We start from the raw sequence: 72,089 nt of genomic DNA on the forward strand, positions 1-72,089 counted from the left end.
GGCGTCACAACGGAGGCTCACCCCCTGTATGGCGTTTTCATGGCACGCCTGTCCACGTGCATTTTCGAGTGGGATCCAGAGGATGTTGCTGCTCTTCGCCGCGCCAAAGAGTGTGAGCTGACTACGAGGGTCGGCCACATCTCTGAGGAGGCGGTGACTACTCGCATTTCCCGGAGGGAGTTAGCGCTGCACTGCAGGAGGAGGACCAGAGGGGTGGAGGAGACCGTCAGACTGATTGGGTCACCGATCAGTCTGTTTGACAGTGTGAGTGGGAAGGACACTCTGGGTGTTCCTCTGCTCGACCACGAACGTATCCAGCAGATATGGCAGGAGCAGGAGAAACACGTGGGCTGTATCCAAGACCCAAAGGACTTCCCGCTGTACATGAAGACAGGCACCCTGAAGAAAGGCGGTGTGGAGCTGTGCTGCTACAGGTGTGCCCGTGGCTCTACCTCCCTAGAGTCCTTCCATCTCCACTTGAACAGATTTATTCCAGGTATTGCATACATATCTACTTGTATTTCTAATATTACAGTCCTATTACATGTTACAGATTATTCATAGCATCCCATACGTACTGAATATCTTGTTCAAATGTGACAAAAGCTTCTTTGTTTATTTAACCTTCAGGAACCAGTGCCAGTGATTTCCAGGCGTATCTTCTTGAAGGGCTGATGCGCTGGAATGATGACCGAATGGAGGACGCCGTAAAAGGAGCATCTTCCATCCGCTCTTATGGCAGCGCTCTGAGAGAGGCAGTGGACCAGCTCAGCCGGAAGGTGCTAGGGAGATGCTGGGATGAGCGGTATCACACCCCTGGAGCGTACACAGGCAAGAAATTATCCCTCATCCAACATGAGAAATAACTTAGTTTGTTTTTTAATAACACTATTCATTCAACGAGTGCTATATTGCTTATAAATATTAAGCATACTTTCTTTTTTCTGTTTTGTTTTTGTAGGTGAATTGCTGGGAATGGAGTACTTGTACAACCAGACCGGCAAAACACTGACTGCAGTGCTCCAGAACCCAGAGGAGGAGGACAGGCTGGTGGAGCAAGTCAATGATGAGGACATACAAGATGAGGGATTTGAAGAAGAGCTCACAGAGGACATCACAGTTCCTGTGCTCTATGAGGATGACCCCTGCCGTGATCTGGTGGAGAACAGGCCCTCACAGTTGATGTCGAGTCCTCAGGCCTCTCCTCCTCAGGCCTCTCCACCTCAGGCCCCTGCATCACCTGTTGATCTGCCGTCCACGTCACGTGATGGAGGACAACATCCTGCCACTGCCCCTTCAGTGCTGCCAGGCACCTCTGAGGCTGCACTGTCTGACGAGGCTCAAGTAAGACACTCTAACAGCTATTTCAGTCCAATCTTAATGACGTTTTATTTCCCATGTATTACTATTAATCAATCCATTTATTAGGGAGCAGTCATTGGACCGGATGGGATCGCTGGGTGGGACAAGGTCCAGGATCTCGCTGCTTGCTTGGTGGGTCTCCGTGAGGCGTCTTACCTCACTGAGCTGCAGGTGAACCAGATCATCCAGCTGTGGACATCTCTCCCTGAAGGCGACAAGGAGCGGGTCGACTACCAGCCACGTCATCAGCAGCGACTGACGACTGGCCGTTTTAAGGCTCCCAAGCGGTCTGGAGTCACACCGGGTGTGGAAAGTGTTAAGCGCTGCTTGATAGGACATCCTGGCGGGCCAGCTCAGTGGCCCAGCACTAGCCGCTTGGTTGAGGCCATGTGCATAAGGCTGTGCGCTTTACACAAGACAACCACCAAGAAGGCTGGAGTTTCCACCCCCAGATGGTCTAAAATTCTCAGCGACTACCACCACGTCCGGGACTTGGTGCTCGACAGTCCAAGGGTTATGGCGGCGACAATGATCCAGCTCTTTGAGCTTAATCAGCAAACACACATTCAATGGTAGGTCAGGCACATCATTTACCTCAAATTGACTGAATAGTTCTCTAATGAATACATGGCTAACACAAATGATCTTCTCTCAGGTTTCAACGGCGGCAGAAGAGCCAGGAGATGAGTGTCCTTTCTCAGGGAATGGCTCCAACCAACCCGATTCCTGTGGCACCTGACCAGCTTGCATCACCGAGGGAACGACTGCAGCTCCTTCCTTCAGCGTCAGGCCCACGGCATGAATTTGTCTTCCCTCCAAATCTGGAAGGGCAGGCTCCTGTTCTGCGGCCAGGCCGATGGCCAGCTGCTGCCACCAGGGAGCGCCCCATCTCACCTGCCCCCACCGCACCAGACATCGCACAGCCCATGTCAGCTCCTGGGATGTTGCCTAGGGTAGGGACTTTTGTCCTCAACCCAGACAACACTGTGTCATGCGTACTGACAGCTTTTGGTGCCTCAACATCCAGTGCAGGCCCAGCTCCACTTGCTCCTGCTCCTGCTACTCCTGTGTCCCGGTACACGCAGAGGAACAGGCGCCAGCGAGCCCTTGAGGAGGAGAGTGGAGTCCACAAGAGGAAATATGCGAGGCGGGTCACCAACAACACCTGTAGCCATTGTGGGCAGCCCAAAACATAGGATTTTGGGCATAGTCGTCATGGCAATGCCACCTTCTGCTCACGTTCCTCAAATGGCAAATCTCTTGAAGAGTGGTTGGCTGAACAGAGAGCAGCAACATAAGTTTTTAACTATGTTTTGCTTGTATATATTGTATATTGTGTGCTTGCGTGTATATAGTTTTTATAGTATGTATATAGTTCCCTGTATGTATATAGTGTATATAGTTCCCTGTATGTATATAGTGTATATAGTTCCCTGTATGTATGTATATAGTGTATATAGTTCCCTGTATGTATAAAGTGTATATAGTTCCCTGTATGTATGTATATAGTGTATATAATTCCCTGTATGTATATAGTTCTACAGTGGTACAGTTTGACTGTAATTATCCACTCTGTGGAGTACAGAGGACAAGCACAACATGCATGCAAAATTTTCCTCACACCCACTTCTGTCAGTTTGGTGACTGGAGTTATAATTTGTGTCGTTTTACCAACCCTCTTTTTTTCCCCTTGAGGTTCTTGAAGCCGGAGCAGTAGTTGGGATAGGTCAGGTTGGTGCTTGTTAGAGTTTTTTGAGGGTCCACACGTGCTGGGCTTTAAGTTCCCGTAACGACTCCAGGCCTTTGCTTGGCAGGGACGCCGCACTGTCTTCTCTCTGCTAAGAATCGAGAACACAGAGATCAACAGAGGGTAAAGATGGAGGAGTCTTGTTTTGCTGGTCTCAAATAGGGGTGGGCTCAAGTAAAGATGGGAATATTTTTGTATTCACTTTATAAAAGTCTATGATTTCAGCAGGCTCACATTAGGATGGAGATGAGAGGTTAAAGCACAGCACAAAAGTCTCTACAGGGACAGCGTCACATTGTAATTGTGCTAGGCTAAAAATTATTTTTTTAGGCCCAGGGAAACCATTAGGATTTGAAAGCAGTGCTCATTACTGCCACAAAGTCAGTTGTGTTTTCATACAGTTTGTCTTTTATGCAACAAATGATTTTCATGTTACCTGATAGAAAGGTGTTGTATGGGCCAGTGGAGAACTCCATTTTGCCAACATGCTGGGTTGCCCATCTAGTTTGTTGATTTAAAAACATGATGCAGTACACCGAGACAATGTTCAGCATCTAACATGATTATTATGGAATATCCTCAGCAGGATTTCTGTTTTTCTATTGAATGTCAGTCACCATTTTCTGTTGATAATCTGAAGTGTGTGTGTGTGTGTGTGTTCCATTTCAATAAATCTGATCATACCAACATTTAAGACTCTGCCTGTGTGCATGATCCATATTGTCCCAGTCTTTGAAGGCACATTGTACTGTTATTATGATCATTATCTTAACAGAAACAGAAATAAACATCACCAGTCATACATTAGGGTGGTCCTTATTTTAAAAGGTTGTAGTTTCTGAAGTCTTATTTTTTATTTATTTCCAAACCTGGTCGGGAGCAGGTTATGTCCTAAGTTTTAGTTAAATTTGTGTAAAACTAGCGCCCACTGACCAATTTGATGTTATAGGCTAGACACTAAAAATGACTGCAGTGTAGATTACGCTATCGCTCATAAATGCGGAAGTAGGCTAACAGTTTTTAAATAGAGGCGGTCTTGTGCGTCTCCACGTTTCACGATTGGCCAACATCATTCCAACACCGAGAACGCACACAGATCTGAGCTGAAGGCCTAGTTTGACAAATATATCATATGCTATCGTAGTAGCCTATCATTTCACGTATACCCCTGAGTCAAGGCTTTAGCCTAAATATGTCTATAACGTGCTTCGTAGTATAGCCAAAGTCCTTTTAGGCAAGTCCCTCCACTCGGCGGCCATTTGACAACGCTTTTTGGGCACTCGTCGGGCATCCATATCGGCAGAAATGCGCGTGCGCAAGGCTTCACGACACCAATCTTGCTCCAGTGGCGAGATCACAACACATGATTGGCACGATGTCTTCACAACACACCATATGATTGGCTCAATGTATTCACATCACACCACATGATTGGCTCAACGTATTCACATGCATCATAGCTTAGGGATTTAAATTTAGAACGCTTACCTTAACGCTGTCAGTGTTAGTAAAACCTACTGTTAGGACTAAACATGGTGAAGCAGCGTTTAGTTGCCATGCTGTTCAGCTCTTCAGATGAGATCAAAGTTGCCCTTTGACTACAACTTTTGAACCGAATAAGCTACAGATGAAAACTATTTTTTTTACCATGACCACACATTAAATGACCTAAGCTTTCTCAAAAAATAGAGTCTGCTCTGACCCTTCTTTGGAGCAGCCGTGGCCTACTGGTTAGCGTTTCGGACTTGTAACCGGAGGGTTGCCGGTACGAACACCGACCAGTAGGAACAACTGAAGTGCCCTTGAGAAAGGCACCTAACCCCTCACTGCTCCTCGAGCGCCGCAGTAGCAGGCAGCTCACTGCGTCGGGATTAGTGTGTGCTTCACCTCATTGTGTGTTCACTTTGTGCTGAGTGTGTTTCACTAATTCACGGATTGGGTTAAATGCAGAGTCAAATTTCCCTCACGGGATCAAAAGAGTATATATACTTATGTATACAGCCTCAGTGTTGTACCTCCAATCCAGTTTATTGTCTATAAGAACCCGCACATATTTGTAGTTCTCAACAACTTCCTCACCCAGTAATGAAATGGTATTTAGCTCAGGCCTGGCCCTACGAAAGTCCACCACCATTTCCCTTGTATTAGCCACATTCAAGACAAGGTGGTTGTTTCTGCACTATGTCACAAAGTGGTCCACCAGTTGCCTGTACTCCGTCTCCTTACCATCACTGACACACCCCACAACTGCAGTCTGTGAACTGTCTGAGAACTTCCGCAGGTGACATGACTCAGAGTTGTACTGGAAGTCTGAGGTGTACAGTGTGAAAAGAAAAGGAGACAACACAGTCCCTTTTGGTGCTCCTATGTGACTGACTACCTGTTCAGACACACACCCTTTCATTCTCACAACCTGTGGTCTGTCAGTCAGGTAATAAGTAATCCATGAAGTTGTGGAGGTGTCTACTTGCATCCTTCAAAGCTTGTCACGTAGCAGCATAGTCTGTATGGTGTTAAAAGCACTTGAGAAATCAATGAACATGATCCTCACAATACTGCCAGCCCCTGTCCAGGTGAGAGTGTGTTCTATGAAGCAGGTAGATTAAGGCATCCTCCACACCCACCTCTGGACGGTATGCAAATTGTAATGGGTCCATGTACTGTAGTAGTCACCTGTGGTCTCAGAAGATGACCAACAACAGTGTTTAGCCAACTACTTCCTTTCCTACCAACTTCCTTCCTAACCAGGTGTACTTTTTTCCATAAATGTTTTGTTCTTATGACTACAATTGTGAGAGAGATCATGAGAATGAGAATTCATGAGAGAGCAAACAGTTATTTTGCATGTGATGTATGCACATCCCACCTTCTGGCAGGTGCAGGACAAATTAAAACTTACTCAATTGAAAAAATATAATGTTTTTGCTTTTGACTCCCATATATTTAATGCACAACAGGCAACGTTTCGACCCTGCTGGGTCTTCTTCAGGCAAAAATTCATGAGAGAGACCATGAGACCATGTTGTTTTTATGTTATTGCTGTTTTTTTTTAATATGCTAAGCAAACCTTTGAAGAGTTTTGGACAAATTGACTATCTATTATTCTCTTAGATAGTCTATTCTATTCTCTTATTCTTTTAACAATTTGACATACTATAAATATTGCCTTGCAATAATAATTGTGTCTTATTCTTTCTTATATGATTACATTTCGAAATGTATTCACCTGTGGTACACTGAAAGCATTTCACTTTTATAAGGAAATTAATCCACATTGAGAATAACCTTCAAAGCTTCGGTAAAAAAAGATTTTCAACCAAAGTCTTGAAAAGAATACAGGTTCCAGACTGACACAAGCATACATATAAATATGCCAATGGACTTCCTGTGGTCAATAAACTAAAAATAAACACAACATCCTCATTTGTAGCGCATTTGGTTCAAAATTTGAAGCCAAAACCCTTTTTCGGACAGCCATATTGAATTTAGGGAATTTGGTGGGTCCTGATATACCCAATCATAAATGTAAGTATTCCTATGGGTTTCCCATCATGAAAAAAGGTAAAATAGACATCAAGTTTGTATTTGTATCTCATCTGGTTCCAAAGCTATAGCCGAATCCCTTTCAGGCGACAACCATTTTGGATTTGGCTGCCATGTTGGTCTCAGGGACCACTGGCTTGGGCGGCCTGGCTAAATCATTTCATTATTCCCTCAGCTGCATCCGTGCCAAATTTGGTGCTTGTAGATTAATTTGCACAAACAATGGGGTGTAAGGCCCCATACTACAGCCAAAACTGCTTTTTTGGACAGCGGCCATATTAGAATTGGAGGAATAAGGGGTCCAGATGCACCGGGTCATAAATATAAACATTCCTATGTATTCCCCATGATCAATTAAGCTGAAAAAGATATCAAGTTTGTATTTGTAACTCATGTAGTTCAAAAGTTATAGCCGGAACCCTTTTCGCGCAGCGGCCATATTGGATTTGGCCGCCATCTTGGCCCCAAGGGTCGCTGACTCCGGCGCCCTAGCTAAATCATTTCAGTATGACCTAAGCTACATTTGTACCAAATTTGGCGCTTGTAGATGAATTTGCGCGAAAATGTGCTTAAGGCCCCCCACTATACAGAAACGCGTTTTCTTGACGGCCTGCTTATGGGGTAAACAGCTGGCGGACATTGGCAATGTTGTAGTATCAACAGGTATTAGGGTATTTAGTAGGCTATTTAGGCTACATTAGGCCTGGTGACTGTTAATCAGTCATCACACATTGTATTATTACCTTGTTATGATATAAAAAGTGACCCATACAGTGTGCCAAACATAATGTGCCACATGTTGTGAAAAGGGTCAAGAAAAGTGAGATTCTTCATTAAATCATACAGAAGAGACAGCAGCTGCTGTCTATAAAGACCAGGAGTACATCATCTACCGTGAATTTGCAAAGATGGAGACATTCTTTCATTATAGTTGATTCTCATGAAGTAGGAGTTTTTGTAGTGTCAAATTTGTCTTCAGATTTAAAATGTACAAGGCTGAATGACGTATTAAAATATTTCAGGATGCCATTTGGGGAACAGGGCAGTTTTGTTGTCTTTCCCCTTTTATATCTAAAATAACTTTTAAATCCCCCCCAACCCTCAGTGTATTACATAGTGAGCTTCGTTAAGACAAATGAAGTGGAGGTGGTGCCAGGTGTGTGGGTGGAAGGAGAGACTTGTAAATGGCCTAACTACAAACTCGATGCCATGTTGAAGGCCATCAAGAACTGTGAGATGCCTAAGGAGACCTGGACAAGTTATGACATCAAGCCACCTTTTTTATGTATTTCTTAAAATGTAAATGTAACGGTAACACTTTATTTGAAGGTGTCTACATAAGAGTGAGCCTTATTAGCATGACGCACAACATTAATGACACTTTTATGTTTATGACTGGTGCCATTAAGTGTATTATTTGTTTTTTTGTAATGTAAAGTTGACACTGGGATGCAGACATTACAAGAACCGAATGATTTAATATATAACAATCATGATCTAATCTCACTGTTCAGACCCTGAAGGGATTTGTTTTCTGTTCATTGCTTTTTGTGAGAGTGTTTCTACTTATCTCAGTAAGGAAAATAAATCAAGAGCCTATGTTGAGTACAAATATGTCTTCTAAAGGCTTAAACAGAGCCCAGCCAAAAACTCCAATAACATTTGTATCAACTTTGAGGGACAGCTATGGCCATGCAGGATTATCCAGACCAAACGTGACGATTTTGCTACATACTATTCCTATTTATGTACCAGCATGCAAAATTTGAGCCTCCTACATGGTTTAGTTCTTGCGCTGTGGGCTTGTGAACTTTGACAAAAAAAAGAGGCCGAACAAAATCGACACCCCCCTCCCCCTGTAAAACTGGCTGTATCTTGGAAAGTATTGATCTTACATAAGAGTCATTTTACAGTGTGTCTCCTGGGTAACATAGGTACACCTGGTTGAACTGACGTGGAATGACCCAATAGATTTTTTATTAAGTTTTCAATGTGTGTTTAAAACAACAGTAACAAATGCAAAAAAGACTGGGAGGAAGGTATGGTGACACTGTAACATAAAAAGGAGGGCTGACACTCATTTAGGTTTCCAAAAAATAAAAAGATTTCAGTTTACAATGTTTGAACAACAATTGTGTGTGAACTACACAAAAGACACGATGTGGAAGGGATGGGTAGCTCTCCATATACTCTGTACAACTATAAGAGGGACATGGTAAGGAGGATGCAGCAGATTTGGCTGGAGTCAGGAGTGTTATGGGAGGTGTGGAAGATGCTGGATCAACACATCTCCCTTTGTGTAAGGGCCCCATCGTGTGGACCTCAAACATAAAAAATGATCTTATCTGACCATTCCAGTCATATATCGCACACCCTTCTTGTCCTCTGCATCCTTGGTCCTGGATAAGCAGAACGGGCACAGTGGAGAATGGAGGGAGAGAACAGAGCAGGTAACACTCAGTGTATACTTGGGACAACACATTAAGTAATTAGCAGAAACCTAAAAGAGGCCATCTCCAGCAAGAGGCCAGCAAGAGTTTTACATAGCCTACCCATTTGCAAGGCTGGTTGGAGGTGCTACACATCCACACAAAAACTATAACAATAACAACATGAAGAATGATTTTGTTGGGGATCACTTTCAGAGTGATCTATGCCCTATCAACCTGACTAAACTTTTCAGTTATCCAAAAAGACATTTGTCCTACTGACAAAGATCACTGACCCAATGAAAGGCAATACCCTCGACACGTCATTCTCTTCCATGCAAACTTCGCTATGTATTTGACAAATTACTTGGCAGACAAAGCAATCAAAATGATTACACCAAGAACACCACATGAAATGTAAAATTACTGAAAACTAAATGAACTGAAACCTGAAATCGATCATCAGTTGGAGCAAAAACTCCTACTGTAGGCTACACTGTACCACGACCACGCTCGTGCCACACTAGCCTACCGCTTGTGCCACTGTCCAGTGATAGTGGCACAGGACTGGGCTGGCAAGGGACACAAGAGCCACGCACCAGTATCAACAACAGTAACTTATAATAGTCTAGGTTTTGCTCTTACGGCTTCCCCTGAAATTCAAATCCCCTCATTCACGAGTCGTGGACACTAGCCTACTTCATGTCATGTTAAGCCCACGGTTCAGTTCATGCCATAAAACTAGCCATCTAGCAAGCTAATCTATATCAGGTTTAAAGACAATAATCACATTAATTTGCTCCATTTTTCACCAAGCGTTAATCACAAACCCATTGATAACTAGCACATCTGAATACCATGAGTTACCATGCTGAATGAAATGTATTTTATCAAGATAAAATTTGTGTTCCTCATAGCATGTACTGTATAACGTTAACACTATGTAACCTATGTGAATGAGCTGACTAGCTAACGTAAGCTAACGAAATCAAGTTTGAAAAATATAGCATTATAAAAACCTGTTGACAACCAACCTATCATCTAAAGTTGCCCTACTACAATAAGCTAACCAAATGTGTTTTGTCTGTAATTCATTATTGACATAGGAACATTATCTTTAAGATAGCCTCTCTCCACATTAAGGTTTGCAGGCTAACTTTTAGCTTTGAAATTTCGGTCAATATTTAAGCTATTAATATCAGTTAAACAAGCAGCACATAAACCTCAAAGAACAATACCAGTATCTACTAGTGCAGTTGGTATAGGAAATGCATATGCCAATTAAAAAAATGTTGTACCTTCGTCTACTTACCACTGACAATATCAGGCAGAAAGCAATGGAAGTGAATGGGGCTAAAGCCGTGAATGTCAAAGTTAGGAACTTTTGAGCTCAGCATAACGCGGAAGTAGCCTGGAAAAAGCGCCGCCATTGTTTCCTATGGAAGTCTATGGGAGTGTCGCCACTCTGTTTTTCTACCGCTCTTGACGTTGCGTGCCGAGACAAGGAGGCACTCACACGTGGGTGCATACGTAAATTTACATTCAGTTGGTCTACCACGCCTACTCCTGCTGTTTTACAGCAATAGCCATTCCCCATTCCAAAAAGGACAACTTTACTTCATTGTTAGTCTACATCAAAAGCGGTTGTTCACTTTGTGTGAATGACGCTATTTTCCGCATCTTGTGGGCACTTTGGAGCAGAAACGAGTTTCTTACTTGAATTACTTACACCTGGCTTGACATAGTCGCTCCTACTCATCCTGGATTGGCATTAGTGAAACGAGTTGAGCTAGGATGACCAGACAACGATATGTCAAACCTCGCTTTATCTCTTATCTTGGATGTCTTAATTCTGCCTTTGTGAAATACCCCTCCGATATCTGCAACACATATCCAGTCTAGTTGTTAAATGTCTAAATGGCTTGCTATAAATGACTGCATTTGACAACATATTAATAGGAGACAGATAATACGGATATTGTTATACAAGTGGAAACCTTCGTCTTTACATAACTCCAGAAAATGACAATGTTTAATGTTCAACAATTCAATTGGGCAAAGCCTTGCCCGACTGCTTAGTTCGTTCACTCACTCACTCAATACTATTATACAGTGACTAAATCACGTATAACATTAAAGGTGCTCTAAGCGATACTGGGTAATGTCACTTCTGTTGACAAAACAGAGAGCTAGCTCGCTACTTCCTCCCCCTCCCTCCCACGCTGCTCCTGTGCAATTGAAACTCTCCTAAACGCACATCTTGTCTGTGATTTGCTGGAACAGTTTGTTATGTTTTCATGGTCTAGGTTTTCCCAGGTTGTTTTTGTTGCCGTTTTTGGAGCCTGGGCTGTCCAGAGATCGCGTTTTTTTTTACAGTGTATTCAGGACACAGACACCTAGCGGTTGGTTAGGTGATGTTTTCAGTAAGTGACTTGTTGAAGTTGAAATGTTTTAGCCTAAATAATGTGTGCCATCACTTAGAGCACCTTTAAGTTTCTGAATTTCATCATTATTAATCTGCCTTCAAAACACAACATAACCATGGTTAACTGACGTGAAATTAGCCTTGCCACAATAGTCACTACTATTAGCCAACTCCAATCTTGTTCTCTACAAGCCTTTATAAGACTGCCAAATACAACAAAAAACATGAATGTGCGATTTTACATGTACAAGGTCATCCCCATGTCTAGAAGGTGCTAAGGTACAAAGCCCAGTGTCTGTTTTCAGAGACACCTGTTTCTGAATTGGCCTCCAGTGATTTATCACTCAATTGTTGCCCTCAGTAATATGGCAGCGCCGTTGACATACGTTCTGGAGTCGAATGCGGCATCTACGTAGCACTCAGCCAGGATCGGGCCAACTGTGTTTGCTGTGCTTCAGCCGACCCGGGCCTCGGCCAGCACTCAGCCAGAATCGGGGCGACTAGGCTTGCTATCTGGCTTTTGAGATGTATAACTAGGGGTTTTTAGGGGTGCTGAATCTATCCCATCCATTAGTTTTGAGTAAAAATGACTCCAAGTCCACAAAAAATCCATAACAAGTGGTTTTATTGAACAATTACAAAACAAAACTTCCTTAAAGGCACACTATGCAGTTTTTTAGCTTAATATGCACATTTTTTAGCTTAATTTACTTTCATTTAACCGCTTCAGAGTCATTGGAATGGTTATATGATATTTATATATATTTTTTCGGGTTGAATGGTGGCCGTCTCGCTTCCCCCTAGCGCCTATGAGCGGAAAAACCACCCTTGCAACTGTGGGCCGGCGGGCCGATGGCCTCAGTGTCAGGAAGTATAACAATTGTAACGAATTGCTTTACTGCATTCAAATAAACATACACGCCAGGCACCGGCTAGAAAAAGGTAGCGATGGAGTTTCTCAGACATTCATCATGACAGAGCCAGTGAAAAAGAAGCAAAAACCGAGAAAACATTAAGGAAATTGCCAATACTGCATAGTTTACCTTTAATCAGTTTAAAATTTACCAAACCTCATCCAACTCCCCTACACTCCTGTTATCATCTGGCTGGTCGATGTTCTGGCAAGAGTTACCATGACAGTTCCCACAAGCAGAAATACACTTGACTCCTTGCTTTTTACAGCAGCAAAACCGTATGTATGCTTGCTGTTAAAGCAACACCAAAGAACTTTCCCTCTGTCGCACGCACGCTATTTGTTTGTCCAGCACCGGCTTTGCAAATAACAATGTCCACAGACAAGGTAGAATACGTTGCACGATATATGAAAGTACGATGTATTGTGACATCAGATGCAAGTCAAATTTGTAGTTTCTTATGTCTCATTCCATCGAACTACAGACCCGCTACCCGATCTGGCAAACTTACATAGTGCGGTTATAGCCGATAGAGGGCCGCAACGCAAATACAGAAGTGCCGTTCACCCTGTTACAAGTTAATGAACCAGTGAAACGATTTTAGAAACTTTATTTTAAGGTACAAAAAACTCTTTGGTGTTGCTTTAAAGGGAATGACAGATTCAAAATAGGCCGGCACGATAAATCGTTATAAAATCACGATCTCGATTCAGCCCTGTGTGCGAATTAATTTTTAAATGACTTCGATTCTCATTTAATTTTACGAGCCGACTGAATCACAAGCGCTACTACTTTTTTCTGTTAGTTTTAAAACGCTTCCAAGCGCTGCAATGCTCTCCATTCTCACAAAGTTCAGGGCTACACCCTCAGCAAATGACAAAGCGGCTTTCAGTTACGTGTTTCACTGGTGGAACGAGTACAGTAGTTCGAAAGCCTTCGAGGCTGCAGCATCGCCGAACTAGTGCGACAGGAAATAAACAAAATTGATGTTGATTAAAACCCAGGTAGCCTACTAGCAGTGTTGGGGGTAATGAATTACAAAGTTACGCGCTAAAAACAAACAACAAAAAAACATGGGTACTAGTGGCAAGAATCAGCCAACCACTCAAACCGAACTGAATGGCCAGTTGAATGTTAAAGTGTAATTCCGGCGAAAATTGACCCAAGGGTGTTTTTCTGCATTGAAACACATCAAACTAGATGTACCGCATAGCGGTACAAAATATGACCGCCGCTCAGTCCTGTACATCCATTCCGCGAAAATAAATCATATTAATGAATTTGTCTCCATCTTCTACTCCATCCCCCACTCTTGAAACTTTTGTGTATGCTTGTTTGGAATGTGTGTTTGCACACATTCCGCACACAGAGTAGCCTACTGGCGCTGCAAAGGTGAATAGATTTGTTTCTGGGCCAAAAAATTTGTAGCATTGTTATAAAACCTTTAAAATCTCTAAACAATCACAAGTAGGGCAGTTCATCACAGTCCATCCATTGCAACTGGACTGATGAAAGGTACACCTGTAGGCTACATTGTATTTGGGAAAAGCAGAAGGTAGCAGCATAATGTATTTATTTATTTATTATTAAATAAAACAATGCCTGTCAGTTCCATGCAGTTTTCAACAGCTATCAAGAAGAGAGGTCATGTCATGGATTTTTGTGAATGTTTCTTCTTCTACATATGCATAAGTTTAGTCATCTAGTTCAAATGATATTCAGCTTTATTGTCAATGCACAAATTAAATACCAGTAGTCTAAAACAAAATGCCGTTTTACCCAGTGGTGCAAATAACTGACATGTCCAAAAGGGCCTTCATACACATTTTAACGGGGCAAAGTTGAAGAGCTACTGTCCGTTATTGTTTGTGCAAATAATATGCCGATTCATGTTCCCTTGCATTTTGCAACTATGAGGTCCATGGTTAAGCTCAATCTTTTGACGCAATCTTTTGATTTTCACCCAGCCTAGTCCATGGTAGGCGCCCGATAGAAATATTGTTTAATTTTGCGATTGAGATATCCACGTACTGGCGCCCCCCCTGCGACGTGTTCGCTCCCCGGTTTTAGAGCTATTCTAAATGCAAAAATGCATAGAGGGAGCTATGACAAAACCGTGACTGTTAACAAACTATAAGCTATATAAGGTAGGCCCTATGCTAGGCCTATTACACAACACAAATTGTCACTAGGCTATGCTGGCGACCCAAATAAAATCTCCTTTGGAACCAATGGCTTACACCTTACAGTATCACCTGTCACCTCTTGGCGAAAAGTTAATAGTTTTGCATATCAGTAGTAATACATTTCACGTAGCTGTGTGGATCACGGAAAGGGCGAATGAAGTGGACACTTCTAAATGGAACCCAACCCACTGTACAGTAGCTCAAGGTCTGTGGCTAAAGCAGCTATAATGAAAGCGTTATCATTGTTTGGATACTTCACACACACGTGTTTTTTTAATCGCATAGACTACAACTACCAAGCTGGAATCAAAGCACATCGACTCCCCTCTCACACCCTAAACACGCACTTCGAACAAACAAAAAGCGCCTCAGTCTCACGGAATAGCCATAGGCAAAACTGTATCTGACCGGTGTAACGTTGGTACTAAATCATCCATCGCAAAGAATGATTTTTGTAGCACGTGCAACAAATATGTGTAGGTACAGCTCTGCCCTGAATACATCTCAACGTGCGCTCTAAAACATCTGGTTTAAATGGAGATGTAGATCATCACGGGTGCGTTAATAAATCTACATTGCGGCGAGTTGACACAAATTATTCACTTTGACGAATTTATGTAGTTTCAGTTACTTTACTTTGAGCCATGCTCTTCCTTACTTGAATCACCTTTGAAAATAGAGAATTGAAGTAGCCTATATGGGTGTTTGGGAATGAACGTTGACTCAGATGCTTTTTGAGACCTTGAGCAGAAATGTCCCAGCCCGGTGTTTAGGATGCATCATAGACAGGTTATCTTTCAGGTAGCCTATATATTTTCCATTAAAAAACCAGAGAGATGACAATGAGATGACAGTCGAAAGATACAATTAGTGCTGTTATCGATTTGCTTGGTAGCCTATAAACGCATTTATGGTTTTCTACAAATACATCAATAATCAAATTGGCCTCCATCACTCAACCATGCTAACGGTAACATTATTTTACCTACGTTCTGCTATTGATAGGATTAACGTAGCCTACCTGCAGTAAAAAACAAGCATGTCCGATAAACATTCTCAGATTTATTTCGGCTTCAAGAGGAAATGGGAATTACATGTCATGCAGAAATCATCCTACCCTTAGACGTTCTCTGCGGTAAACTACTGTAGCCTACAGTCTTGTCCTTGTAGGAAGCGTAGTGTCTTTCCAACCCACTTTAGATTAACTTCCAACAAAATTACGTCTCACTGCAACGATGCGCCATGTAGTGGACAAACGACTACTTATTGCCAATACTGGAAATGCAGCCATGATGATGATGATGAATATTTATTTTGGCTTTCTTTTAATCCTACTGAATTTGTAATTATGTATCGGCCGTTCTAATACCGATAGTATGTGTGTGCCTGTGTGTGTGTGTGCATGTGTATATGTGTGCACCACCATCTACAGGCCAATGAGTGTACAGTCACTAAATGTACACATAACTTAATTTTTTAGACCCCCCCATGGATGAAATTATACGAAACTTGGCATACCCCCAGAGAATGTCAGGTTAATCATACACATAAAATTTGGTGCAGTTCTGAACGTCTTTACTGAAGAGAGGGGCGATTAAAGCAGAATGATATTGCATTTTCATTTTTTACCGGGGGGGTGCAAATCACAAATGAGTGATTATGGGCTAGGTTGATGTGGGCCCTTGAGACCAACATACCATAAAAATTTCTTCATCCTCGGTGCCACGGTTCAGGTAGTTATTTAGGAAAAACTGCATTTTTTGGGTTTCGGGGGGCCCAGCGCGGAGGGGGAGTGGCCCCCGGGGACCAAACGAAATTTTTCCGTAAAAGTCTAGTGGGGCTACATACCCACCAAATTTCATGTGCCCCGGTGTTTCGGTGCCCCGGGTATCGTTGACCAAAATTTCAGGAAGTAGATGACGAAAAAAAAAAAAAAACTTTGACAATCCCTATATGACCGCTTCGCTAGCGGCGGTCATAATAATGTTATTCAAATGGGATGGAGTCCATGGTGTTCATAAGAGTTGGCATGTCCATGTTGAGTTTAATGGCCTGAGGGAAATAGCTTTTCAGTGTAACTATGTCAGCGTACCTGCGTCCCTATGTTCCCCGGGTCCTATGTTCCCCGCTATTTGGAACATAGGACCCTTTTTGTAGAAAAGGGTCCTATGTTCCCCGCCTTGTATCTGACCACGGAAATTGCATGGGATATGCTTGCGAGTGCACATTTCGTGCACAAACGGTAGCAAAGTGTATTTTTCTGTCAATGTTGCTTGCCGTAGCACACCAGGTAGACCTACACATAGGCCTACGCGCACGGTGCAATATTGACACAAGCCAGAAGGGCGATTTTCCTAACATCCACGTTGAGTATAGCGGAGTAAAATATTTTTTTATAACATAGGCCTACAATGGTTTTACTTGTGTAGTGCTTCTTTACTGAATATAACGAGTTCAAAGTTAACATTCTAGGTAACTTCGCATTGTCCGCTTCAGCACTAAATTGAGGACAGCAACACACACGAGCTTCACTTCTCACAGAAGAAACGCGCTACAACTACATGCCTTTTTAAGTTGATATTTAATTGGTTTGTTTTGTTCATTTTTCCGTTCGCTGGCACGCTGCAGGGGGGACTGCGCGTTGCTCCGAAGCCCCTTGGTCTGACTCAATAATCCAAAAATGTCCCTTTGGGTCTACAGCCCAGTATAGTTTGATATCTCTTTGTTCTATTAAAATTAATCCCATTCTTCCGACAGCTCAACCAAAGGCTATTTTAGATCACCTCCTTCACCTCTTGTAGCCTACAGTAAGAATCAACAATGACATGCCAAGTGCAAAGACAATGACAAGCTTGGGATTGAAGCCATGCAGACTCGGCTAAACCAGTGTTTCTCAAGCTTTTTTTCTGGGGACCCACTTTTTAAAAATGACAGACTATCGCGACCCAACTCGTGACTGTGGTAGTTAACAAACTAGATCAGTGGTTCTCAAACTTTTTCATTCCCCACTTTGAGGGGGCATTCTCGAGCCCCACCTGTCCCTCATCGCTCTAAGAAAGTGGTAGGTCAAGCTTAAAATTGTCAAATTTATTGAAATAATGACAAGTTCTAAATATATCCTCTTCAACAGAGTTAAAATCAGCTGGTGCTGCAGATAGAATAATAAATAAATACATAACACACATATTTCTGTTTTCCAGCAACATATTAGGAAGCATAGGCCATTATACAGCATTGTACAATATATTCAATGAAATGCCAACATGCTGCATTAAATGGATCCATAATCAAGTCATACTGAGCACTGCTGGTTGGGAAATATTTTTGAAATAAACTTTGCAGGGATGTGATGTAGGCCTACTGTTTAATACATGGGATCACAAGAGTGCCTCCCAATCAGACGTTTCAGCGATTTCGCTCAGAAATCTCAAAGGCATAATACTGTCGCGATCGAGGCGCCTGTCCCATACTCAAGTTTTTTTGGTGAATGCAGTAATCTTATTTGCTAGGTGAGGTAGGTGCTTGTCTTTGCCTTGTAACTGGACATTTAACTCAAATGTATCGCTAAGATATATCAAATATATCACTAAGATAGGCCAGCTTCGTCAAGAAGTGTCGATTAGTGAACGTGCTTGCAGATTCAAACATGCGCTATTCCTCCAAGAAGAGGCGACTCGGAGCTCAAACACGCGCGACAGCACTTTACCTCGGGAAAGCCATCTTGCCTCGCTGTGAAACAGTACAGCCTTTTGGTCAGCTACCATCTCTTCGCAAAGTGTGGAGAATAGACGCGCTTTTAAGGGCCGGGTTTTGATGAAATTCACCACTCTCACGCCACTGTCTTTTCAAGCAGCTACTGTTACAATTAAATAAAAAATGAAACGTGACTATATCACACTGGGCTCCGCACTGCGCCTCTGTGCAAAGAACTTCAGTTTGCGGCGCCCCCTCTCCTTCCCTCATCACAAACAAAGTGTGGGCAGCGGGGAACATAGGGATGACCCCGTTCCATCAATCAAGAGAGGGGTGTAAGTCTGCTGCTGCCTCCTTCTGAAGTCTACAATTAGCTCCTTGGTCTTGCTAACATTTAGTTGGAGACAGTTTGCCTGACACCAGGTAATCAGCTTTTTCACCTCTTCCAAGAAGGCAGTCTCATCGTTGTCGGAGATGAGGCCCAGGACTACTGTATCATCAGCAAACTTAATGATGGAAGTGGAGCTGTGAGATGACACACAGTCATAAGTGTAGAGAGAGTAGAGCAGTGGGCTCAAGACACAGCCCTGTGGAGCTCCTGTGTTCAGAATGATGGAATTTGAGGTGAACTGGCCTATTCTCACTACCTGGGGTCTGCCAGAAAGAAAGTTCAAAATCCAGTCACAGAGGGAGGTGTTTAGTCCAAGATCTTTGAGTCCAGCATGTGAAGAACAATGGTGTTGAAAGCTGAACTATAATCAATAAACAGCAGCCTCACATAATTCCCTTTTCCACTGTCAATATACCTAAGGGTGGTATGAAGGACATGAGAGATGGCATCCTAAGTAGATCTATTAGATTGGTAAGCAAGTTGCAGTGGGTCAATAGTGTTGGGGATGGATGAGCAGATTATGTTTTTAATAAGTCTCTCAAACACCTTCATCACTAGTGATGTGAGGGCTATAGGTCGATAGTATAGTCGTTCAGGCATGAGGGTTTGTTATTTTTTTGGCACCGGGACTATAACTGATTGTTTAAAACAGGTCGGGACCACTGACTGAGTTAAAGAGTCATTGAAGATAGATGTAAACACTCCAGACAGCTGATCAGCACAGGATCTCAACACGCAACCAGAGATGCAGTCAGGGCCGGCTGCCATCCTGATGTTAACTCTTTTCAAAGCTTTCCAAACCTCGTCCTCCGACACAGAGATTGCATACTCATCTCTGTCTAGGTTGCTCCTCAACGCTGCCGACGTTGGTAGTATTACCAAGAAATCGAATGCTTAAAACATAAGATGATTTGTGGAATTTGAAAGGTTATCGCTATATCTTATCAGTTCCTGTCTCCCTCCTCCTCCTCCCGACCACTGGTCTTTAAACCCAAACAAACAAACCCACTGAGCTAAAGAGACTGTACACCAAAGAAGGTCCACTCAACTCACGAAGCCTTCTTCCTGTTTCGTCAGAACGAGACGCTGATCTGAGGAGACCAATCACCAGTGATACAGGCCCCGTTTACACGCAGGTATTTCCCTGTGGTTTGGCCACTCATTTACACGAAAGCCCCGTTTTATCACAGAAAACTATTATTTCTAAAAACTCCGGCCAAAGTGGAGATTTTTGATAACGCTGGTTACGTGTTGTCGTGTCAACTGGGAGAAACAGGGTTTTAGGTTCTCAAACGTCATAATGTGCCAGAAAATGCGTAATGCCATGTGAGCGCCCTATGTTTACAGTTTGTTTGGCTATGGATCATGGATGCTATTAGTCAAGTCAAGTCAAGTCAGTTTTATTTTTAAAGCGCATTTAACATGCACAGAGTGCAACCCAAAGCGCTCCACAAACAACACACATAACAACAAGACAAAAGATGCCCGATGGAGCGGCGTAGTCGCCAGCGTACCCATGACATCAAGACATGACAAATACATTTAAAAAATAACAAATACAAAAAATGCCGGACGGAGCAGCGGCCACGACAGATTTTTCGCAGAGTAGCCTAGGTCCAGCTGTCCCGGGACATCCCCTCGACCAGACAGTGAAGTGCACCGCTCACGGATGGATGGAAGGATATCCGATGCCCAGCTAGGGCAAAAGCTAGCCATAGCAAGCTCCCAATGGACAAACGTCAACGACATCAGCTGACTTAGAAGCAGTAAAAAGGACTAAGAATAACACGAAAACCATCAAAAATAACGTAAATAAATAGGGAAAACGTTTAACTAGACAAACCAATACAAAATTATTAGGTGGTAGGCTAATCATTTTTACGTTTGTGCAAATGCTTTTGGCCTGTTTGCATTTGCAAATAGGGGAGAGCCGGGATGATTGAAACACAGGACAAATGAAACATTCCAGTTTTCTCTGAGTGTAATGATGATAGACAGACGTCCTTTGGTCAAAACATAGGGCATGTTAACCTCCTTTTATCAGCCAAATATCTTCCTGCTTTGTCCTTTTATCACGGAGTTACAGGCGATAAACGAGTTTTGATGGTCAAAAGTAAACTTCATTAGCGGTTACACATACAAGTGTTTCAATCGTCAGACCAGGCTGTAACTCCATGTATTTTAAGTAACTACACAAATATCTGTGTTTAAACAATCATTAATTTAATTTTTCGCCTTCCTTATAATTCTGTATGAAGACCGCAAGGTGTCATCGCAAGATGCTCAATGAGCATGTGCTCATTTTACTCAACTCTTTTAGCCTTTATGAATTTAAACCAATGACCGTATTAGATAGCCTATTGATATAGTCATTGATTCAGGCTACTGTAAACATGCCTAACCCTGATTTGCAGTGGTGGGTAGAGTACTGAAAATCTATAGGCTACTCAAGTAAAAGTAAAATTACTCCCTTAAAATGTACTCAAGTAAAAGTTCAAATTCCTTATTGACAAATCTAGCTTAAAGCGATGGTTCGGAGTAATTTCACCCTAGGGTCCTTTGCACCATGACCCCGAGCCGAAGTTACTGAAGTAACGTCGACAAAGCGGTAGATAGCAGCAGAGTAGAAGCTATCAGGCAAGTGTTATTTAAATAAACTCCTGGTGTACTTACAAACTTTCCAATGCCTCGTCTTATGAGTAAAGAACATAGTTGTACTACTGTAGAAGTTTCGTACCATTCTGGGAATTATTAGTGGGGTAATTTACGAGATACTTAGTTGGTTCCATTAGCGCCTGCAGAAAGTCATTCGTTTCTGACAGCGCTACTCGGCCAGGGTTCGACCAAGGGAAAACAGGTTCTGGGAGGGTGTTTGGCTCGGGGTCATGGTGCAAAGGACCCAAGTGAAATTACTCCGAACCATCGCTTTAAGTAAAAGTGATGACCCCAGGTTCATTCACCTCTGAAGCCTGGTTACCAAACTCATTCACAAAGTGAAAAGAATCTGGTCACTAACGATTGGGAAAACTTTGAGTCCAGCCTAATCAATCACATTGTTTAGAGATTCCTCGTGTTACTTCCTACTTCACAAAACAATGTATGTGGGCCTACTTTTGCTTACCGTTTACCACAGCCACTTTCAATTTTGAAATATAGCGGCTTGTCTCATCACTGATTGGCTTGGCCTTTTAGGGGTTGGTGGGAATTGTTAGTGAATTATCATGTTCCAGGCTATAGCTGCATTTCGTTGTCTCTGTAGGCCTACTCATACTCTGCACAATGGCAATAAAGTTGAATTGAATTTAACCTATCTCCCCGAAAGGTGATCTAGGTGGGCCTGGCCAGGCTAAACATAATAGGCTTAGGAAAATATCACAATAGTAAAAAGTTGCTTGAAAAATAAATAGCCTAGTAAAGTACAGATACCTAGAAATGCTACTTAAGTACAGTACTTAAGTATTTGCACTTCCCATCTCTGATCGCACGAATAGCATTGCCTATACGTTGTCTAAACAGTGCTAGGGGTACCCAACACCTTTTTCTCAAAAGGTTAAGATGGCTCACCAGTCACCTTATCATAGGCTAACCAACAATTTTAGGTTGTCTTTTTGCTTCCAGTTTTCTGTCAATAGAATAGATACACACTGGTTTACTGCCTATTCATGGGTTTCATCAGGTCCCTTTCCACAGGTGTATAAAATCAAGCACCTAGATTATGAATGCAGGCTGCATGGTGCTTGATTAATACACCTGTGTAAAAGGACCTGATGGAACCCATGAATAGGCTTGTTCATGAAAATATTGTAATTGATGACTTGACAAAAAGTGGACCCTTTTACCGAATGTCACCCTATGTTAGGGCCTACTTACATTTAATGGTTAGTTTGTCCAGTAGGCCTAGGCGTAAAGGTCACATGTAGGCCTATGCCCTAGCCTAACTGACACCCATTAAAGGACCAGTATGTAGGAAATAATGGAAAATAAATTGTCACCATTCGTCAGAGTAAAGAAACACGATGAATTGAAGTAATGCCTTATTTGACAACGTTAACCCGTAAAACCCGTGAAAAAATTAGTTGCGGGGCAGAATCTCTAGGAATTCTCGTTTAATGTTTTGAACGTTTAATTAGAATAGCGTGGCCTATTAATAATGGGCTAGCGCATCCTCCTATGGGTTGCCATTGCCAAATTAGCAAAGGCCAACAGCTGTCAGTTGTAGCCTAGTCATAAACGAGTAGCCTACTAGAGCCAAGCAAATTTCCAAATTACAAGAAACCAATTAAGTGGACATCGGAGGAGCTTCCTGAGATGGCGACGTCTTCGCGAAACCAGAGACGGTTCTAAAGGATTTGGTCAAACGAAGAATATCAAGTCTGACGCAGAGCTGGCCAAATTTGTCCACGACAGGTAGCCTAGGCTAAACTTCATCTGCATCGCTAACTTCAGCTAATTATGTTAGGCTACGTTGGTTTGAGGTATGTTTTGTTTTCACTGTTTACGTAATGTGTAGCTGGGTCATGGTTGGAGAAACGTTAAAGCTGCTGCAGGTCAACTAACGTTAGCTAAGTCTGCATTACAAAGACTTTAATGGCATAAGCTTAAATAAATAACATCATTCATAAAGGTGCATTCCGTGATTGCTGCAGGCTACTAAGAAAAATGTTTTTGGTGTTCTGGCTTTATAAATAGGAAACCCATAAATAGCTTTTTTTATTGTTTCAGGAGCAAAAGAATAACTTTGTGTTTGAAATTGTTTGAGCCATAAATTTTATAAGGATAGGCTAACCATAGATGACGATTGTGATTATTATTAGCCTACTTATTTCCTTACTCACTACTTAGCTACTTACAACTCTATGCTTAGGCCTACAACTCAACCTTTTGCTATCAATTAGAGCGCGTGGCCTTTATTTCACTTCATAAGCTAGTCGGCAGATGTCGCTAGAGACCGAAGGTTGTTGCTTCACGCTTTCAATCAATCACGTGACAAAAAACAAAAACGCAATTTGGTCCGTCTGGTGTTCTATGGGTGTTCCATGGCTAGTTGAGTACTAGCAGCCGGCTAAATGCAAGCGGCCAGCGGGGTATACTACGAAGCACGTTAGACATATCTAGGCTATGTAGACATATCGAGGCTTCACAAAGCCTTGACTCAGGGGTATACGTTAAGTGATACTACGATAGCAGTTATGTGATATATTTGTCAAACTAGGCTTTCAGCTAAGTGGTGGCACTAGCCAGGCTACTTTCAGCTCATATCTGTGCGCGTTCTCGGTGTTTGGATGACGTTGGCCAATCGTGAAACGTGGAGACGCACAAGACCGCCTCTATTTAAAAACAATTACTTCCGCATTCATGAGCGATAGCCCTATTAGACATTCTCTGGCGATAGCTTAATCTACACTGCGGTCATTTTTTGTGTCTAACCTATAACCTCAAATTAATCATGTCATCAGTTGTTGTATGGTATGCACGTCCATAGTGGGATATTTGCACGCACAGCACTATTAAAGTGCATTCGAGATCCAAAATGGCTATGACAGAATCCTACACGTGAGAGAACTTCGTTTTTAAGACAATTGATTGGTCAGTGGGCGGTAGATTACACGATTTGAGCTATAATTTAGCACATAACCTCCTCCCGACCAGGTTTGGTTGACCGCATAAGATATGATATAGCGACACTAAAACAGATCCACTTTCGTGTCACAGCATACCCTGGCTTTGAGCGCAACACACCTCGCTAACCCACTAATCGAGATTCGTAGTATACCCCACAGGTAACGACAAGAGCAAGTGTTTGAAGATTTTGGACTATAATAATAATTTCTTGGAGGATGCGGGCATCGATCCCGCTACCTCTCGCATGCTAAGCGAGCGCTCTACCATTTGAGCTAATCCCCCTCTCGCATAGAAAAAAATATTTAAAAAAAATATATCTTTGCAAAAATATAATGATCCGTACGATCATCTTTAACCCACACCTCCCACGTCCCTCCGTACAGAATCCTCATGTCCGGCCTCGTAGTGTAGTGCGTCTGCTGGAGTTTCTTGTCAGTAACTCCTACCTAGACCTTTAACATTTGAAGGCATTTAGGTTGATAGAAACATAAAGAGCACATTGTTATCAGTTTTAAGAGCCAGCCTCCGATTTCGCTGACTCATGTCGGGTGTAGCCTATTTTCCATTTTGCCCTCTCTAAACCATGCACAGCCCATGGGCTAAGACACTGGTTGGGATTTTTATGGTAAAGGGTTTATTTTTCCCTCTTAATTCTTACGACAGCAAATATGCGTGATGAGAGAAAATGTGTCCTCCTTCGAGCCGGATTCGAACCAGCGACCTAAGGATCTCGGTGTTTCCGCTACAGTCCTCCGCTCTACCAACTGAGCTATCGAAGGGGCTGATGGGTAAATTCAAGAAAAACCATAATGAAAGATCCTGTTAATCTTCTCATCAGGACTTTTTAATCACTTTATGCTTCAAGGCCACCGTCTCCCCAGAAACCAGGAAAATCTGATTCAAAATGTAAAAAAACAGCTTATCAAATAAACAGGTCATTTTGACATAATAGTAGTCCTATATGCTAAATCTGTCATAGCTTATTTGGTGATTCGGTGAGAATGACTGCACTAAGCCTGCTTGTTGAGATGAAGGTGGCATATTTGCTTACTTTCTGGGTGTATTGGACATTAGGCCTATTACTTACATGAGTATAGGTTATGCAATCCATCCAAGTCTAGTGAAAAATAAAGCAGACTACACTCCACACATAGGTTACATATTTGAAATACATTTTCTACAAAATGACAGCATTGTATTATTAGCATTAGATGTGATTGCATATAAGGTATGCACATTTTGATAAAACAAAATAAACAATAGTTGAAAGGAATGCTTATTTTTTAACCCTAGTCATCTCATTGTGCCTGATGCCGACCTTCCCTGTTGAACGTGTCTTTTGTCTTCCATTCCAATACACTGTCTTCACAGTTCCATCTGGGTACTGCCTCCTCTTGTACAGTGAAGTGTGAATCTCGCGCTGTCCATTCGTGAAGTCCACAGACTTTTCCCCATTCCTACAGGTCCAATACATGCACAGCTTGATCAGATAGAGGATATATTTGATGGATGGATGGATGATCTCAACAGACAAACATTCTTACTCTGTTAACTTAACCACAGTGCCATCCGGAAAGGTGCTTTCCTCTCGACCATCAGGGAAAATGTGCTTGATTGTGCCATCAGGGAAAATAATATTTCTGCTACCATCAGGATGATGTTCTTCTACAATAACCCATAAAGAATGAATGAGGAAATGTAACAATTACTATACTGAGTCAGTTGGACAAAAACCCTATTCCATAGCCCTATTTTCACTAGTCTTGTTTTTCTAATATACATTTTCAGTATCTCAAAATAAAGAGTTTTGTTGTCAAACATACTGTATCAAACAAAATATTATCTGTTTTGTCTGTCTTGTCATTTGATATATTCAGTGCTCGAGACCAACCCTTTCATTTCTGACTCACTACCTGTTTGGTTATTTGCAAAGTGCAGAACCTCCAGGCCAGAGGGGAATGTGGTGTGTGATGCCTGAGAATCATGATAGTAGTACACCTGTGAGAGACAAAATGCATGCCCTCATTTCTCTAATAAATGCATACAAACCAAAGAAGTGTTTTTGCAGGACAACTTAATGTCTTCATTTTGACATACCACTTTACCATCAGCTAATATTTGTTTGACATCACCATTGAAGAATGTAATCGTCACTGATTTCTCATCTGCGGATACTTCCTTTTTGGTACCATTTCGATATATAACAATTCGGCAACCAGAGGAAAGAATTTGTTCAACCTGCACAGAAAATGTGAATGAATTAATTCCTACAGGATATATAAATGTGCTCCAAATACTATGTCAAATGTCAGTGCTAATGACAGTGACTAATGATGAAAGGATTCTAAAGTAAATGTCACCTTTCCATCTGGGTAGAGTATTTCCTCTCTCACGTCATTCTCCGTGCCCTGCAGTGCTGATGATTTATTATAGTCCTATTTGGTTTTGGAATATGGCCATTTAGTCAGAAAATTGTTTAGTGAACAGAACCTACACCTCACACCAGCGCACAATGCAATATTAATTCAGATGAGCCCCAAAAAATAGTTTACTAATAGCCATGTGTGGCATGCTTGATTGAGGATGTAACGCATTTTTGTACACTTCTAAAAGGGCATTTGTACACTTATAAAAGGGATAGTGTTTTATTTAGGCCATGAACCACTATATTCATGCACACAACACACATTACCATGTGATCAGAATCAGAGGAGGTTGTCTGGGTGACCGGTGGTGTCCGTCTCCCTCTGGGGGTCCAGGTCTTATATGGCCGGTCCAATAGCTTCCTCGGGCTGTCTTCGGACACCCATGATGCCTGAATTAACATGAGCAGCAATACGACCGTTTTAGACTTCTTTTCACTCACAGGCCCTGAACTTGCTATTACTTTGTTTGCATAATACAATGTTCTCAACTACATTTTGTGTTAAGTGTTCTGGTACAGTGTTCTTATTAATTTGACATCTGGAACGTCTACCCCTATGACTGAAGTGGAACTAGCATGTTACCATGTCAATTGAATACCTTTCTGCCATTATTGACGTGCGACCTGTGGTGTGTGACCTGGCTCTGTGTGCCCTCAAGGCTTCCTGAGTTTGCAGAGGACATTCCTGAGTGATTGTAAATACAATAAGACATATACATAGCATGAGGATAACAATAACATGAAGAACATGTTCAATGTTATAATGGAAACTGTTACAAGGAAGAATTATATGATATCCACTTACTGAAGGGTGTGCTTGGTCTTTGGTCTTTGGCTTTCTGGACACTGGTATGAACGGTTTGATTTGGCTGTAATTCAAGGATAAAAACGTAATAACTACAAAAGTAATTTGATCAGGCTTAATTACCTCAATCCAAACCAGAAACGTGTTTTCAACAGTGAACATGTCCACAACCAGAACAGAATCACAAGAAAAAAATGGCAAAAACTAGTGAACAGCACTTGAGGAGGGAAAAATCATCTCATTCTTTACCCTGTGCCATCCTTTACTCTTTAACTGACGTGTTATTATTAGACAGGATAGGCTGCATACTAACCACAAACATCCTTGATTGAGCTGCTTTATGATGGTCTTGAGTGTTCTCAAAAGCAGGAGTAGGAGTTCTGGAGTGGTGGCCCACACTAATTTGCTTGGAGGACTTCTGCTGTTCTGTAGCCTAAATTTAAGCGAGTGAAGAATTAGCAGTCATCTTCATAAAGTTAGCCTGAATGTGTTAGATACATTTCAAGCAGCTTACCACTAGGTGGCGTGTTTATACAGCTGTAATTTCAATCAAGCATGCTTTTTGCTTGAAACATACTTTTTGTCAGTGGTGGGTAGAGTACTGAAAATCTATACTCAAGAGAAATGAGAAATGTACTTAAGTAAAAGTAATAAAGCATGTTGTTGATAAAGTAGGCCTACTCAAAGTTACTTTCCATTTTTTATATTTTTATGTTGTGCTAGAAAGTGTAAAATAGAGCCACGGACCTGATTTCATTTAGAATCCGTCGCAAGACTAATGACATGGAAACACGCATAAAAAATCATATCTGGCTTTGTTGGGTGACAAACGGGAAGCGAGTGTGATTCACTGATATTAATATTAGCTGTGCTAGATAGACTTGCATGCATACTACAAGGGCACTGGGTCATGTCGTGTAAGGAACATGGTACTGCAAATAAACGGAAACATAGCCTACATTGCAGAGCTACTTCAACTTGATGGTGAATAAATGTTACACTACCGGGCACACCCCTATGGGGTCTATAGGCATATGGTTGCCTAGGGCTACTCCCACTTGGAGATGCTTCTGATTCTCTCTCTCCTGCTTTTTGTTGGAATGCAATTATTCTTAACTAAAAAATTAAACAAAATAGTAGATAAGCCTTTTTTTCCCATGACCGTGACTATGACCGCTTTTCCCAATTGGTTAGGAATGTAACAGTAAAATCTCCAGCTAGAATGTCCTCGTGCACAGACCCTGGGTGAGGAACTAACTTTGGTCATTTGTGTGTGGCTGGTCTGACTGACTATGAATCCCCCTCTGGTTCTTCTGGTGTATTTGTGAAGCTAGTCTTATCTTGCCTTTGCTTCATACTCAGACAAGCTCTTATCTATACTTCAAACTAACACCTGAGGATTTAAACCGAAGCATTTGGTATTTTTTAAAGATATGGCATGAAACTCAAGTCAGCATCCTGATCATTTATAATTGTAAACATGGCATGAAAGTATAGTGGCAAACCACTGTATCTAGGCTACATGTACATTTGAAGATGTTATCTGTAATTCACTAGTATCTGGATATGTAAATAGTTCAGATACCACTTGTTTAATGAGTTGTACTGCCGGTGTCATACTTAAACAAGTCCGGTCTGAGCCCCAATTTGGCCATGATGACATTATCTTTAGCCTACTTATCCTGTCTGTGCCATCAGTCCACTGACTAACATAAACGTGACTAACAAGTCTAGACAGGCTACACGATTCACTTGAACATTACGTAGCAACCCAACAGTCATCTTTGTTTTCTTACTCTTAAGTTGAGTCAGTGTTGTGAAAGGGCAATGGTCATATACTGAAACTCTGATTAACGGTCATGTATTCTTACGTTAACGAGAGGTTGGTGAAGTGGGGGAGGTGTTTGAGTGGCAGGGCCATCCCTGGTGAGCCTGCCTCTCAGTTCCTGGTTCTCCCTTATTAGCGAGTCCATACGGCTCTGCAGGTGCCCATGAGCCCTGGACCACTCCTTGTCCTTCTGCTGGACAAGCTCCTGCATAGCCTGGATCTGCTGATGGAGCTTGGACACCCAGAAACATGCATAGAGAGAGAGAGGGGGGGGGGGGACACATACAATATAAATACTCTGTATAGAAAAGATGCAATTCGGTGAAGAAAAAAAATAATTGTCACTACAATAAACATACTGTTGAATGCTTAGAATAACAAAAAGTATCCTACCAGGGCAACGCCATTATCCATTTCGCCCCTTGTGGATTTTTCATCATTTCTACTGCAATCTCTGTCAACACAAAAGCATTAATTAATGCTTTTTAAAGATTGAACATCATGGCACGAAACCCACTCGCCTTCAGAGGTGATAAAATGATAGCAAACGTGTTTTTTCTAAGAAAGAGGAATAAGAGAACAGGATGTTTCTAATCTGATCGTGGCAACCAGTGTACCAGAGTGAAAACAGCATAATCTACAAACTAATCAGTTTATTTTTTCATGTTGCACATGGGCACACATTTTCATTTTACAACCAATTACTTGCCATACTTGATCTGTCTTTTGGTTTGGCACTGATGAGTGACCACCTTTCACCACTATTTAAAAATTTGAAAATTAAATCCCTTAAAAGAATATAAAAACACATTTCAACAGGAAATACAAATATCTTTATAATTCATTCTATCCATAACTACTCTTTGCTTAAAATAAGTACAGGTTATTTCATTCTCAAACTGAATAAGAAATTGATTACAAGGACAGTATTTTTAAGCATCATTGAACCCATTTCAAACAGCGACCGCAAGGACAACCTGAGAAACTGCATAGCCTTGTCCTGCTTGTTTTTCAATTCATCCAACAATGTGTCATGTTTCACTTCAGCCTTAATGGCTTGAGTAAGATCTCTCTGTGTTTGTGATGGTGCCCGATCACCTGCAAGAGTTGAGAGAATTAATGATTAGCTGAACTGGCCTTGAGTAAGTGCTGTGCCAGGGGATACAATAGCAAGCTCTGTTGACTACACAACAGTTAAGAGTCACCACCCATCTAAAGAAAGCACTAATGGACACACTCAAACACAAAGCTAATGGACTAACTCAAGCACACATTAGTATTACTCACCATGCCTACTGTTCTTTGCGCTCACAAATTTCTCTTTCAGTTTGTCATTGACAGTCTTTTTGTCAGCAGGCTCAATCTGGGGGAAAATGCTGGCGAGCAGCTGTGAAGCAGACATTATTTTGACCTCTGCTGGTTTCTTTGAATGATCTGTCCTGATCCAGCTCAAGTGTGTTAGTTCTGAGTCACTGTCGTCACTGGAGCTGGGGAGCTGGGGACTGTTGATGCTGCAGGTCCGGGTTTGAACAGGGCGACAAGGCCCAGCCTCACTGGGGGCATCGCTGGCATAGTCACCATCTGATAGGTCCAGGTTATGGTACTCCTGACAAGGGGCAGGTGGGGTGGGGGGCACGGGGTCCCTGTGACACTGTGACTCAGGGTCATCCTCACTGCTGCTGCTCTCACCTGAGGTAGCGCAGTGCAGAGACTGCGTGAGCTCTGTGGCTAGGCTAAGCATGTCTGGCACGGCAGGCTCGATGCTGGACTGGACCCTGTCTGATTCACTGTCCCTGTCTGTGCCACGAGGAGCTCTCTGGCACACACGCACAATCTGGTCATTTACCTTTTTAAAGGCAACACAGCCTGCAGTCTGTGGTATTACCCCAAAGGTGACCTTTCGGTCTGATGAAGTTGCAGAGGTCTGATGGAGGCTGTTTCTCCTTAAGTTGCTATACTGGATGTGATCATGAGTGTCTTTCCTTTTATTCTCAGCTGCATGTGATGCACTTATGTAACTAACTGAAGTCTGACACTGGGGTACTGGACTTGCGTCATTCTCAACAGTGCAGCGAAGGTGTCCTGCAGCAGCCGTGACCGATTTCGTGGCATTTTGCCTGGTAGTTTTTGCTTTATTATCTACAAATATTTGGCCCACATTCTGAGCAGCAGTATTTTCCCACCGATCTACTACTTCACTGGGTGACTTCAGCAAATCGGAAATTCTGACTTTACTCTTGCCAATGCTGGTCACACCATCCCCTTTTCTCAAGAACTTCTTTGGATGCATCTGGGTGTCTTTATAATTGCTCTGTTCAAAAGAAAAGTGATGTTGAAACAGATGTTCAGAGCAAAAATGTGCAATATAGTGTTGGTGTTATTTCCTCCAACCTGATTTGCCTCTGACAGAGAGTTTCCCTCGACTTTGAGCTGCTCCTCGAGAAAATCTTCAAATGTTTTTCGTCTTTCTCCCACCGCAGGTCTTATTGGCCTGGAATTGTGCAGCTTTGATTAGTACACAGCAGCCCATTATCACACAACACCTTTTAAAAGCCCAACTGGAGAGACGGGTTTCCTATTTCTGATGGTCATCAATACCTGTCCTCAGGGTTCACCTGGCGTATCCCTCTTATTCCGAAAGGACTGACGGGATTGGGCTCCTCCGCGGGATCCTCTCGAATAGGAGAAAGGTTCCTCTGTTCTGCCCTACCTTTCTCGAGATGTTCACCTGATTCATATCAAAAAACATAAACCACACAAATATTAATACTTTTGTAGTTTAGCCATGAAGGAATGACACAAATAACCCCTTCATAAAGGATACTGATACCAGGTTGGTATGGGCTGGTTGCCCATTTAATTGCAAATTGGCCATTCGACTTGGGTTGACAGTGGGGTGACTTATAAGTTGGACCAATCAACACAGACCTAGGTCACAAGGCCCTGCCCTTCCTTTTAACAAATGGCAAAAATTAAATTAAATTTGTTACTTTTTTTAAACTCCTGGAAAACGTAATTAATTGACTGTTGAATGGGTCATGTCCTCTTTCTTTGTATTCCAACTAGGGCTGTCAATCGATAAAAAAAAAAAATCTAATTAATTACATACTCTGTGATTAATTAATCTAAATTAATCACATATATAATTGTTGCTGTGAAAGTGTTTTAAATATTTAAATTCAAATGAATCATTGAATAATCAGCATTAGTGACATTAAAGTTAAAAAACTCTTATTATTTTCACTGTTCAAATAATGACCTAATATGCTGAGGAAATAAATTCAAAAGTGCTTCGGGAAGAAGTTTTTTTTGCACATACAAGGAATTTCAGGCCACAGATATAACTTAGGGGACACAATGAAAATAAATTAACACTCCCCTCAATGTCAACACTTATTTCTTTGCATTATTGTGTGACTATAGAGTTGATGAACTCCGGTGATATGCAAATTCCTTGCTGCAGACATTGCAGAGGACTTTATTTTCAACACTTTATTTTTTATCAAAACCATCAGGCCGTTTTTTAAACGTAAATGTTCCAATCAATGCCCCGGCAGCACGTTTTCTTCTCTCTCCTTCATTTTACAGTCTAATTTTTACTGACTAGAGCGGCTCGGGGTCAAAGGTCATAGGGAATCGATTAATCTGCACTAATGTTTTTGATCAGTTATTTTTTTTCAAATTAATTAATCGAAATTAATCAGTTATTTTGACAGCCCTAATTCCAACATTTCCTTAAAACCAGGCAGTCAGCCAGCTCTGACATGTCTGGACCAGCCGTTCTTATGGACTCAAGGGATTCCACTTGTGGACCAGGACAAGTTCTCATTGGACATGAAATTCCTCTGTTGTTTGTTTGGTCTGACATACACTGTGGTAAAAAAAGACATGCCTTGCCGTCTTGCACCCTTTAAACCCATTCAGTGATCCCTAGGCACACCCTAACTACATGGACATTGCCCTGCTCACAGTTATGTTTTTTTATGCCCACTTATTTTTTTTATGTCCAAGTATTCATGTGGGTTTCAATAGCTCTCATGCATTGGACCATTAGTAAACCTTCTGAGGAGTGACTAAAAGCTTTTACTCCCAGACAGGTTGTGCAACATTTAATGCTCTACCCAGCTCAGGTTACTTCATACTGGAATCCCCCAAGGAGCAACAAGGAAAAGAGAGGGAAAATAAATGAAAAAAGAAGTCAACTGTCACCTCCCCCCCAAAATGACATATAAAGAACTCTTGGTGTTTAGTATGAGATGATGACCTTTTCCACCCTACATCTCAGTGCGGTATTCTCATGGGCTCAGCTGCTTATCTACTCAGCCTGTAGTGACTTGCTTCCCCAGGCTTGGGCGGTGCTTGGCCAACAAGTCAGCAGTTTTAGAGGAGCTGCGTGCTTCAAGGAGATAAATTACTCCCAGACCGCGCTGCCGATCACAGAGGCACAACCTTTCCACAGAGCACTGGAATTTGTTACAGAGCGTGAGGAAGAGCAACTGGAGATCTGCTGTCTCTGGTCTTCTGTTGAGGATATCTATAACTGTCCACTGATAAGAGTATTTCCCTCTTTTTGTTTTTGCAATGGAAAGTACTATGCACCCGAGTGATAACTGCACAGTAGAGACAAAGCCTCTGTATGTGTTCTACTCCGTTGTTGTGATTGTGGAGTTTGTTTTGGCTCTCCCACTGAACCTCACTGTGATCTACCTTTTCATTTTCAAACTGAAATTCTGGAAGACCAACACCAACAACATATTTCTCTTCAACCTCGTCTTGGCTGATATTTTGCTGCTCATCTGTTTGCCTGTGAAGGCTTACAGCTTCCAGATGGGCGAACGGAGGAGTCAGAATGAGGTGGTTTGCAAAGCCATGCTCTTCATGCTGTTTCTGAACCGGGGCGCCAGCATTGCCTTCCTCACGGTCATCTCCATAGATCGCTACTTCAACGTGGTGCATCCTCGGAAGAAGAATTTCCTGAAGATACTGAAGAAATCACCACACATCTCCATCCTTATCTGGTTCCTGCTGCTCCCTTTGACTATTCCAACTATGCTGAAGACCTTTGAGTGTTGCAACAGCTTAGGTCGTGAGGATGAAAATTTGACGACTGACATTTTCAGGGAAATTGTCTTTTTCACCCAGATTCTCATCCCTTTCATTGTCCTGGTGTTTTGTACAGCACAGATTGTAAACCGTCTAAAAAAGAAGACTGTTGGAGACAGGACCAAGTTGCGCCGAGCTGTTTTTCTGGTCACATCTGTTATGCTGGTCTTTTCTCTGTGCTTCTTACCGTGTACCATATCAAGAATGGTTCTCTTACTGGTGCGTGTCAAGGAGTATCCAGAGGCTGAGGCGATTGCTGTTCAGGTTTACGATGGGCTCATGTGTTTGTCCTACTTGGACTGTCTGCTCGATCCGTTAGTGTATTGTTTAAGCAGCACAAAGTTCAAAACCCTTTATCTGGAACACTACCTCCCATTTCTTATTGGAAAAGATGGACAACCAAGTGACAGCACTCATTCAACAGGAAACAATTCCAATGAAGCAGCTTTAAACCATGCTCAGAGGGAGAACATGGCCACACAAGTGACTTCATCTGCATCATGAAAAGCAATAGACTGCACAGTAAGATGAAAACATTATTTTGTATATGCCATATTATTAATATATAAAAACTGTACAAATGTAATACTTGTATGTTGTGTGTGATATGTCTAAATCGCCTAAACGAAAAATAAATAAATTACTGTTTTTGTAGTGTTCAATGTTGATATCTTTCTTATTAGTCTTAGAAATAGGGGAAAGACCAAAATGGATACAACAAGCTAATCGAGGATTTGAAAGTGCTTTACAGGACAGGAGGGTGACGCGCTGTTCGGGGAGAGAAAAATTGAGGCGCTCTGCCAGCAGTTTTGCATCGATAGCCCGCGGAATGTCATCAGGGCTCACCATCTCCTCCCCATTTGCCTTGTCGGCCCGCCGCTTGCCCGGTTCAACCCCTTTCCTTACGTGAGGTCATGGATTTCTAAAGGACATAGGTGTAGAAAAAGAAGCAGGGTAGTGGAGGCCGGGGGTCTGGATGCTGTATGGGCCATTTTGGACAAGTAGGCCTAGGCTACGGTAGGAAGAAATCGCGCTTCCACGCTGTATCTAGTTGATCATTGATTACTGGGTGTGGGTGGTCATCATTGCAATATATAGCATACTTTAGCGCCGAGGCTATTAGCCCCGTTGGACTGTTTTGTTAGTTCCCCTGTATCTCCTGTTTTCCCGGTCTGTGTGCGCGCTTGTGTGTGTTTGTGCGCGCGTGAGTGTATGGTCTCCCGCTCCCTCTCTGTGTCATTATGTGTCAGTTCCGATGTGTTTTGATTGGGGGGAGGTGTCCGGGGGGGGATAGGGGTTCAGATAGGTATTCAGATGTGTCAATCAGAAATTACTAATCATTCCACACTGTATCTAGTTGATTATTGATTACTGGGTGGTCATCATTGCAATATATAGCATACTATAGCCTATATGTTTTTTTTTTACAGTGTAGCCATGCAGTGCAGTGTGTTGCAAGTTCTGAAGTTAATAAACATTGCCCTGGTGTACACACCGCGTTGTTTACTTTTTTTTAGTCAGAGCTATGTACGCAGGTATTTTTGTTGTTGGTCCGTAACCTCAAATCCCCGTTTTGAGTCGCCAGATCCACCCCCCCCCCCCCCCCCCCCTTTGCGCTCCGGCACCTCCCACTTTACAAATTAAGCACTGACTACAGGTTGTATTACACATGCTGTGTACACAATGGAAATTTGAAAAAACAATTTAGTCACACTGTTACGCAATCATGGCACAGAGACAGGTGTAGAGTCAGCTCAGTTCAGGTTTGAAGACCTGATTTCTGATTCTGTTATCTTGCGAAATGACTGACTACCTTCCTGACCTCCAGGATTGAGGGGGAAAACTGAAATGCCACTGCATTGCTACTGTAAGTTTGGTTTCTCTGACAGTGTAATTGCCACGGACCCTTGTTCCTCACATGAGGTAGCTTTCTGTACAACTTACTTCATTCTACCAAATCTGAGCCTGTTGGTTTTTTAAGATTATTTATAGATCAGTTTGTACTTTAATATTCATATTATTGCTAACATCAGTTGAAATAAATGTCTTTGTACACTATGTATGTATCATGAGGTTTTATTAATGGCAAGGCAGTTTCCTGTTTCTGACCTGAGTTGTGATTGGCTGGAACCAAGCGCCATGTCATTGCATGGGAAGGTCTAGCTCCACTAGGAAGTGTTGCGCTGGGAGAGCCGTTCTTGGTATCCGCGTGATTAGCAGCAATCAGTGCAGGTGCTGGATTTAGCCACTGTGCCGAGAGAACAGGAGCCAGGCTCGGCCCTGCAGGGGGAAATGAAATGCACATCAGTTACAATCAAAATCTTAGAGAGAAAAAGGAGATATTTGAGTCAAAAATAAATCAATAATGCAGACTCTTTGTAATCAGAGCAGAAAAGGAATTCAGCAGAATATGGGAGAGGTCTGCTTTCAGAATTACTACTAATAAAAATCCTTACCACTGATTTTATCACAATCAGACTTGTTTCTTCTTTCCTTTTTTTTCAGTCTGAAGGGTGACTTAGAATATCACCAAAACAAGGTTCCAATTCAAATTCAACAACTTTAAATATTCGCCTCTGAGGGTTTGTAATCTGGTTCGTCCATCTGTTTGTGTGTGTGGGAGTTCTCTCATGTAAGGTAAAAACCACTGGTTTGCAAATGTTAAACGGGCTGAGGGTCACCATATCTCAGTTCTCTTACATGATAATCCGGACGTGAATGAGGATGTGGATTCTGGAATCTTTTTAACTTCCTTTCACAGTGACAAATGTAAAGGGGAGAGGGTCTGCAGGCCCCTGACTGCACTTGTTTAGAGTGGACTGTTGAACACCCAGATTGTGTGGATAAACCTCATTTCTCACTCTAGCGCCTCATTTACAGTTTTATTCAAACGTGGGAATTTTCATACCCATCTGTGCTCCAGTACGTGTGCAGGAATGCACATCGTGTGTGATTGAGCCCTCTTCCTGATATGGTGTTCCAGAACGTAAACATGAAGTACGTTCGGCTCGTCTCGCCTACTACGTCTCACTTCCTCTGTTTCACACATAAATCCTGTGGCTCTGATGCAAGTGCACAACACTTACCCAAACCATTACTAGCTGAGTGCCAACTCCGCAGGCTCACAGAGAGAAATGGAAGCGATCACTGGAGATCACTGCAATACTGAGGAAAGTAGGCTTTACATATTCCTCTCTGTGGTAATGTCAGCTGAATTCATTTTAGCATTGCCTTTAAATCTGTCTATTTTGTATGTCTTCGTTTTTAAATTCAAATTCTGGAAGAATAACAGCCTCTTTCTCTTCAACCTGGTATTGGCGGACTTGCTGCTTCTGATATGCCTGCCATTTAAAGTACATAACTTTGTGACTGGGATGCGAAAAAGTGATGACAACATCATCTGTAAAGCCATGCTCTTTATGTTATTTCTGAACCGGGGAGCCAGTATTGCTTTTCTCACCGTCATCTCTGTGGATCGCTACTTTAATGTGGTTCACTTTGGCAGGAAAAACTTTCTGAAGATTCTTAAAAAGTCACCTCACATTTCCATTCTCATCTGGCTACTGCTGCTCCCTTTGACCGTCCCTACCATGCTGGAAACCTTTGAATGCTGCAACAGCTTTGGTCGTGCAGAGAACCACACACTAATGACCCAAGTGGCGGACTTCTTAAGAGAGACTGTATTTTTCACTCAGATTCTCATACCTTTCGGCGTGCTAGTGTTCTGCACTGTGCAGATTAACAACAGACTGAGGAGAAAGACAGTTGGGGACAAGACCAAATTGCGCAGAGCTGTATTTCTAATGGCGTCTGTGGTGCTAGTCTTTACCGTCTGTTTTCTGCCCCTGGCTGTGTCGAGGATGATTCTGCTGATAGTCAGAGTCCGTGAATATGCGGTGGCAGAGAAATCAGTTGTACAGATCTATGATGCCCTCATGTGCCTCTCCTACAGTGACTGTCTGCTGGACCCTCTGGTGTATTGCTTCTGCCATTCAAAATTCAAAGAAGTGTACTTGTCCTCTGTTTTGCCTTCAAGGGTCAAGAGGCAAACGCATGAGAGCGAGAGAAGAGTTTCCCGAGACTTGGTGAACTCTATACCTTTGAGCTCACATAAATCTGTGTCTGAACCGTAATAAGAAAATGCTATAATAGTTACTTGTATGGCAGTGCTTTTGTTATACATATCATTGGTTCCTATATTGCTGCCAATGTCTGTACATAAATTGTATTAGGAAAAAACTTTAAATAATTTGTATTTCATATCTTGAGAATACAATCTCTGACACATGTATAGCACATGTTCTGCACATTAAGCAGTAAATCATAATTAAGGCTACATTATGCTAGATTTTGTTGCTGATTGGATCATAAACGGCCACAGCAATGAAGAGGAAGGACTGATTTTTCTTTATTATTGTGTTACATGTTCCAAATGTAAAGCACTTTGAGCTGCATTTTGTGTATGAAATGTGCTATACAAATAAAGCTTATTATTATTATTATTATTATTATTATTATTATTATTATAAATCATAAATGTATCATTCATAAATGTAAGAAAAAGGGATTATATTCATTCCATTCCAGCTACTGCATTTGCATAAAACATTATCAAGTTTGTTTATCAAGACTAACAATGTGTATGTCATGCTGCTCCCTGACATCTTCTTCTGTAAATAAATGTGATGTTTTAAAAGACAGATTAATTAAAGCTTCAAATTATGTTCTGAAACACAAAAATCTAAATTCTAGGGGAGTCCCCACAATACGTGTAGGAATAATCTAGAAACCATCTGTGCATTCCATTCAGCCTGTCAACAGATAAACACAGCACTTCCATATTGGGTTAAAATGTGCTGAAGTCCTCCTCTCTGTTGACACTTATCGTGGGGTGTTTTTGCTGACCTCAGGGTTTGTTGACAGTCGGTCACCTACCTGGGCTGAGGAGCGACAGCAGTCTGGCCTGTTCCTCCAGGACCCTCTGCAGCTTCTCCACATGCAGGTGGAGCAGCGCCTCCCTCTGGTCACTGCTCTGAGGGACGACACGCACAGAAACACATACACACACACACACACACACACACACACACACACACACACACACACACACACACACACACACACACACATGTGTTAAAGTCAGACTGGTTGCAGATTTTTTTTACAAAATGTCAGGTGGTCATCTATAGATCTGTACATAAGGCATCTGCACTTTGTCATTATCTACTCTAACTACAAATAATTGTGTTGTGTTGGCACAAATTGGCTGAGATTGTTTTGGTGTGATTATGATGAACACAGACAACAGAAACTCCTTTAGATTAGATTAAATAGATTAGATTCAACTGTATTGTCATTGTGCAGAGTACAAGTACAGAGACAATGAAATGCAGTTTGCATCTAACCAGAAGTGCAAAAAACCAATGTGATATACACAGTATAGACAGGTGGTGCAGTATAAACAGTATAAGGCATAGTGCAGTGTAGACAGTAGTATACAGTTAAGAAAGTTGTATGGTTTACAGCAGTGGTCCCCAAACGTTTTCTTCCGAGGGCCAGCTCACTATGCCTGGCTCTAAGAGAGGGCCAGAGACTCTGAGTATATTAGTAACCATAAATAGCTTAGTGCTGTGAACAGTCTACCTTAGTTGACTATTCCATTACATTTAATCATAGGCTACTGCAATTTAATACCATTGTTAGCTGTGTTTATATTGCCATCATGCCATGTAAAATGTAGCTCAAATGAAATAATACTAATAAAAAAGACTTTAGCATTCCCAAAAGTATTAACAGGGAGTCCCAAAATTGTATTTAAAATGTGTGTCTTTGCATACACTGCTTAAGTTGTGAACAAGCAATATCCTACAAATAATTTAAAGTTCTCAAACTATGAAAGTTTTATGAAGTGCTGGCAAAAACATCTGAAATGACCACCATTCTAAGACTATGACTTGAATAGAAGTTAGTAAGTTATTAACAATTAATTGATAAACTTTTAGAATATTTTGAGCACTGATGCAGTCAGCATAGGCCTCTTACGTTGTTTGCAGGTAGGTTCATTCCGTTTTCGATGGCAAACGTGAAACAGCGCCAAAACAACCACCAGTGGACAAAAAGAGTATTACATGTGTATTGTTATGACTCGCCATAGAGAATGAATGGGGGGAATTAACGGAGGTTATAGTTTGACGATGTCGTACTCCGGTGCGGGCCAGATGCTATTTACCACAGACATGTTTTGGGGGGCCACCCAAAATGAGGTGGCGGGCCATAGTTTGGTGACCACTGGTTTCCAGTAATATAAATTAAATATAAATATTACTATTGTTTGTTGTCACTGGGGTACAGATCTAGAGTTCAGTAAGGTGACAGCTGCAGGGAAGAAGCTTCCTCTGAACCTGCTGGTTCAGGTGCAGAGAAACCTGTAACGCTTCCCGGAGGAGAGTGGGGTGAGAACAGTGTGTGACACAGTTGGTGAGAATGCTCTCGATGGTGCAGCGGTAGAAGTTCACCAGAATCTGAGGACACAGGTGGACCTTCTTTTGTCTCCTGAGGAGGAAGAGACGCTGGTGAGCCTTCTTGATCACGGTAGAGGTACTGACAGTCTAAGAGGAGATGACGCCCAGAAATTTGAGAGATGTGGACACCCAGAAACTTGAATGCTGGTGACACACTCCACCTCAGTCCCGTTGATGAGGATGGTGGCGTGTGTGCTAGCTTTTGACTTCCTGAAGTCCACAATGAGCTCTTTGGTCTTCATGTTAGGTGCTGGACCTCCTTCCTCAGGAGATCAATCAACGTAGTGTCGTCTGCAAACTTGACAATGGTGTTAGAGCCATGTACAGGTGTGTAGTCATAGGTGAAGATGGAGTAAATGAGAGGGCTCAGCACACAGCCCTGTGGTACGCCTGTGTTCGGGGTGAGGAGTTAAGGTTATCTAACCCAACAGACTGTGGTCTGTTTGTTAGGTAGTCCAGACTCCAGTTACAGAGGGAGGCATTGATGCAGTTCACTTAATTTGGTGATCACTTTGGAGTGGATGATGGTGTTGAATGCTCTGTGCTCCTGTCCTGATGGTAGGTGAATTGGAAGGGGTCCAGTGAGGGTGATAAGCAGGTCTTGAGGTGGGTCAGGACCAGTGTCCTGAAGCACTTCATGATGATGGGGGTTATTGCAACTGGATGGAAGTCATTAAGGCTGGTTGCAGTGGAGTGTTTTGGCACCAGCAGTTGACAGTTCATGACACAGTATTTGCACTCATTTGCATTACATTTATGATGAGTTTACTAAAGTGTTATGGTATACCTAGATAGTACTACAATTTCACCCAGTCCTATTATCAGGGATTGTTGTTTTGTGTTCTATACATGACAGCCTACACAGCATCCCTACAACTAATTTTAAAGGTTGTATCAGCGATTTCAGGCCCAAAAAGGCCCAAACATAAATGATCACATTAATCTAATCTTTTATAACAATCCGCTAGCTGCCTGCCCCATAAGCAGGCCGTCAAAAAAACGCATCTCTGTAGGCAGCCTAGGCTCCGAGATCTGTACACAAAAACAATTAGGACCAATCAAATTGGGCTTTACGATGATGGACAGGTGAGCAACAGTGCCTCGTCTATCACATCATCTGAGCACGCTTAAGTTGATTTTGTTTGCAACAAAAACGTTGTGGCTACAAGGAGACAGATGGCTTCTAAGACCCCATATGGAAAAGTGCATTTTATTTCAATGAGGTTGTCATTGAAAACGATTATTTCTGAAAACTTTGGCCAAAGTTGATATGTGGGAAAACTCATGGTTTCACTTTCATCAAGGGAAAACAGCGTGTTGCATTCTGACATGTCTGACCTCGTTCGTTTCTCTCTGATTGGTGACCTGTTTGCTCGAGGCGACACCCTTTCCCAGCTGTTTAGGCTATAACATGTTTGTAGCATCAGTGTGGAATTAGTTTTGAAAACGGAGGGGAAATATCAGTTTTTCCTAATAGCCTACCCTGCTACGTATATCTTAGATTTCGCTAAGGGGTGTTGTAGGAGATATTGACGGCACAATAACTTTTACAAAAGACCAGAATACAATGCTAAGGCAATTGTGGAGAAGAAGGATGGTTTGTGTGTTCTCCCTTCAGCTCACGGTAAGCTATTCCATTGCTCTGATTGGTTAGGTCTATCCAATTGAGTGCAGAAGCATTCCCCCCCCTGTATCAGTTGAAACTTGCCCCATAATTACGTTCCAAAGGGGCAGTATCAGACTCATACACTGACTAGAATGTTAAGCATGACGGCGTCAGGCTAGCAAACTGTGGTATGGCCCAGAGAATGTGTGATGTACTGATAATAAAGTGATGCATGCAAAGTTTGCAAATACCACAATTGCAAATATCAATACAGAGGCTCCTTTCAGGCTGTTCTGTGTTCAAAGTTATATTTTACATTTTGATGTCCTGTGGAGTCAGACGTAGTCAAGACATAACAAAAATCATCAAGATAAGAGCAATCGTGTGATAACAAATCAACTGTATTATACATTGCATGTAAACATTGCATGTATTATACATTGCTGTATTATACATTGCTCTGGAGCGCTCAACCCTATTGCTTTTCATTTCTGGGAAACTCATATACAATGTGTTCAAGTTTGCTCTACAAGGCATGAAAGTCATTGAAATGCGGTTGGGCCCTGTGCCACCACCTTCCACTTCTCACCAGCTGAAGGAACTAAACTACATTTTTGGAGAGAATGCAAACTCTGGTCAGGCGCGATGCAAACCCTGGCTGGTGACCCGAGCTCATGTTCCTGGTTAAACCCTGTTTAATGGCCTCTGCACACCAGCACCGACCCTTTCTGTAACCTGCCCAATCACAACAGCACTGATATTTTTAACCGATAAGCAATCAATATGCAAATGTTTTAATGGAAATTTAATTTTTATTCTTTTATTATGATTATTTATTTATCTATGCCCGCAAAAAAAAGGAACTGATATGTAATCCTCTTAGCGGTGGCGAAATTTTTCACTGCGGTGTGCAGGGTTGTATGGTAAACAATGGAATCTAATGGAATCAAACATCGAAAGTGGAGTGCACAGCACTTATGGCGGCATCTATATACGGAGGGCGGAGGCCTTAAGGCTAACCCAGCGTAACTCTGTATGCCAGATCAGGTTTGGCCCAAGTGTAAATGGAGCTAATTATTTTGAAATACATGAATTCAGTGGAGAGCTATACTCTGCACCACTTGACTTAAATGGAATGTTTTATTACAGTAAGCAATGAAAAATATCTGCATCTCTCCATATGCAGAACTATTCATTTCTATGAGTAGAACTTTTCTTGAATTTCACCTGGGGATCAATAAAGTATCTATCTATCTATCAATAGAAGGTTAAGTAGGCTACAGTGAAACACAATTCTACAGTGTATGAAACCCTTCATTAAACACTGTTAACAACATTGAAGCACTGGGTTTTTATACACTATTAACACTTTTCCCCCACATAGTACATCCTCCTGTACATCTACATCAAGAGTTTATGTCATCTGATAAATGCAGTGAGTTTGCTTCCTTCTTACAAAATTTAAAATATTAGAAAACACATTAGCTCCACCCTCTTATGTAAGGTCTTGGTTAAATCCTCAAATACATGTAGCCTTTTTATCTGAATTTACTGCCATTGATAGCAAAAAAAAAAAAAAATGTGATGCAGCTCAGCTCATCTACTTGCTGTCTTGGTACCTTGCCCTCAAGCTTCTTTAAAAGCATCTTTGGTTGTGTGGCATTTGAGCTTCTAAAGATTGTGAATGGCTCTCTTATTTCAGGCATTTTCCCAGCCTCTCTTAAGAACGCAGTTATCAAACCACTCATAAAAAAAGAAACCTTGATCCCTCTGTGCTAACAACTACAGGCCCATGTCAAACCTCTCCTTTATAGGCAACGTTATTGAGAAAGTTGTAGTTCAACCACTTGTTCAACCAAGTCAATAACTATTTAAATACAAATAGCATCTATGATCAACTCCAATCAGGCTTTCGCCAACACCACAGTACCGAAACAGCATTGTAAAGGTATTAAGTTATATCCGCCTTGTTGAAGGGTAAAGTGAGGAAGTGCAGTCTTGAGCAAGTTGTCACACTCAGGAGGACGCAGAGGAGTACGTTTGAGGATGGGAGTTTTATTTTCCCCAAATAAGGCCAATATTTGGCAATTAGGATCATAAAAATAAACAAAAGAAAAAAACAGAGAAAAAAAAAATACTTTCAATAAATGAAACAAGAAATTGACATGATAGTCAAAAACCAATACCACAATCATAGCCGGCAATAATGTCTGACCTTAGCAAGTCAACATAGTCCAGAGAGCACATAGGACTCATGTCCCGTCACTTACTGCTCTCTCGACTGACTGACTCAGTATAAATGGGCCTGAGAATCACCACTAAGATTGGCACATACCAACATAAAACAAAGGACAGGGGTGTTCCAGGTAAGCAATCATAAAAAAGCTAATACAGCTATTATTAATTAATCTAATGTGCTAGATATGAATATAAAACGTAATGCATCACCTTGCTCTCTTTGACATAGTCAAAATGTGTATTAAACGGCAAATAATATAAATACTGTAAACTTCAATCACTTCCGGTTGACCCGGAGGTTTCACGGACATTTAACCAGGACAGTCGCGGCACAATATTTTATACAAACAAGACGAGACAAGACAAAACACCGGTAAGACAAACATAATGCTATGATAACACATGTATCTATTGAGCTAAATAAACGGAACAGTTAAGACAAAGACATTTGTGTTGCGTGGTTATTTCAACAGAATATGTAACGTGAATAGTAAATGATTGTAAACAGTAAGCGATGTAATGATAGTGGTTGGTAGCATGCAATAAATCACCGTAGTGTTTGATGGTATGTTGACTAATTAAAACAGCTACGGGATTACGGCAGAGGTGTATGATGAATGACAATGTTAACAAATGATTTTAAAACAGTATGGAGGTGAACTGAACACATAGACACGTCAGACAAACACACACAGGTAACAATTACACTCAGTCTCTGTTTGCATACTAAAGGTAGCGCCTCGCTACCGTGACGGTGGGTATGCACCCGTCACACCCCCCCCCCCCCCCCCCTTAAGAAGGAGCGTCCATCTCCTGGCGCGACAGAAAGTCCGCTATTACATTGTCCTTACCAGCCCTATACCTCACAGTAAATTTGTAAGGCTGCAAGGACAGGTGCCAGCGAGTAATCCTGGAGTTAAAATCCCGCATGCGATGGAGCCATTGCAAAGGCCTATGGTCTGTCTCTAGGACAAACTCCTTCCCTACCAAATAGTACTTAAGAGTGTCTAGTGCCCATTTAATGGCGAGACACTCCTTTTCTATGGTGGAGTAACGGGTCTCTCGAGGGAAAAGTTTGCGGCTCACATATTGCACGGGCCTTTTGTCCTCCCCCTCACCTTGCAGCAACACAGCCCCTAGGCCAAGGCCTGAAGCGTCCGTCTGCACTGTGAAGGGCAAGGAGAAGTCGGGGCTTTGCAGCACCGGCTCATGGCACATGCTCTCCTGCAAATCCCGGAAAGCAGTCTCACACTCGGGAGTCCAGACCACCTTGTTAGGACTGGTCTTACGAGTGAGATCAGTCAAAGCAACAGCTCGACTGGAGAAGTTAGGGATGAAGCGCCTGTACCAGCCGACCAGTCCCAAAAAGGCTCTCACGCCCTTCTTGGTTGTGGGTGGCTGGCAGCCGCGGACGGCGTCCACCTTGTTGACTTGAGGACGGATGGTGCCACCACCCAGGACGTACCCAAGGTAGCACACTTCGGACCGGGCAAGCTGGCATTTGCTGGCGTTGACTACCAGCCCGGCCCGATGAATCCTCCGGAAGACGTCTCCCAGGTGCTCCAGATGCGCCTCCCATGAAGAGCTATGAATCACCACATCGTCAATGTATGCAGCAGCGTAGTCCTCAGCGCCGCTTAGCACCTGGTCCATGAGGCGCTGGAAACTTGCTGCGGCACCATGTAGTCCAAAGGGCATGACCCGGAACTGAAAGAGGCCAGATGGAGCTCTGAAGGCTGTCAGCTCCTGTGCTCGGAGGGGAGAGTGGTACCTGCCAGTACCCCTTACACAAGTCGAGAGTGCTGAGGAACTCAGCCTTCCCCAGACGCTCCACCAGCTCGTCCACACGGGGAATGGGATAAGGGTCGAAAGCAGAAATTCCGTTCAGTTTAGAAAAGTCAATACAGAAGCGGAGTCCCCCGTCCTTTTTCGGTACCAGGACCACGGGACTACACCACTCACTGTGCGACGGCACAATCACCCCCATCTCCAGCATCGCCTCCACCTCCTGTTTCAGCGCGGGGATCAGTCGTGCTGGAACCCTGGTGGTCGTCTGCCGGATGGGACCTGGAGATATCAGTCGGATGTCGTGTGTGATGACGTCAGTCCGCCCTGGTCGGTCTCTAAACAGGCCTCTGGGGATGATCTTGCGCAGATCTTCCTGATGTTCAGGTGTAAGGTGGGTGACGGAGGGGTAGGTCGATTCGCCGCACGCAGTGGGAAAGTACTGCTCCAACGGCTCTTCTTCCTCCTCGACAGTCCGCGCCCACATCTGGTCTTTGATGTCAGACGATGGTCGGTCTATCCATTGTTTGAGCAGATTGATGTGGAAGGTCTGTTTAGAGCGACGTCTGCCAGGCATGGCGATTTCGTAGGTAACTTCACCAACTCGGCGAAGCACCTCGAAAGGACCTTGCCACTTTGCCAGCAGACTGCTCTCATTTGACGGCAACAGCAACAGTACTTTCTGTCCGGACGAGAAGGTGCGGCTGCGTGCACTGCGGTCATACCACGTCTTCTGCTGTGCCTGGGCCTTGGCCAGTTGATCATGGGCCATGGAGCTCAGCTGGTCCAGCTTCTCCCGCATCCTAATGACATAGCTCGCTACGTTGGTCAGCTGGCGAGGAGCGTCCCCCTCCCAGCGCTCACGAAGGATGTCAAGCGGGCCTCTCACCTCCCGTCCGTACAGGAGCTCGAAGGGGGAAAACCCGGTGGATGCCTGCGGAACCTCTCTGTAGGAGAAGAGCAGGTAAGGGAGCCACTGATCCCAGTAAGCTCCAGACTCAGACACAAACTTCCGCAGCATTGATTTCAAGGTCTGGTTGAACCTTTCAACCATGCCATCAGTCTGCGGGTGATAGGGTGTGGTTTTGATACCTCAGATCCCTAACAGGGAGTACACCTGCCTCAGTGTTTTGCTGATGAAGTTAGTACCCTGATCTGTTAAAATTTCCTTAGGGATCCCCACACGGGAGAAAAGCTGGATTAAACAGTTGGCTATCTGTCTAGCCTTGGTATGTCTGAGGGGGAATGCCTCTGGGTAACGCGTTGCATAGTCGCATATGACCAGAATGTAGCGGTGACCTGCCCTGCTTCTTTCTAGGGGCCCTACTACATCCATGGCGATTCGACTAAAAGGTACCTCAATAATGGGAAGGCTGATCAGAGGTGCTTTCAAACCTCTCTTAGAGCGAGCAGTTAGTTGGCATTCTGGACATGATTTGCAGAACTCTGCTATGTCTCTCTGAAAACCTGGCCAGTAAAACCTGTGCTTAATTCTGCTCTCGGCCTTCTCTTTGCCTAAATGGCCAGACCAAGGAATGCTGTGTCCAAGATGCAGAACTTTGGCTCTGAGATGTTCAGGAACCACTAACTGTTCTATGTCTGCACTAACTCTGTACAGCTTCTCATTATTTAAAACAAAGCACGTGTCACCCTCCTCAATGGCTTCCCTAGCCTCATCTGGGGTTTTTACAGCAGAAAGACAAGAGCTAAGTGTTGGATCGTCTCTCTGGAACTTTATGAAGTCTTCTACCAAGACTTCATTGCCCTCTAGAGGTGGGGAGTCAAGACTTTCCTGCACTGCCGTGCCACTCACTTTTGCTCTGCGCCTTTCTGCCTTAGACTTTTTGGTTTTGCCACCAGGGCAGCAACCAAACGGTAACTCAGACCAATCCTGGTCTTGTTTCTCTTTAGCTTGTGCTCTAGTTGTGACGTAAGCAGTAGCCGTGTTCACACTCTGTAAAAGTTCAGTAAGAACTGGTACATCCTGGCCTAGAATTACCGAGTATGGGCATTTATCTAAAACACCAACGGTTAACAAGTACCTCTGTCCATTAATGTCAAAGAGGACCTCACTGTAGGGGTCGACCAATTATCGGCCTGGCCGATTATTAGGGCCGATATTTAGCATTTTTATAATAATTGGTATCGGTCATTTTTTCCACCGATAAGCCGATATTGAAATGGATAAAGAATGAAACGCGCTACTTTGTCTGTAAAGCGTCTCTCACTCCCTGAATTTGCTACTCTGTGGTCAAGAGCATTGTCCCGCCCACTACACCGTCTGATTTGTTAGTTAGCACGAATGCAGCCAATCAGGATCGAAGACTGAACACAGACAAAGTTTAGGATTCTCACTGAGGCAGACTGGGCTTCAGCTGTAGCCTACGGAGCTATTTTTCGAAGTTAAGGAAGGTAGCCTACATTGCTGAAGTTGCAGTGAATCACAATCATCTACACTGAAGTTACAAAAACACCACTTTGTTAGCTATTGTCTCTTTGATCCGGATCAATAAGTAAAGCACCCACTTCCTTCATTTAGCGAATTCCTGATTGATGCACGTTACTGATGCTGTTTAGGCCTACTAGTTATCCCACAAACTCGGGTGCTGCGCGTCGGGAGTTCTCTGCCTCCGCCTCGTTCGTTAATTGTGAGTAACGGGATACCTCGGCGGACATAGTACAGACAAGTCCTAAATTATGCGATAGCGAACTTCAAAAAGTCTAATTGCTCCTTTTTGAAACTGACTGTCAGAAAAGACTACATGCACCCAGGGCCAACCGTAATTTAATCCGACCTGAACAAAATCGCGTCCTGAGCTGGCTATTAACGTGCCTTTTAGGCTCTCAAAAGTGTAGCTTATAGCCTACACATGGACACAAATTGCATGCTTAAATAGCCTAAGAACTATTTTAAAACTGTTTTGTTAAACTATTCAACCGTAACACTTGCCATCACGCATGCACCTCTTCCTCTCCCTCTCGTGCACTCACACACACGATGGCAAAGCATCCTCTTTGTGACAGGTCCCTTAACAAGCACATAGCCCATTGTGCAGGCCTACTCTATGAAAATAATTGCTATCACTCAGCTCTTGGATTAACATGATACACAGGATTTACACTTGCAAAGTGAGGCAAGTTGATAGACAATTGTGTATCAAAAGAAGAAAGAAAAGTTTGCATAATTAAATGATTTTGAATTAAATTTTTGCAGCATATAGCCTTTACTATCTACCCCCCTTTTTGACAACTAACATATCGGTTTAACATATCGGTTATCGACCTCCTGTTTTGGTAATAATTGATATCGGTATCGGCCCTGAAAAAACCATATCGGTCGATCCCTACCTCACTGGTCTGGTGCTCAGTCTCATCGCCATGGATGCAACAAACTTTGACTTTACCCACCGGCTGGAAATCTGACTTTAAACAGGACTTAAGAATAAAAGACTGACTACTTCCAGAATCAACTAAAGCCTGCAGAGTCTTTCCTTTTACCTTTACTGGGATAGTGACATCAGACATACCAGGTAAGTGCTTGCTAGGGCCAGGGAGATAACACAGTCTTGAGTCAGACCCTTTCTTAACAGGACAGTTGGGCCTGATATGACCTTGCTGTCCGCAACCATGACAGACAGGGCTTCTAGCTGTTACAGCTGAGGTGGGGCTAACCCTGTAGTTAACACTGGGGCTATTGGGGCTGCTAGATGGCTTACCACATGACCACTATCACCCGCAGACTTACCAGATGCTGAGGTCTTCTCTGGCTCTCGCTGGGCTGCTTGGTGGGGTCTTCTCCAGTAGTCCTGTTGAGGGCCCATATGGTAGCCTCTTCTGGAGGGTCTGGCAGCCATAAAAGTCTCCACCAGTTCTGCTGCTTGTGTTGAGGATCGTGGGGTGCGTTCTCTTACCCACACTTGAAGCTCAGGGTTCAGCATGCCCAGGAACTGCTCAAGCACGATCTGGTCACACACCTGGTCCTTGTTCAGTGTCTCTGGAACAAGCCATTTCTCCAACAAGTCCTTCAGCCGAGCTTGAAGTTCTTTCGCCGTCTCGCCTTCAAGGATGGTCTTTGAACGGAAACGCTGGCGGTATGTCTCGGCGCTGATGTTGAACTTGTTGATAAAGGATGGCTTGCTTCAATTTGCCATATTCCTGGCTGTCTTCAAAACCCATGGCTATATAAGCAGCTCTGGCCTTGCCCTTCAACAAGGGCACAAGGTACAATGCCCAAGTGTCTATAGGCCACTGTGAAGCTGCTGCGAGCGAGGGGGCATGCTGAGGAGTGCATCCATTGCTACAGACGACGGGCGGGCGCTGGCATGCTGCAGCCTGATGAATGGCAGGCTCGTCGGCTGTGTCGCTGCCGGCTCGGCTCTCACCAGACTCTGTAACTGCTGGAACTGATGCTCCATGGCTTTCCACCTCTGGTCCTGACGACGCGATTCAGCCTCCAGCTGGTCATGCTGACGGCGCTGACACTCAACCACCGACTTCACGATCCGCTCCAAGCGATCTGTCCGGTCCTCGACAACGGGAGTGGGAGGTTTGGACAATGCTGTGGATCTGGGTCTGGTCCCTGTTGCTGAACCATCTCTAGAGGGTGCCGTACCTCCACCAAGGACATCCATCTTGTCTCACTGAGTGTTGCTCGGACACTGGTTACCCGGAAAACCACTGCCACCAAATGTTGAAGGGTAAAGTGAGGAAGTGCAGTCTTGAGCAAGTTGTCACACTCAGGAGGACACAGAGGAGTAGGTTTGAGGATGGGATTTTTATTTTCCCCAAATAAGGCCAATATTTGGCAATTAGGATCATAAAAATAAACAAAAGAAAAAAAAGAGAAAAAAAAATACTTTCAATAAATGAAACAAAAAATTTACATGATAGTCAAAAAACAATACCACAATCATAGCCGGCATGTCTGACCTTAGCAAGTCAACATAGTCCAGAGAGCACATAGGACTCATGTCCTGTCACTTACTGCTCTCTCGAATAGACTGACTGACTCAGTATAAATGGGCCTGAGAATCACCACTAAGATTGGCACATACCAACATAAAACAAAGGACAGGGGTGTTCCAGGTAAGCCATCATAAAAAAGCTAATACAGCTATTATTAATTAATCTAATGTGCTAGATATGAATATAAAACGTAATGCATCACCTTGCTCTCTTTGACATAGTCAAAATGTGTATTAAACGGCAAATAATATAAATACTGTAAACTTCAATCACTTCCGGTTGACCCGGAGGTTTCACGGACATTTAACCAGGACAGTCGCGGCACAATCTTTTATACAAACAAGACGAGACAAGACGAAACACCGGTAAGACAAACATAACGCTATGATAACACATGTATCTATTGAGCTAAATAAACGGAACAGTTAAGACAAAGACATTTGTGTTGCGTGGTTATTTCAACAGAATATGTAACGTGAATAGTAAATGATTGTGAACAGTAAGCGATGTAATGATAGTGGTTGGTAGCATGCAATAAATCACCGTAGTGTTTGATGGTATGTCGACTAATTAAAACAGCTACGGGATTACGGCAGAGGTGTATGATGAATGACAATGTTAACAAATGATTGTTCCATTTCCAGATCCAACAGTATGGAGGTGAACTGAACACATAGACACGTCAGACAAACACACACAGGTAACAATTACACTCAGTCTCTGTTTGCATACTAAAGGCAGCGCCTCGCTACCATGACGGTGGGTATGCACCCGTCACACGCCTGAATACAGACTCAGGTAAAACAACTGTCCTGGTAATGTTAGACCTTAATGCAGCTTTCGATACGGTTGATCATGTATTACTTCTCAACCGACTAGAATGCTGTGTAGGGCTTTCTGATACTGTCCTTAGAAGGCCGTTATCCCGCTTATCACCCGGTTGCTACTGTAAACACTGTAAACACGCGGTTCTGTTTAAAAAGAAGCTCACTAGTTAGTAACATCTGCTTTACCTACTCCTAGCTCATTCTTGGCACTTGAGGTTAATGACGCTACAGAGACTCTCTGCTCTACACTGGCATCTTGTCTGAATGCAGCATGTCCTCTTTCCTCAAGACCTACTCGTTCTAAACCTCGCCATCCATGGCTGACGAACAGTATAGTCTCAGTACGAAAGGAACTTAGAGCTGCTGAGAGGAAATGGCGTAAATCCAGAGATGGAAATGATCTTAGTAACTACCAGTCTTTGCTGTCATCCTTTTCATCCACTGTTACACTTGCAAAAAAAGTCATTCTATCAAAGCAAGATTGAGAGCGCCACTGACAGTAGAAAACTTTTTTCTACTTTCAAATCTCTCCTCAATCCTCCACCACCACCATCAACTACTTCACTGTCAGCAAATGACTTTGCAACATTTTTCACTGAAAAAGTTGCTAAAATAAGTGCTCAGTTTGATGCTCCTATAAGGAGGGCTTTGCCTTGTGTTAGTATGACCCCATCATTTGACTCTTTCTCTCCTCTTGATGAGGAAGCAGTCTCTCAATTGCTTCAGCGATGTCGTCCAACAACATGCCCATTAGATCCTGTCCCGTCCACTCTTCTACAGTCTATCTCACCCGCTGTTCTACCAGCAGTCACACATGTATTTAATGCTTCACTCAGTTCTGGAATAGTTCCTTATTCTTTTAAACAGGCTAGGGTTACACCTCTGCTAAAGAAAAGTACACTTAATCCAACTGAGGTGAAGAACTACAGACCTGTCTCCCTTCTTCCTTTCTTGTCAAAGGTTTTGGAGAAAGTGGTCTTCAAGCAAGTTTGTGACTTTCTTCATCAGAATAATCTACTAGACCCTATGCAGTCTGGTTTCAAGAGTGGTCATTCTACTGAAACTGCTCTTCTGTCTGTGACTGAAGCATTGAGAGTAGTCCTCTGCTCAGTCATCAGTATTAATTCTACTAGATTTATCTGCAGCCTTTGATACTGTTAACCATGACATTCTCCTATCTATACTATCTGAACTGGGAATTTCTGGAAAAGCTCTTGACTGGTTTGAATCTTACCTTAAAGGGCGTTCTTTCAACGTGTATCTAAGTCTCATGCCCTCACCACAGGTGTGCCTCAGGGATCAGTATTAGGACCCTTGCTTTTCTCTATTTACACCACTTCCTTACCATTCGCTCCCATGGATTTGACTATCACTGTTATGCAGACGACACTCAACTTTACCTGTCTTTCCCACCTGATGACTCTAGTGTTTCCCACCGGATTTCTGCATGCCTTAAGGATATTTCAGCCTGGATGAATGATCGGCACCTTCAGCTTAATCTCTCAAAAACAGAGTTTTTGGTGTTTCCAGCTAAAACAGCTATTCCCCAACAGATTAACATCCAGCTTGACTCAACTTCACTGACCCCAACTAGATCGGCACGAAACTTGGGCGTTGTAATTGATGACCGACTTAACTTCTCTGAGCATATAGCTTCTATTGCAAAATCATGCCGGTTTATGCTTTACAACATTAGGAAGATCAGACCTTATCTGACACAAGATTCCACACAACTTCTTGTTCAGACCATGGTCATCTCTAAGATGGACTATTGTAATTCACTATTAGCTGGCTTACCCGCTTGTGTAACAAGATCATTACAGCTGATTCAAAATGCTGGAGCACGCCTGGTCTTCAATCAGCCAAAGAGGACACATGTAACTCCTCTCCTAGTTACTCTCCATTGGCTCCTAGTAGCCAGAATTAAATTTAAATCTCTCACTTTGGCCTATAGGACACTAACTAGATCTGCTCCTAGTTATTTTAATTCAATAATCAAGCCTTACATCCAGGCTTGGAATTTCACCATTCTGGGGGCAAGGCCACTTGGCCTTCAGTTGGGCATATTTGGTGGGGGGCACAAAGGCCACAAGACAGGGCACCAAGGCCAAAGTTAACTATACAGTAGTAGGCTATAAAAATGATCAAAGTTGTATTTAGCCTATTCACTGCAGTAGATCTGCATCACTGTATGAAACATTACAAAAACATGAAACATGACATATTACATAGAACTGTTAATCATCTGATCATCTAATATTTACAGATATCTAGGCTATATATAACATTTATTTTATATTGGGCCTGTTATGAAATCATGTATTGAACAATTTAAGCACAGATCAGCTTTAAGAAACTCAAATAGCCTAGATGCATGCATTTTGTGATCATTAAGGCTACTTTCACAAACTCTTAGCTGTCCTTTGATTTACCAATATCTAGGCGATATTTGTAACATTTATTTTGTATTTGGCCCGTTATGAAATCATGTGGAACAATTTAAACACATTGTAAAACTTAAAGCCCAAATTTGGAGACATCAATTTATGTCGAACTTTACTGCAAATTCAAAACGGGATTACTCTCGAACAGCTAACTGTACAGGGGACTGCTTTACACCTTCGTGTTCGCTAAGGTCTCCTGTTTAATCTGATATATGGTTTGTCATGTGTTAAAAGAAGGGTTCGTAAAGTATTCCACCGAGATGAATGGGTAGGGAGATCATGGGACGCAAAACCTTCAGTAGAATGTATGATTAAATTGAATTATATTATTTACTTTTCTCGCGAAACGTTCAACACAGCAATTATCGGCTAACATCGTTTAAAAGCTGAGAAAAAGCTCTTTCATGTGATACTTGTGATGTCTGTGTGATGAACAGGCTACTTCGCGAGTAGTTCAACTGAGAATTAGTGAATTTGGACGCACTTTCTTTCTTGCGCGGTCACTTTCTCCACTGCGTAAAAGACTAAATTAATTTTATTTAGCACAGGCTAAATAAAAATTGCTATTAGTAGGACGCAAAGCAGAATATTGAAAGAAGGGGGCACCAAGGCCACCGTGGCCTGTAAACCTCGGATTTTCAAAGGGGCCTCACGGCCAACGCAAGGGGCTACGAGCGTATGTTGTGTCGACCAGTCATGAAAACTGGGTCTAATTCCAGACTCTTTTCTTCAGTGGTTCCATGTTGGTGGAATGAACTGCCCAGTGCTCTCCGTTCCTGTGGTAGTTTTGGGTCGTTTAAGAGGGGTCTAAAGACATTCCTATTCAACATATACTTAGTTGTTTAAGCGCTTATGTGTTATGGTTTATATAATGTTGTTTTATTTTAATTGGGCTGTTAATTAATTTGACATTATTGTTTATTATTGATATTCTCCTTAATGTAGTCTTAGCATGTTATTGTTTTTATATTATTGATTGAATTGACATTATTGTTTTATTATTGCCTTTCCCCTTTTTTACATTGCTTTTTTATTAGGCTATTGATTGAATTGATATTATTGTGTACTACAACTATTCTCCTTACTATATTTGACCTACATTTTAATCTGTTCCCTGTTCATTTTTAAATATTATTATGTTGTTTTGTATTTATATGTCGCTTTGGACAAAGGCGTCTGCTAAATCCATAACCATAACCATAACCATAACCATAGTTCAGCTTGTTGTACAACTTTAGCATGGACAGTTAGCTTGTTTACAGTTGATTCCATTGTTGGGAAGCCTGCAACCAAAAGATTCTAGAGCGCTGCAACCGTCATCCTACTATGGTTGTTATAGTTACCATTCATAAGCATTGATATGGAACGGTGTCCTGTTATTCAGAATTAAAGGCCACCCGCCAGCCAATCAGAAAAGAGTATTTCTTCTCTCCGGGTGATAAGTAAGGGATAACGGCCGCCGAGGTGTCCTGTTATACGGAATTAATGGACGAGGGCGAGGGGCAAAAACTCCCCGACGCACAGCGGAGGGGAGTTGCCTCCGCCCAAGTCCATTAATTCCGTATAACTGGACACACCTCAAAGGCCGTTATCCCGCTTATCACCCGGTTGCCACTGTAAACACGCGGTTCTGTTTAAAAAGAAGCTCACAAGTTCAGCTTGTTGTACAACTTTAGCATGGACAGTTAGCTTGTTTACAGTTGATTCCATTGTTGGGAAGCCTGCAACCAAAAGATTCTAGAGCGCTGCAACCGTCGTCCTACTATGGTTGTTATAGTTACCATTCATAAGCATTGATATGGAACGGTGTCCTGTTATTCAGAATTAAAGGCCACCCGCCAGCCAATCAGAAAAGAGTATTTCTTCTCTCCGGGTGATAAGTCTTATTTAGATCACAGAGTATTCTGTTTCTATTGGTACCTATGTATCTGAGAACATACTATGCCATATAGGGTGCCACAGGGATCCATTCTTGGGCCACTCTTATTTAACTTGTACATGCTACCCCTTGGTGAAATATTTCAAGAGTACAAGATTGCATCATAGCTATGCAGATGACACACAGATCTACCTTGCATTGTCACCAAACGAATTGAGTCCTATTGACTCCTTATGTCTTTGCCTTGAAAAAGTACATACCTGGATGCAGCAGACTTTTTTACAACTTAATCAGAGCAAAACTGAGATTATTTTATTTGGTAACAAAGAGGATAGAACACAAATGGTGCTTATTTAGAATCTAAAGCACTTACAACTAGGACTCAAGTAAAAAAAAAACTTGGGAGTCATCTTAGATGGGGACCTGACTATGACTGATCACATTAAAAGCATGGCTAAAAAAGCATTCTGGAATCTCAGAAACATAGCTAAGATCAGAGATTTTGTTTCTAGACAGGATTAAGAAAAGCTTATTCATGCTTTCATATCCTGTAGGGTAGATTATTGTAATAGTCTCCTAACTGGCCCCCCAAAGAAGTCCATTAGACAGATTAAATTAATTCAAAACACTGCTGCTAGACTGTTAACCAAGACTAAAAAGAGAGATCACATTACACCCATTCTTAAATCATAACATGGGCTCCCAGTTAATTTCAGAATTGATTTCAAGGTTCTACTCCTAGTATATAAGTCACTGAATGGACTTGGCCCCAAATATTTTTCTGAAATGCTTCCCCAATATACACCTGGTAGAGAGCTTAGATCTACTGAAACCAAGCAAGGAGAAATGGCATTTACCTATTGTGCCACACAGCGCTGGAATCAGCTTCCAATAGATATTAGATTTTACCCAACAATACAGTGTTTTAAAAAGAAACTAAAAACTGAACTTTTTTATTTTGCATTTATTGATTTGTTTTTAGGTTTATTTATTTATTTATTTATTTTTATTTTACCTCCTATTCATTCAGTCTTATTTTCCCCCTTGATCTATTTTATTATTTTATTTTATTAATTACTATTATTATTACTGTTATTCTTTTTTTCTTTCTTTTTTCTTTTAATTTAAGCACATTGAGTGACATTCTATGTATGATAATGTGCTATATCAATAAACTTGAACTTGAACAAACTTAATGTGATTATTGTAAGATAAAGTCCATTGTCTCATATGATTTTGTTTTTCATTTTTAGACAGATGTAGCTTGACAAGGCATGTTTCATGATCATTCATCACTGTTCCTATTATAGCCTACCCTTCCAAGTTAAGCATGCCCAAGAGTCCCAATCAAAACAACAGTGCAGTTTTACATGTGCATGTCCACAACCCAGTACTACTTGTGACCAAAACAAAACCTTGTGTGTAACATGTAAGAGGGGTTCGCCATTTTTTAGGGTAGGCCAGGGCCGTCTCTAGGCAGGAGTCAAAATGAGCTACGCCCACCCAAGCATTGTGTCCCCCCCCCCCCCCCCCCCCAAAAAAAGTCAAGTTTTTTTCAGTGGTGCATATGCCCAATGTGCCGCCTCAAACCCAGCTTGGATGTAGATGAGTTGGTGTTGAGTTTAATGGTCGTTAGCTGGTACATAGCTGTGCAGTAGGCCTATGTATGTGTGTTAGGTAAAACCACCCTCCTGATAAAATAAAACTCTGGCCATTTTTCAGAGTTTTTGAAGTCACTGAGTAGCCTTCTGTCAGTATGAGGGGAAAAAAAGAAAACAATTGGTGCTAACTAGCTCGAGTTGTTGCAGCCAACAGCTAGAGCAGCCAGGCAGCTACAGTGCTACATTCTAGGGGGCATGATTTTAAAGACGCCCCCAGAGTGTAGCACTGTCAGCTGCCTGGCTGCTCTAGCTGTTGGCAATAAAATAAAAATAAAATATCAAATACCCTAAGAGCATGATATCACTTTGCCAATCTTCCATATCTGTCTATTCTATTTCTTCATCTGTACACTGACTCTGTTGATTAAGTGGACAGTGTTTGAGAGGAACAGCTTTTCTCTGCCTAAGAGACATACCATACCTGCCTGTTACATCTCATAGCCTAAATACTGTATCAGAGATGCACTCAAAAAGTCAAAACTGAACTTGTCAAACGGTACAAAGTGGAGACAAGTCTCTGACATTGTCAATGTCAATAAAATACAAATTACAAAATACTATTTTGTAATTGAAAGCAAGGTGTCCTAAAGACAAAGTCACAAAAAAATACAATCGCCCATGCCTTGTTAACCAATCATTAAACCCACACATTCCCGCTGCACACCTGTACGAACATACACTACGGAAAATTAGTTCAACCCTCCTACGTGTCGTCACCTTGTGACAGATGACTTATGAAATGTGTTGAGATGGGAGTTTGTGTTCTGGTAGCATACTGCAAGCATGGTTCTGCTGATGGTTTCAGTGGTGGTCAGTTCACACTTCATAGGAAATAGCTGAACATTCAGATAGAGATTAAAATGAATAAATTCACGTTCACCATTTCTTTTTTTAACTAGTTTACGGTCATTTAAACATTTTTAAAGAGTGAGTTAGTGACTCTGTTTGTGTTACAGCTAACGACCCATCAACCTTATTGTAATATTATAGTGACCTCCACACTGGATGTACAATATTGGTATCTTGCCTGTGTATAACCAACAACTCCCAGCCCTACTGCACTGTTATAGTGACTTCCATACTGAACATGCCTTACTGCTGCCTTACTTGTGTTATAGACAACGACGCGTCAGCCCCTCAGTTCTGTTAAAGGGACTCTCATACTGGATTTACATCATTGCTGCCTTGTCTGTGTTATAGCCAACTTCCACAAGCCTTGTTGCACTGTCCTATCAAGCCTCTGCACAATTGTGCCTTGCCACCAGGAGTCTGCATCACAGCCTGGGGACCCACTGCTCTCCATTCCCAGCCCATTCCCAATAAGTGCAACCCCACCGTCCAACTTGCCTTCCCCCTGGCCGAGTACCCTACCGAGTATCGCACCCCAGCACTGACGACGCAGCCTGCTTGCCACTGTTCCGAGTCAAGTGCCTGCTGGCTGTTTGTATAAAGATTGCGGTGAGACTTCCTTTGCACTTTGTGTTGCGGTGTTTTCCCTAAGTGTGCCCCACGTTTGTAGTGGATCCTTCCAGGCCCCGTTGACAGGGCTGTACCAGACTGAGCGGTTAACTTAAGTGTCTGGGAGTGAGCCGGAACACCTCACCGCCAGGTAATAGCCGTTGTAGTGTTTATTTAGTGTACTGCTGTAGTTATATCATTGGCAGCCAGGGCTGTACCGAAGTAACTTATGGTCTCACCCTTCCAGTTCATCTGTCAGGACCTTTTCAGCCAGGTCGTGATACTCACTGAGTGGGGTAGTGTGGGAGAAACGTGTGCGCCATATTCAGAATCGAACAAGCCAGGCCCAGAGACGACCGTGGCCATGGACGACTGCCTTGATCTTAGAGACACTTTTAATAAATAACAATAAACAATAAACTGTTTTAAACTTGTATCGTGGGCCTCTAAACCTTATTGGCGGGTGTAGTCTGCTCCTCAGGGTAGTAGGTTGAGGGTGTGGCCAAAGAGCGCCCCCTACCTGGTCACACATCTGTGAACAGTCAGGTTTATTTTCTTGAACACACAAGAATTGGAAAAGAGCCCAAACTGTAGCTTCTAGCCTCCACTGCATTGACCTTTATCTTTGTGGCAATGGGAACACGCCTTCTGCCATCAGGGTGAAAAGGTCAAGATATCCCAAGTTGCTCTGGGTGCCCATGTGTTGTATTGTTTACTGTAAGGGACGATAGTACTGACCTTCTGTGAAAGTTCTGGCATGTGCAGAGCAGGTGAAGTCTGTTGGCAACCTCCTGTTCCAGCTCCACATTTCATCTCTTGGTCTTGAGAGAGCAGGACTTTGCTTGACTCCACATTACGAGAATTCTGGAGTATGGCTCTCTTCACATCATTTGCTATTCCAATGCCATGCATGCTAGGCAAGATGTGTCTTGTACAATCTCCAGATGAGGTATGAGATGTCACTTTTGTAGGACATTGCCTTGAGTTAGATAGTTAGATTATACACCTGAGCTTCACACACACACTGGTCTCAGGGTTGTCTCTGTTAATCTGTGCAGACATGGGTATCCAACCTGAAAGGAAACATTTCAGGGGTAGGCCATTATTGACATGCGGACATCGTTTCACACACACCACTTCACATAATTAACTACCTAAAAACTTTCCTGTGAGTGGGCTAGCCTATGAAGTCTCGAATAACGTGAATATAAAGGCGATGGGCTAATTTAAATACAATAAGTGCAATACATCGTTTAAAATGCTTTTACCTCATCTCCACATTTAACCAGCGTTTCGTCTTCATGTGCTTCTCACTCACTGATGTGCACACGGCTGTTTAATCTAGTAGTCAGTAGTAACAGTAAACAGACTTTATCGGTGGTGTGTGGGGTTATGCCACGGCAACGCAAAGCGTCTCAACTGTGCTTTGGTGAGATTTCATTTCAAATAGATTTTGCGACACACGCACACACACACACTAATGCGCGCGTTTAGAGCGCGAAGACAAGATTGGAAAATAGCCTATCCAAACCTGCAAATTCATCGATCATCCGTCAATGCTAAAGTTTCTGTTCACTATAATGCCATGACTTGAACAGCGTTATATAGACTAGCCTAGCAATATGGGATTTGGCATATGTCGCATGAAAATGCTGACATAGCCAAATATTTTTGATATTTCATCCTCAGCAGTGGCGGACAGGGCAGGGTCGAAAAAACAAAAAGGGCACATCTACTGTATCTCACGACATGCGGCCCCAACCCTACGATGAATCAGGGATGAACGGAGTAGCCTATGAACTTTACTGTCTTACATTTTCCTTTTTTGGGGGCACTGACTCTGCCATGACGCTCCTGTTCCTAGATACACTGAACTGATTTAGTTCGGGAGAAAAGAGATAAAAAGCTCGCCTACACTGAAAACTGATTGGTTGATTTAGCGAAACAGGCCAATCAGGATGCTCTCTGTCTTGGATGCGCTCAGGCACACACGCAACACCCCTCTCTCTCCCCCCTGTCGTGTGCGCGCTACACTCAGATGCACACGCGATTTTAAGTCTCGGTCTGTGTGATCGCTCGCTCTAGATCCCGGGAGATTTTATCTAATTTGCGGGCCAGGGAGCCGCTATCAACATGCGGGAGACTCCCGGAACTTCCGGGAGACTTGGGATGTCTGTCCATTCTCCTGGTCGTTGTTGTCATATTTATCTGTCAAAGGATACCCTTCTAAAAAAATAATTTCAGATAAAGTACAGAACTGCAGTTTTTAAGAATCCTTGCCATTCACATGCAGGAATGCAGTATTTTGAACATGAAACTGCATTGTCATTCAGAAAAACAGCAGTTTTGTGTTACATAACTGCAGTGTGTATGGTAGCCTACTATCCCCAAGACACATACATTGTGAAATTTGGATAGTATCATACGCTGACAGCTTCTGTCCAACTTTTCTAGCACCACCCCCAGGTCAAAGCTGATCTGATGTTTATAACGTTTGAACCACATAGGTCTATTCTCTTGTTTTGTTCTTTTGACCATGAGCACAGTGTAATGTGTTGGATATTTGGAAAGCAATTTTATTTTTCTGATCTATGAAAATAGCCTGGCATACGAAAATAGTTTTAGGTACTAGATTGAACATTGTATATCTGATGTGTATAGTGTATAATGAACTGCTTTGTGAGCAGACCTTATAAGGGTTGTTGTTTTGGGTATTTGAAGCATTTGAAAATAACTTAGATAATTATTTTTTACTACACATGAACTTGAAAGTGAGAGACACATATGCACTGGGATCAGGCAGGCCCTAACGGGAAACAGATGACCTATGGTCTGTCCTTGTGAGGACAATGATTGACTGAGTTGTTGCTTTGTTAAATAAAAAAGTTTACAAGGCCTGTTTGCAGAGGCTTCATCCGTCACAACATGGAAGCACACAAAGCTCTCCTAATATGTGCACTCCTTTGTACAGGTAGGACAGACGAAAACATACAGATGTTATAGCAAAATTAAGCAAAGATATCTGAGATTCTGTCCGACATGTTTGATTACTTATGCTGTCTTGTTTTCTGTTATGTAGTTATCCAGAAATATTGTTAGTACTTACCTTGTAGCCTGTTGTTTAGGGGAAACGTAATGTTAACTTAATGTTATTCAAGTTCAATATAGAATTTGAAAAAAGAGTAGGGTAGATGGTATATGTATGTTAATGACTGGTAAATGTAACTTTGTACCTAAAACGTCATGCAGGCTACTTTATGTGCGAAGGGCACATATTAATTTATTGTAAAATGTATCTTCCATTATTTTACATCACTGAAGTCACTGGAGTATTCACACAAGGTCTGCGTGCATATGTTAAGACTGATGGGGCTTTGATTCTGTCACCGGTGAAAAGGATGTACTCTGTGAGAACAGCCACTGATTGTGCAGCCAGGTGTGATGCAGAGACAACCTTCACCTGCAGGTACATCAGATCCAGATGTCTTGCTCTTCTGCTGTCCAGCTAGGACTGAATGATTATTAATCACTTCACACTTTCCACAGATCATTTGTATATGAAACAGAATATCAAGACTGTCAGACTATCCCAGCTAACTCAAAAGTCCAGTCTTTATACTGGAGACCAAGTGCAACACTCTATGAGAAGAAAGGTGAGATATTTAACTTCAATGAAGACTGAAGCACTTCTGTTCACTGAAATGTGATGCATTTGTCCTTGTGATGTATGTGTATGCAGTTTAGTCACCTAAAAGAAACTGAAATAATTTCCCTTTTCTTAGAGTATTTAAAGGAATGTGCCAATGGTATTGGAGCTGATTACAGAGGTACCAAATCCACAACTAAATCAGGAAGAATATGCCAGCATTGGACCTCAAGATCTCCACAGACACCCAAGTTGGTATATTATTCTTTGACAACCTGATATCACTATCTACTAGTTGTACTGCATAGTGAAACATGGTACCGCAGCATGGTATCGCCACCTGCTATGCAAAGAAAATGAAACTTATTTCCCATGTTCTCTCCATGGCTTACTATACTCCTGCAACTCCTAGTTAACTGAAAGTCATGCTTGGATCTCCATCCTACTCTTGTAACTCTTTGGTTACTCAATCAGCATTTAACAATTCAAGACAATAATATACAAGGCTTATCTGCTTGAAGTGCTTGAACATCGAGTTCAAATGTGTGTGTGTGTGTGTGAGAGAGAGAGAAAGAGAGAGGGCAAGTGTGTTTGTACTTTGCTGACACCCTAACACATGTCAGTATGATATGTTTCTGTGTGTGTGTGTGTTAGTTGTACCTGTGTGTAGGCTATGTAGCATGTGTGTCTGTACAAATTTGTGTATAGACCCTTTCAACAGTAAAAGCAAAAACAATGCTTGAACGTTCTATTTGGTTCCCAATCTACTTCCTCTGCATTAAGATAACTTATTACACGGCTCTTCAGAGTGCTGCAGAAAGTTCCATTCACATGAATGGGCCTTCCCAACGTTCGGGCCTATGTTAAATCCAGAGCCGGACAGTAACAGAGTACATTTACTTGAGTACAGTACTTGAGTACAATTTTGAGGGATCTGTACTTTACTCGAGTATCATTTTTGGGGAGTACTCATGACTTCACTCAAGTACATTTGAGAGGCAAATATTGTACTCTTTACTCCACTACATTTCTATCCATAAGCGTGAGTACCTGTTACTACTTCTAAAAAAAATCTCGAAAACCCTCAATTTGTTGTTTCCCTCTCAAACGTGATTGGATTGTGCAGGCGCCATTGGGACAGCCTATTAGCAATCACCTTCAGCTTTCCGCCAAAGTCAACTCCATGGTCAGATTTACTGTAGATAAGAGACGAAACCATGGACGAAACAATGGATGAAGACGCAGCAGGTCCATCCTGGGAATGTGCCAACCTGTGGCCCCACCTCACCAGACTATTTCAATTTTCTGAACAAGTTAAACGCTTCAAGTGTTTTAATTACAAAATAGTATTTTGTATTTGAAATATGTATTTTAAATACATGTATTAGAAATACTGCCCATCCCTGGCAACATGGTAAAAAGATGAAAATGACTTGATTTTACTTCCAATTAATTTTACATTTTCCAAGGTATTAACATTAACATTTTTCATAACTCCATGTAGGACGTTTCTGTACATAAATGTAAGCACTGTGGCAGAAGTAATGCGATATTTAGAACATGTAGGCTACTCTTGTACTCTTGATACTCAAGTACTTTTAAAAACAAGTACTTCAGTACTTTTACTTAAGTAGACATCTGACTGTTGTACTTTTACTTGTACTTGAGTAAAATTTAGCAAAGGGTATCTGTACTTTTACTAAAGTAGTGAAGCTGTGTACTCTGTCCGCCTCTGGTTAAATCTATATAAATCAATAAAATTGTGATTAACTGAAAGCTTGGGATCTCAGCTACAAAATGTATACATCCAATGTCAACAAATGATACCTTGTTTTGAGTTATTTATGATTAAAGTGGTGTTGTGCATGTGTGCCAACCTGCGCCATGCACGGGGTTGGTTGGCACATGTAGTCAGGGTTGGTTGGAACACATATGTTATAGTCCTTTGCAGTACTCCTTTTGGTTTTGTTTGAAGTGCTCATCTATATCACTGCCTGTAGGGCTTTGCTGATGTCTTTCCTGTGTGTTTTTCTTCAGTAGGGCCCACCGTCAAGACCAATTTGGTCCCTACCGATTTTTTTTAACTTCAAATGTTTAAAAATGTCTGAAATGCTTCCAAATGTAAAACTATGTTCAGTAATTACAATAACAATGTTAAAATAAAGATTGATGATGTTTTTATGCATAAAATACAAAGTTTATAGATTTGTCACAAAATAGCCATAGGGAATGTATGTGCCAACCAACCCCAAAATCAGTGTGCCAACCTGCCCCGCCCCGCCCACATTAGGTCAAACTGTTTTGCACAAATGCTGTTAGCCTGCTAATATCAGTCACCTCAGGTTTTCAAACTTCATTTTAAATTATAGATGAGTCCTCTAGCAATCAATTATAATCAATATTTTTTTTTTATCCCTAACTATTACCCTTCTAGGATGTATTTAGTGGGAGGTGCATATTCTAAGTTTTGACACTACAAAATTAAAAAGTTGTTCTCACCTAAAGGGTTAAAGGGACACCAGGCAAGCCTGATGCTTTTTCTCTACGAAACTCCCTCTCGCTCGGTCTGAAGCTCTTTTCCTTTTCTTTGCATCTTCTGTCAAGGGTTTTTTCGCTGCTTCTTCGCCGGCTCTGCCATTATACACACGTTTGCAACAATCGCTAGCGTTTCGTTAGCCTGCCTCTGTGCTGTGGATGCAGGATATAAACTGATCCTGCTTCGGTCGGCGGGTACGATACACTGAACTTGCAAGCGGGATATTCTTCCTACAGGCAGTAGGGGCGGGCGAGAGAGTCTTCATTCACCCTGTAATGAGTCATTATAGCCATATACCGACTTACGAAGATGAGTAATTAACACGAAAACGTTGCCTGGTGTCCCTTTAATGACCTGGAGACCAGTTACATACGTGAGTTTACGCTACTCAATAAGGCCGTCAGTTTAGTGTTGGAATTTTGTTGCAGCTCCCTCTAGTAGTCTGGATATTAACCCTCTACCCCGTAGCGGCCGTCGACGGCCGTTCTATATTCTCCTGTAACGGCCGCGGCCGGCCACAATTCTTAAAGAGACATCTGCTACAGTATTTTCTGATAATTACCGGCGGACAATACATTATCCCTTACATATGAAATGTTAAAACGGAAGCCTTGTGGGGCCAAATATGATGCTGATAATGGAACTCTCTTGAAACGGTCTATTGTCAGTGTCACTGTGGCAGTATGTCTGAGTAGTACAGATGTGTGTGTGGCAGTAGTGATCATATATTTAAAATGTGCATGATTCACCCCTTCCTGCCACAAGGTACACCTTCTCACCAAAAATGTGTTGAGCACAACAGTTGAGTGAGTGATTCCGCGAAAACTACTTTAGGCTTTCCCAGCTTTCGAGGGCCCATGCACACCGGGAACCAAATCTTCCATTCCTTATCAGTCTAGAGGAGCTACATGCCCACCCTGTTTCATGTGCCCAGCTGTTCCGGGGTCCAGGAAAACTTCCATTCCACGCTAGTGCTAGTAGCGGTAGTAATTATGACCGCCGCGCAGCGAAGCGGCGGTCATATAGGCCTAGGTTTAGTCATATTTTTTTATTTTTTTTTCGCATGTCCAAATTTCCGTCAATGATTCCCGGGACACTGAAAGACCGGGGTAGACGAAACTTGGTGGGCATGTAACCCCATATGGATAGCATGGAACCATCGTTTTATGTTACTATACACCAACTGGCCTGTAGGTGGCCGGAGACAGTTTTCTGTGAATATCTCGAGAACCGTAGGGCCTAGGAGGTCCACCTTTTTTTTGTATGTTGGTCTTAAGGGGGCATGTCAACCCATCCCATTACCACTTATTTAATGTATAGCGCCACCTGCGGTACATCTATTTAAACACACTAGCAGTGAGCAATGGCTTTCTTTGAGTGGAACTTATGATCTGCTCTTCACAGTATGACTCCTCAGAGATATCCAAAGGCTGACCTGGAGTACAACTACTGCAGAAATCCAGACAATGATGCTGGTGGACCCTGGTGCTACACTATGGATCCACAGAAGAGATGGGAGTCCTGTGATGTTCAGGACTGCTCTAGTGCAGGTAGGCATTGGCAAACTGTCATTACAAAAAATAGAACAATTTTCTAGGGTTCGAGGTTTACCAACAAAATTTCAAAGACACACCTCTAAATATTTCTACCAAGGTGATGAATATCTGAAGAACTATAGCTTTATTTTCATGCCTCTGAATGAGTTTTGGTTTTGCAAACCATCAATCAAAGCTGTGGTTTAAAGTTTTATTGGTCTTGGCCAGCTTATGTCGTCTTTTGACTTGTCTTCACGGTAAATGTGCTCTCGTGTGTATCAGACTCCTCAGAAGACTGCATGCACTGCAGTGGGGAAGATTACAGGGGAAACATCTCAAGAACGGTATCAGGATATACCTGTCAACGATGGGACTCTCAGACTCCCCACAGTCATGGTTACATTGCCTCTCTGTGAGTATGGGATCTATAAACACAAACATTATCAATGCCATTTTCTCACATATTGAGAATACTTATGAATAATGTGTGTGTGTGTGTGTGTGGTTCTGTACAGACTTCCTGATAAATACCTAGAGGAGAACTACTGCAGAAACCCAGACGGGGAGCCAAAGCCCTGGTGTTTCACCACTGACCCCAGAAAGCGCTGGGACTTCTGCAACATCCCTCAGTGTGGTGAGGCCCACTTCTACTGTCCTAGCCATTTATGTCCTATGCCTTCTGTGATAGCATGGGCCCATAAGTACTACACATACAGTGTTTCCCACAGAATTGAATTCTATTTGTGGTGTTAGGTTTGCAGAATTAACTCGAATGCATCAGTTTTGAACAAATTAGTGCAGCCCGGTTATGATTCTAACCAGATTTAAGCACAATTTAGTACAATCATTGTGTGGTGGTCAATGTTGATATTGTGGTGGGCCGCCACAAATAAGTAAATGTATGGGAAACACTGACATACTCAGCACTATCCACTCACTCTGGCTCTTACAGTCAGATAAGCTGACGTACATGTAGCTCTGCTGAGGGAACCCTAGGTGACTCCTGACTACTTCCCATTTCATATTCACTGTTGAGGTGCAGGAATACTGACCTGACTTGTGTTGTTCATGAAGCCTCTGATCCTCCAGTCACTGACGAGGAGATCACCTGCATCACTGGTGAGGGCACGGCCTACCGCGGAACCATGTCTAGAACGGTCTCTGGGAGAGCCTGTCAGACATGGTCATCTCAGGCTCCGCATAAACACTCATTCACACCAGAAAACCACCCATGCAAGTAAGAGGGTCGGGGTGTTGTCATCATTTAATCTAAAAAACGACTTACCAACTTACTTGTTCCTTTAGTACAATTTCCAATCCACAAAATGTCTTTTCTCTATTGAATATACTTAACGTACATTTAGACAACACTGGGGTGTAATGTTGAACTTTCTTTATTAGAGGACTTGAGGCAAATCACTGCAGAAACCCCAACAATGAGAGAAGTCCATGGTGCTACACATCAGACCCTGGAACAAGATGGGAGTACTGCAAGGTGACCAGATGTGGAGAGGGTCAGTCACAAAATGCCTGCAAACAACATAATGCTCTCTATATCATAGTGGAACAGCTACGTTGAATGAATGAATGAATCAATCAATCAAAATCTTTATTAAAATTGCAAATTACTGAAATCTGACAAAGAAAAGCTAACTAACCCTCAATGTTGAGGACCGCATCATGCAAATCTATGTATCCCACAGAAGAGCCTGTTGCCAGTGAAGTAGTGGACTGCTATGTTGATAATGGTGGCTCGTATAGAGGAACGACAGCAGAGACTGTTACTGGGAAGACATGCCAGGCCTGGTCATCCATGGTTCCTCACCGCCACATGAAAACACCTCAGGCCTTTCCGCATGCGTAAGACAGCAACCACCAATGCCTTATTTGCATTCTCTATTTCCCTACCCTGATGATAATCATGCCAGAGAATATGCTGACATGGCAATGTGTTGCAGAGCAGTCCAGTGTTTCCCACAGAATTGAATTGTATTTGTGGTGGTAGGTGAAGGGGATGGGGGGGGGGGGGGGGGGAGTGTTGAGCAAACATTCTGTGTCGGAGTCAATAAAATGAATACCCCATAATTATACTTGCCTTGCACAAGAAGTCGATATTGACAAGTAGCTGTAATGTTATAGTGTGCTAACCTCGACAACCCAACAGTATTCAACATTAGCGTAGGGATAGTGCTTCTTATATGTTTGCACTAGGGCTGTCAATCGATTAAAAAAAATAATCTAATTAATTACATACTCTGTGATTAATTAATCTAAATTAATCGCATATATAATTTTTGCTGTGAAAGTATTTTAAATCTTTAAATTCAAATGAATCATTGAATAATCAGCATTAGTGACATTAAAGTTCAAAAACTCTTTCATTATTATTTTAATAATGGCCATAATAATCTATGATATGACCTAATATGCTGAGGAAATAAATTCAAAAGTGGACTTTATTTTAATTAACACTTTATTATTATCAACACCATCAAGCCGTTTTTGAAAAGTAAATGTTCCAATCAATGATCTAGGCAGCACATTTTCTTCTCTCTCCTTCATTTTACAGTCTTATGGTTACTGACTACAACGGCTCGGGGTCAAAGGTCATACAGAATCGATTAATCTGCGTTATTTTTTTTAATCAGTTATTTTTTCTCAAATTAATTAATCGAAATTAATCAGTTATTTTGACAACCCTAGTTTGCACATAACTTAATTAGAGAGAGAGAGAGAGATGAAATGAAAGGATTTCATCCTATACTGTATAAATTAGTACAACATAGAAAATCATTGTGTGGTGGTCAAAGTACCAACAGCAAAGAACAGATTATGTATGGCCTCCATACCTACTCCAAAAACACCACAATTAAATGTTGTTTTGGTCTCCCCCTGCTATGTCAGAGATCTGCGGAGAAACCTGTGTAGGAACCCAGAAGGTGACCTTGCTCCCTGGTGCTACACCACTGACCCCTCAGTTCGCTGGGAGTACTGCAAACTGGAGAAGTGTCCCACTGCCAGACCAGTCCAGTTTGGACGAGTGCTAGGTCCAGAAGAGAAACCCACTGAACCAGCTGTGTTCGAACTCCCAGTCAAAAGTGAGAGGGTCATCAAAGACACTCTTTCCCACCGGATCATTTGTTGTCATCAGAGATGTAAAGTAACTAAGTAGAAATACTTAAGTACAGTACTTAAGTATGAATGGCTATGTGGATGCTTACTTTAGTTTTTATTTTTCTTCCTACTTTTACTTCACTACATTTTTAGATTACCGGTAAATCCATACTTTTACTCCACTACATTTTCATTTCAAGTTGAAAGTAGGCTGAAATAATGTGCTAATGAAAACAAAACAGAGAAGGTCTGCACACTTGCTGTTGTTTTTTTTTCATTTTATTTGAGTTCAATTTGTTACGTTGGATCTTGGACTTTTGGCTCCTGCACCTTAATTTGGATGTGCGCACATTCCCAGTTTCCATTCAGTATGTTAGATATTTGAAACCTCAAGATTTTCTGACCTGATGTCACCACGGGACATCAGGTGAATGAAGAGATAGTGACAGAGTTAAGGCCTAGCAAATATAGCTAAGACATAGCACACAAAGGCCTTACATATATAGGCTGTTGTGGAGCTGAATTAAATTAAAATTCTAACAGCTTGCTTTTTATTAATAGCACTTGTATGTAGGCTTTCAAAGTGTTTATGGAGTGTGATGTAGCTGCCTTTCTAAACATGTTGGATAAACTTCATTATATGTCTATAAAAGGAATAAGCAGTGAAAAATGAATGGCAGCCATACCTTTGTTCAGGCTTCAAAGACATTGTGTATGAAGTGTAGGCACCAAGTTTCAAGGTGCTGCATTAACTTAATAGCCTATTCAAAGTTCTGACTGCTTTCTTTTTTATTAAAAGCATAGCAAAGAAAGGAGGCTGTCACCCCACCTGTCCTCGAAAGCTTTTACTAGTGCTTTGTACTTTTACATTCAGTACTTAAGTATGTTTTATAATGGGGTACTTGTCATACTTAAGTACTGTAAATAATACATACATTAGGACTTTTACTTAAGTGGTATGCTTATAGATTACTTTTACTTTGACTTAAGTCACTTTCTAATCAAATATCTGTACTTCTACTTAAGCGTGGGTTTCGGATACTTTATACAGCTGTGGTTGTCATATTACATTTTGACTGCTCACACATAACTATATTACTACATATAACTTTCTTGATTGCTTACACCACATTCTCCCTTTAGACTGCAAGGTAGGGAACGGGAAAGATTACAGGGGTCAGACATCTACCACTCTGACGGGCATTACCTGCCAGGCTTGGAGTTCCATGGAGCCCCATCCCCATGCAAGCTTTACCTCAGAATCACACCCTGATAAAGGATTAGAGGGAAACGTAAGTCATTGACTATATCTGCATGCTTATTAGACACATTGTACAATATCACCTGCTAAGTTCTGAAACTCAATTTGTCTTATGTAAATATAGCTAGCTAAATTCTCTC

At 42.2% G+C, this 72,089-nt stretch overlaps 4 protein-coding genes and 2 non-coding genes across 6 annotated transcripts in view; 3 read left to right on the top strand and 3 right to left on the bottom strand.

The window, feature by feature from the left end:
- Positions 1–24,521: 24,521 nt before the first annotated feature.
- On the bottom strand, positions 24,522–24,594 carry trnaa-agc (transfer RNA alanine (anticodon AGC)). Its single transcript has one exon. It is a non-coding gene; the product is annotated as a tRNA-Ala (tRNA).
- A 411-nt stretch (positions 24,595–25,005) lies between these two features.
- trnay-gua (transfer RNA tyrosine (anticodon GUA)) lies at positions 25,006–25,091 on the bottom strand. The gene is given in 2 exon segments: positions 25,006–25,041; positions 25,055–25,091. It is a non-coding gene; the product is annotated as a tRNA-Tyr (tRNA).
- A 95-nt stretch (positions 25,092–25,186) lies between these two features.
- On the bottom strand, positions 25,187–31,482 carry LOC143109300 (uncharacterized). The gene is made up of 14 exons (XM_076271953.1): positions 31,405–31,482; positions 30,658–31,186; positions 30,348–30,468; positions 29,764–29,824; positions 29,414–29,602; positions 27,856–27,975; positions 27,543–27,606; positions 27,337–27,422; positions 27,005–27,127; positions 26,673–26,747; positions 26,410–26,550; positions 26,226–26,310; positions 25,857–25,977; positions 25,187–25,769 (listed from the first exon to the last, which is right to left on the bottom strand). Exons 1-14 carry the CDS (start codon positions 31,480–31,482, stop codon positions 25,589–25,591), a joined length of 1,974 nt encoding a protein of 657 aa, XP_076128068.1. The 3' UTR covers positions 25,187–25,588.
- Positions 31,483–33,615: 2,133 nt separating this feature from the next.
- On the top strand, positions 33,616–35,963 carry LOC143109803 (12-(S)-hydroxy-5,8,10,14-eicosatetraenoic acid receptor-like). The gene has a single exon (XM_076272601.1). It carries the CDS (start codon positions 33,952–33,954, stop codon positions 34,975–34,977), a length of 1,026 nt encoding a protein of 341 aa, XP_076128716.1. The 5' UTR covers positions 33,616–33,951; the 3' UTR covers positions 34,978–35,963.
- Positions 35,964–36,073: 110 nt separating this feature from the next.
- Positions 36,074–39,142, top strand: LOC143109804 (12-(S)-hydroxy-5,8,10,14-eicosatetraenoic acid receptor-like). Its single transcript, XM_076272602.1, has one exon. It carries the CDS (start codon positions 37,608–37,610, stop codon positions 38,604–38,606), a length of 999 nt encoding a protein of 332 aa, XP_076128717.1. The 5' UTR covers positions 36,074–37,607; the 3' UTR covers positions 38,607–39,142.
- Positions 39,143–62,782: 23,640 nt separating this feature from the next.
- LOC143109301 (plasminogen-like) overlaps positions 62,783–72,089 on the top strand; it is a 12,225-nt gene continuing 2,918 nt past the window's right edge. The window contains exons 1-12 of the mRNA XM_076271954.1: positions 62,783–62,828; positions 63,179–63,323; positions 63,404–63,510; positions 63,640–63,754; positions 67,444–67,583; positions 67,866–67,986; positions 68,090–68,208; positions 68,649–68,811; positions 68,976–69,088; positions 69,281–69,434; positions 70,479–70,672; positions 71,832–71,980. Coding sequence (XP_076128069.1) covers positions 62,783–62,828; positions 63,179–63,323; positions 63,404–63,510; positions 63,640–63,754; positions 67,444–67,583; positions 67,866–67,986; positions 68,090–68,208; positions 68,649–68,811; positions 68,976–69,088; positions 69,281–69,434; positions 70,479–70,672; positions 71,832–71,980 — 1,566 coding nt within the window. The remainder of the gene's footprint in view (positions 62,829–63,178; positions 63,324–63,403; positions 63,511–63,639; positions 63,755–67,443; positions 67,584–67,865; positions 67,987–68,089; positions 68,209–68,648; positions 68,812–68,975; positions 69,089–69,280; positions 69,435–70,478; positions 70,673–71,831; positions 71,981–72,089) is intronic.

Source organism: Alosa pseudoharengus, unplaced genomic scaffold (assembly GCF_046254945.1).
Source record: "Alosa pseudoharengus isolate Yale_2024_CS ecotype anadromous, Long Island Sound unplaced genomic scaffold, YU_APseudo_1.1 YU_APseudo_1.1_scf_7, whole genome shotgun sequence".
Classification (NCBI taxonomy): Eukaryota; Metazoa; Chordata; class Actinopteri; order Clupeiformes; family Clupeidae; genus Alosa; species Alosa pseudoharengus.

What these genes read in the sequence shown, in the direction of transcription:
- LOC143109803 (XM_076272601.1), top strand. Translation starts at nt 33,952, where the DNA reads ATGGAAAGTACTATGCACCCGAGTGATAACTGCACAGTAGAGACAAAG.
- LOC143109804 (XM_076272602.1), top strand. Translation starts at nt 37,608, where the DNA reads ATGGAAGCGATCACTGGAGATCACTGCAATACTGAGGAAAGTAGGCTT.
- LOC143109300 (XM_076271953.1), bottom strand. Translation starts at nt 31,482, where the DNA reads ATGCCACGAAATCGGTCACGGCTGCTGCAGGACACCTTCGCTGCACTG. An exon ending in TTCACCAACCTCTCGTTAAC is followed by an intron (nt 27,976 to 29,413) that starts GTAAGAATACAT and finishes GCTTAAATTTAG; the next exon opens with GCTACAGAACAGCAGAAGTC. An exon ending in ACGTCAATAATGGCAGAAAG is followed by an intron (nt 27,128 to 27,336) that starts GTATTCAATTGA and finishes ATGTTAATTCAG; the next exon opens with GCATCATGGGTGTCCGAAGA.